Below are 60948 nucleotides of genomic sequence, written 5' to 3'. Positions count from 1 at the left end.
ATTACATTTCCCCCAATTCGAGCATTTCCATTTACTTTTTTCCCTCTCTCATTTCCCTGCTAATTCTCTGTAGGGGATGAGATTCTATCATTGTTATTGTTATTGTCTTTTTTCTTCTGAAGACTGGAAGAGTGGAAGCTAAAATATTTGGGAAATGACTAGTTCCATAAATATCAAGACCTAGGTAATCAGTGGAAGCTGGTCCAGAAATCCTAACTCCTAGATTTGGGTCTATTTTTAGTGAACCACATGAGATATGGGCGGAGACCCAAAATCCAAGTACCCTTAATTATTTTTTGGAGCTAAAATCCAATCAGGTTTCTCAATTATAAATTTAGTACAAAGCAAATTGATCTGCGATGATAACCAAGTGATAAACCTTATAACTGAGTAAGACGCTCTCAACAGATTTCTGTAAATGCTGTAAGAATAAAACTCCAAGAACAAAGGTAGTTTAATTTTGTTAATAAGACAGAACTTTCATTTTTTTTTTTTAATAACAAAAGTAAAATTGGCATGTTAGCTCAACGGTGTTTCTCTTTAAGCAGGAAAAGGCAAGAAAGGCCACGGTCACAGCATCCACCCTTTTTGTCGTCTGAATCAGTGAGTAAAAAAGCTGCTTACACCTGCTTTGGTGTAGTTTAGTGGTAGTGATTTTTTGTTTTAATGTGAGATTTGAAATGGTTGCCCTCTGCGAGAAAAAGAGGGTGTGCTTGTAAAAATGCGAACGCAGGACCAAAACCTGGCCCTGGAGTGGAGGGGCTGGAGCCCCCAGGAGCCCCCAGCTGGTCCCCGCTGTGTGAGAGAGAGAGCAGAGCTGCAGGCAGATAGCAGGTGGGGAGCCAGCAGTTAAAAGCAGCAGGCCTAGGGGGACCTCGGCTGGGAAGAAATGAGAAGTCTCTCCAGTGGAGAGCTGTGGTGTAGCACTCTTATAACTAGTGTTGTCTTTCCAGACAGAGCAGAGGGCGGCTGTTCTCAGACAGTCGTGAGCAGAAGAAGCAGGTCAACTGCTTAAAAAGTCAGATCCCCAGTCCCACACCTCCAGACTCTTGGGGCCCGGGAATCTTTAGTCATCAACACACGTGATTCTGATGCAGCTGTGCCAGGAGCCACACTTTTAAAGATTCCCCGACGGGGGGTACAGCATCTAGGGCTATAAAGCACAAGACTGTGACAAGTATGCGAGCAACAGGAATACGTATTTCAACACAGGGATCTGGCTTCCTTTGAACTCTTTAAAAAAAATAGCGCTTACGCATGAAATTAAATTACTTAGGGGCTATTTAATGAAGACACTTCCATTTTCTGGTATTCTGTAAGACACTGTGTCTTGATTTGGCGTGCTCTAAATACAATCCTCAGTTTAGAAGAAACCATGCTTTCTGCTGTTCCAGCAGTTACTTATATGTGAGGCTGTTCCATTCTGAAAAATAAATAAATAAATAAAATTCACATGAGGGGAGATACCCAATTCCTGCCTCTCTCTGTTACATAGAAATACAACAATCTGGGCTATAATTGAGCTTAGGCTATGATGAGCCTGCCTAGTAGCCACTGTTGGAAATGCCTGCACAGGACCTTGAAGGAATAATTGTTCTCCAAAGGATCCGCTACATATAACGACTGCCATTTCCCACACGGTTTCTGCCTCTCAGGAATGCTCATCTTTATTATGGGTTTCTCCACAGCACAAGAACACCATCTTGTGATGCACACTTTTTGTGATCAGATGGAGGATGGGGTGGCACAAGATTAATAACTGCTAGAGGCAAGTGCACTAAAATCTAGAGAAATCAGAAAAAAAGGAGAAAAGGTCGTAGGGGGTTACTTTAACCAGATGCATTAGATTTGCAACATTTTTTAGAGTCGTTCTTGGTGGAATAGCTCAACTTTGTCCAAGAAAGACAGTGCTACTGCCTTCCAAAAAATTCATATTCTGCTATTGTCTGCGGGTCAAGGTGAAAGTCGGCTCTGAAAGAATCAGCTATAAATCTAATAAATGGCAAAGAAACTTAGACGGCTTTATAGAAAAGTAAGGTTTTTTTTAAGACAGCCTGCAAAAATGTGCTGACCTAAAATCAGCAATTACAGAATAATACTTGAGATATGCGAGAAGAAGGACTTTTCAGAAACACAAGTGCAAAAACATGAAAGTTATCTTTTTCTCATAGCTCTAAAGCGAATCATCAGTAAATTATCACCTAATTGAGCGGCTTAAGCAGAAACATTATACCTTGGATATGTGTACACATTAGAGATTCTGCTACAGGATCTCACTGGGTCTTTGGCCTTCCTAGGGTGGGCTTTTCAACACTGATATCTTCTGCTGCATTTCCCTTGGCTACCCTCTGTGGCAATGGGATGGCTGAGCTGAGGCAACTGGAGAGAAAATGTGTGGAGAAAATGGAGAAAAGTCACAAGACTGACAAGAGGGATCAGTCTGGGAGAGAATTAGTGTTTTTCTTCTTGGTAATCAGAGCATTTGATGTGCACCATCTTCATACATTTCTTATGGTTGCCATAGACGCTCATCCGGTACTGATAGTCACTGTCTTCCTCAAAGTCTCTCCCTGAGCACAGGCCAACTATTCAACAAGGTCAATGCCAAACCTGTGTGTTAAGCACTGGCTAGGAAAAGTTGGATGGCATTTATTTCAAAGGTGAAGTGGTCCGGAAGATACAATGAGGAGTTAAGAAAATGTCAATACCATCTCTCAGCCCCGTGGTCTCTGGACTGAGGGTGGATGAGCCGCCTCTTCCAGAAGCTACAGAATTGGACCCATAAGGGAGTCGCAGGAGATCGAATTTAAGGCAAGAAGGTTGAGGATGTGAAGAAGTCCATTAGGTATCTATTCGAGTAATGCTAGACAAGTGTTGTAACAAATACACTCCAAAATTTCAGTGGCTAGTTTTCTCATAGCCAGTCCATTGCAGATTGATCTTCACTGGCGTAACTTTTCTTCACGCAGTAGTTCAGACAGCCAGGCTCCCTGCATCTTGTGGCTCTGCCAATCCCTAACAGCTACAGAATCCTTCCCATTCAACTGAGAGTAAGAGAACAGGGCAGGTGCAGATTGTTTTTTTTTTTTTTTAAAACCATCTGGGAGGAGACATAAATCTTATTCCGTTGGTGAGGACGAATCACATGGCCTTTGGATGCAGATGGCCACATCTGGATGCAAGAAGGGCTGGGGGACACAGTCTCCTGGCTGGATAGCCACCTCCCAGTGCCACCTCTACCTTATGAAAGGGAGCTGAGTGTTGGGGAGCAGTTGGTCATCTCTATCTACCACACAAAGGTTGAGAGGGCACAATAGACAGGACTGAGCAGGAAACTAGCCACCAAAGAAGCAGAGAATATTGCGGGAGCTCGGCGAGACAGGATGGTACACCATTTCCTTGGTGACTTTTTATAACAAAGATGGGATGCATGATTAAATTAACCGCCGTTGACGTTTTGGGGTAAGACAGACTAAGAATTCCGGTACGATGAGGTTTAGGAGGTATTGCGGGGTGTTCAAATGGACTGTAATCAAGAACTAGCGTGGGGGTCTCCGAAGAATTTCTTTCCAGGTTATTAGAGGACAGAATTGACTGCTTTTGAATTGTTCAAGTGCTGAAAAAGTCTGCTGCTTGCAGTAGCTGGAATGCTTAAGGCTTTCACTGGTAGAACTAGAAATGGCTGAATTCTAGATTAGAGGTAAGCAGCAGAAATGTCTGCAATGATGGAAGTGTTCCACATGTGTGCTGCCCAACACAGTAGCCACTAGCCACGTGACACTATCCAGCACTTGAAATGAGGCTAATGTGACTGCGAACCTAAATGTTTAATTTTATTTAATTCTGAGAAATCTACATTTACAGTTAACCACATGTGGCCAGTGCCCACATAGTAGACAGCATGGCTCTAGAGGTGGGTGACAGGCAGTTCTTATGTTGCCTTCACTGGCCTCGCCTTTCTTCCTCCACGAGCTTACTCAGGTGGCTCTGCAAAGCCAGGCTCATCCAAGTTTTCCTCCTTACTGGTTATGGCTGATTAAACTTGGGGTGAGCTCTACCAAAATTAGCCGGTCGGAGTCCTTTCTCAGATGCTGGGTGAATGACAGAGAATCAGTCTGTCTCCAGGTGGATTCGGGAGCTGCTGCTGGCCATGTTTTCTGCATGGGGATGGGATGAGCAAAGGGGGTCAGACTTCAGAGAGAGATAAATGAGGCAGACTTGAAGAAAACAAGGAGATGAGGGAGAAAGCCCTAATCCTGGCCCCTGTTTCAGCCTCTGATTCTGATGTATTCCTAAAACAGGATTGCAGCCGGCCCTTTGCTTTGTGACACATCCCTGAATTCTTTTAACACATTCCTCTTTTCTAGAAGCTCCTGTTACCTGTAGTAAAGAAGCCTTAACTACTAAGAAAGGCTTGGGGAAAGCACTCCATGAGTGAAGCCGACCACCAGGTAGAAAAGGAGGGGGTTGGCTAGCTATGTAGATGCTCCATCTGTCCCCGCTAACATCTGGTGGGAGAACACCCGAGGCAGGCTCACAGCATGTCCCTGATGTCACCACAAATCCTGGATCTCTCAGCCTCAACACATGGGAATGTTGATCCTTACAGCTCATCCAGGTTCTGAGGACTGAGACAATCTTGCAAACTCACAAATGACTGATTGATAAGCAAGAATGCCAACTTCTATATTGCCTATTTGGTAAATAGTGGTGGTATTCAGTCTGTAATGACCTGGCCTCATTTTTTTTTTTTTAATGAAGCTTTGATTTCCTCCCATGTATCCTACTTTCTGTGGCACACATATGCCATGTATTTTTCCTCTATGTCTTTGCTCTGACCATTAACTCAGCGGAAATATCTGACCTCCATCTCCATCTATGGGTTCTACCATTATTTTAGGATCCATTTCAAAGGTCATCCCCTCCTATTCTTTTAGAGTAATCTGTCTCTCTCCACTTTCTCCTCCCATTTAACTTTGTGACTCTTTGAGTACACAGTCTACATTGTTTTAGAATTATTTATGAATGTCCCATAAGTTCAATACTCCAAAACCTTCACCAGACACAGTTTTTTAGAATTCAGTCTGTAATTCACTTTTCTGGTAGCTAGTTTATAATTTCATCTCACATTAAGTTCTGTGGTCAATTTAGACGCTGTATGTCATTATCCTTGAGGATTTAGCCCGGAATATGCTGGAAGCCATTGCCAGGCTGGTGAGAGAGTGGAAGGGAGGAGCCAAATGACAGCAGGCACAGGAGCACAGCACAGGAGACTTGGGACCAGTGTAGTGGCATTAACATTGAACTGACCTAGAAAAAGTACAGCAGGTAATGCCAGAAAGCTACAACAGCTGGAGTCACTTAGCTAACCGCTCTGGTCCAAGGGCCCATTAAAGTCAAAGAAAAACCTAGCCAGCAGCCAACAGAGTCTGGGGAAGGAGCATCAGGCCCGCCCACCTGAGAATGGCTGTTAAAGGCATGATGGGACTTTGGGGCTCAGCAAGCAGACAAGTAAGGTAGAAGCACTAGCTTTGGAGCCAGAAAGACTGGGGTTCTTGTCTCGGCTCTACCATTCACTTCCTGTAAAATGTGGCACAAGTGATTTTGCTTCTGTGAACCTCGGTTTTCTTATCCGCAAAATGAGGGGAAAGACTCCTGCTTTTCACAGGATTGTTGTGAGATGACCTGAAGGGGCGAATGTATGCCTGGTCCATAGCTGATGCTGAGTGTATGTATTCATCTCCATCACAAGCACGGGCTTGGTGGCATGCGTGTGTGAGTCTATGCCAGATTCCTGGCAGAGCCCGCCTGGTGGAGGAATCGGAGATTAGGACAGCAATCAAGGCTGCTAGCCAGGGTTAGAAACTCAAACAGAACACTTCGGTCAGAAGATGCATGGCATTTCTCACCAGCCGTTGAACCATAAATACAGATCCACTGGACGCTGTTTGGTGCCTTTGATATGTGATTGCTACGTCCTACAACATCAGCTTCTCCAACTCAGACTTCGTGGCTTCCTCAGCTCCTCCAAGACCACCCTGGCCTGTGGCTTCGTGTTTACCCAGCTGCTCTTGTGGGTGCTTCTTTGCCCCTCATCAGTATTGGTGCTCCTTGCAGTTCTATCCCTGGCCTCGTCTTCTCACTTTCATGTTCTTCCCCTGTAAGCTCATCCTTGTGGCTTTGGTTGGCTTTCAACTATTGGCTGCCGACTCCCAGATCTGCGTCTTCAGCTATTCAGTCACAACTCAAAACCCTTCGAGGGTCTCTGAAAACCTTGAGATTAATTTGTATTGAGCTAGTTATCCCTTTACTTTTCTTCTTGCGTCCCCCTGCTTCTCCTGAAAAACTGGGGCTTTGGCTCATCAACATCTAAATTCCTCACTGTAATCAATCCCATTATGGATTATGACCCGTCATTTAGACTAGAATTATGGGGGCGCCTGGGTGGCTCAGTGGGTTAAGCATCTGACTTTGGCTCAGGTCCTCATCTTGCAGCTTGTGATTTGGAGCCCCATATTGGGCCCTTTGCTGACAGCTCAGAGCCTGGAGCCTGTTTCAGATTCTGTGTCTGCCTCTTTCTCTCTGCCCCTTCCCTGCTAGAGCTGTTTTTCTCTTTCTCAAAACTAAATAAACATAAAAAAAAAACCCAAAAAACTAGAATTAGGGGCACCTAGGTGGCTCAGTTAACACTGAACTGACCTAGAAAAAGTATAGCAGGTAATCTTTTTTCTTTTTAATGTTTACTTATTTTTGAGAGACATAGAGAAATAGAACAGGGCAGGGAGGGGCAGAGAGAGAAGGAGACACAGAATCCAAAACAAGATCCAGGCTCCAAGCTGTCAGCACAGAGCCCAGTGTGGGGCTTGAACTCACAAACCGCAAGATCATGACCTGAGCCAAAGTTGGACAGTCCATAGACTGAACCACCCAGATGCTCCTCAGTTAAGTGTCTGACTCTTGATTTTGGCTCAGGTCATGATCTCATGGTTCATGATATTGAGCCCTATGTAGGGCTCCAAGCTCACAGTGTGGAGCCTACTTGAGATTCTCTCTCTCCCTGTCTGTGCCCCTGCTAGTGCGTGTGCATTCTCTTTCTCTCAAAATAAATAAACTTAAAAAAAAAAAGACTAGAATTAATTTTGAGAGTCACAACTAGCTTCTTCAAGAATAGAAGAACATAGAATGGAATGGAATAGAAATAGCAGAATGCTAGCTTCCCTAGTAGTATTGCTTTAAGATTTTTTTACAGTGTGCATACATTGGGTCACAATAAAAAATTATTTTTTTTACGAGTCTATGTCATAGACAAACGTTAAATACCCACTGGATTAAACCGCGATCTCTTCCAAAGAATCCCAAATCAAACATAAGAGGAAAGATTTGGGAATTACCTGAGTTCAGTCACAAGCTCCTATGCTGACTAGTGTGTTTTCTTGGACAAATTACTTAACTTCTGTACTTCTTGATTTTTTTCATCTGTAAAATGGGTATAAAAATAATAGCTCCTCATGGGACCATTGTGAAGATTACATGAATTAATGTAGCTATTGCTTGACATGGATGAGTGTTTTTTAACTACTCTTAATGAAAATCTAAATATTTTACTAAAGATATTAAAATTATGGAAATACATAAGAGATATCCACATATAGGCCTATTTCATATAATGTGGAAATAGACAAATTCGTCAGGTTTCATTTTTTTCATGATGTGACAAATATGGAAAATGACAGTGTTTGCTGCTGTGGGAAAAAGGGAATATCCCACTCTGGCTGGAGATGACTGCTCAGATGTGACTGCAGCTTCTGGACCGAAACAAATGGCAGCCCCGGGGCCCGAAGGGATCAATATCTCTACATTTGACCCATCCCCAGCACAAAGTGGGAAGCTCTGGACTCTAAACCAAGAGATATATATATCTTTCCCATGGCCACTGTTACCAATTCCGGGTGGGCCTGTGATCAAGTCTGGCCAAGGAAACTGATGAGAAAGATTTACACCCCACTGTGTCATTCTCACTCCCACTGGATAAAAAAAAAAGTGATGCCAGCCTTAGAAGGAGGCTGACTCTGCAGATGGCAGAAAACGTGATCTAAGTAACCTGGTCTCTCACAAAATGTCTGAGCTGCTCAATCAACCGGCCCTGAAGAACAGCCCCCTGTTCTAGACTCCCCGTTTAGGGAGGGATAATAAATGTATTTATTGTTTAAGCCATTTTTGAGTTAGGATTTCAATTACATCCAACACACAGCATCCTAACTGATTCAGTGTCTTGTTCTATTCTATAGATTTTCCAACACTGTAATTCATGAATGCTGTACTGTGAAATGCAAAGTATTACACGTGACTTAAGTAATCGGTGTCATGGGCCATAGAACTCAGATAATTGCAAGTGTTTACATTTGGGTTTTCAGGTTCTTCTCGGATCCTCATTAACCCTTCCGTGGCAAAGATTCCTGCTAACTGAAGACTGCTCCATCTCTACCTCATTTAGATTTTTTTTTTTTTCCTTTTTGGCAGATTCAGTGTACTTTCATGGGTCTGGATAACCTCAGGGTGTAAACCGCTAGAAGCCACGGTGCCGCCATCTGTGTAACTGCTTCTTTGGGTAGCCTATGGGGAGCTCTCTCACGGAAATCCCATACCTGCTGTAAAAAGAGATTTAAGTTCATGGAACTCAGTAACTATGAGCACGCCCTAGACCACGCCCTCTAGGTGGCCCACGACCGGCTGTGTTCCTCGAATGATGTGGCCATCCTGAAGGGGTCAAAGGCACACAGCTGCAGCAGACAGGAAGAAGCCAGGGCAGGCACATGGGACCATCTTCATAAGCTGCTCACTGCTCTCCCAACTCTTCTTCAGGCTGCTGCCTGGCATCATCCTCAAATGTACTGGCAGAAACGGAAGAGGGATCCATGGAACAGGCAGCCTGGGAGCTCCTGAGAACCCCCTGTATCACCACCATTTCAAAGCCTCTCATAAATGACAGAGGACAAGTGACAGGTGGCTCCAGCACGTCCCCGTGCCGCAGCAGGTGAACGTGTGTCAGAGAAGAGGAGTGGACTTAGTTTACACAGAACACTGAAGAGTGACTGGAACAATAACAAAGCAGTTTTGAAGCAGAATTCACATGGTCCCTTTATTTTTAGGCAACTTCGGATGACAAATGGTGGCACACACACATTTTCAGCCCTGCAATCACTTCAGAGGAACTCCTTCCTCTTATCGGCCAACTGAACTCATCTGGAAGCAGCCCACCGAGGCACGAGCAGGACTTCCTGCAACGGCTAGTTCAACCTGACAAGTCTCCCTACTGCCTTTGTTTGTTTTTATCTTTAATACTGGAAACATTAAGGAGCTGAAGAACTTTGGCTGCTGACCACTGGACTCCCCTTACTCATTAACTAGGTTCCGCTCCACTTCTGGCTCAGCACTTCGAATTTGGCATCCATGCAGCGACTTCCCCTGGGGAAGGACGACTGGGATGGGACGGGTTCTGGGAAACTCTTCGTGAGGACCTCTGAATTATGTCCCTTGAAGGTACAGAGAGCTCTGCCAATCCCAAGGCCACTTCCCAATTTCTAACTCTGCTGTGTGTGATGCTTCTTTACAGAACAGTTCTTAAAATATTTACTTTTCAGCAAGGGAATGATGGCAGTGTTAGTTCCTAGAGATGAAGACACCATGCCATTGGGTTGGCTGCCATTCATTTTGGGAAACTTAAGGGAATTATTTGTACAAAGACAGGGCTAGCTAGTAACTGTCCACTGTCCTCAGAGATTAGTTTGAGGTCACCTTAAATCTGTGACAGATGCTACAGCCTAGGGTTTTAAGGATTATAGAGAACAATAAACATCAAGTATAGAGTTAGTCAGGTCCTTCCCTCAAAAAGAAAAAAGAGAGAGAGAGAAAAGTTTTTAGTTCAAGGAAATTTAGGTGGTGACCCTCCTTTAGGGTTATTTGATATTGTATTATATTATTAACTAACAGCAACGCTTTGTAGCCCATTAGTGTCCTTGGTTGTTTACATGGAACAAATAATCTGCATAGAGTTAAAGGAAACAGATTATGTGCACGCTTCAGAATAAACTGAGAGAAGGCTCATCCTGGTCATGATTTGTGGTTGATGCCAGAGCCTTCCTTACCCAGCACCTTGAGGGCCCAGTGGCGGGAAGAGCTGCAAAGGGTCCACTTCTAATGGGTCATTAGACTTCTTCACAATGGTAGGCGTGGCCCTTGTGGACAAAGTACCCTCAGTGTCTTAAATTTATCACAATAAGGAGTCTAAAGAGAACAAAGGAAAGAGGGAATGGGAGTCCCTTAAAAAGAAATGTGAAATCGTTTTTATCCTCCAACCAGTGAATTAAAACCTATTCATATTATAAGCATGTATAATGGATACATACATTAGAGTACACGGTACTCTAGTTTCCACCTGAGGGAGATATTAATTGAGGTACAACAAACTGTACGTAGTCAAAGTATACAACTTGATGAGTTTTGACCTATGTTCTATTCCTTGAATGGGATGAGACTTGTTGAATTTCCTCGGAAAGTTTCTACTGCCTTAGGAATCTCACCGTATGGGACTTAGAAGGTCTCGGGGCAGGGAGGGGGAAGAAGTCAACTGTTATACATGCACAGATCCCAGCACCAGAGCATAAAAGTGACATCTGGAGGGACCTGAAGAGCAAGGAGACCATAAAATCAACCATTCTCTGTAAGCGGCTCTGGGACAGAAGGCAAGAGGAGGGTCCTTTTTCATCTGTATTCTCTTCTTTGCCAACACGGTCCATAGGAAGGTGCCACCTCTCGTCTGGATGGCTGCACTGGGTGGCAGCAAGGGTCACACAAGATGACGGGGTCCCCAACCAATCCACTGGCGGTAGAGTCTCAGTCCAGGGTTCTCAGAGGCCTAAAATTAAACAGACTGAACACACAGCGGGAGGGGAGGCACCGCTCGGAAAAAAGGGCCACGAGTCCGTAGGCATGATGTTGCCTAGTATGTCACACAGCATCTTTCAGAAACAGCTGCCAACACTCTCGGTCTGTTTTTTCCCAAAGGCAACCTTGCGTCTTACCCATTGCGTAATGAGCTCTGTGTCCCCTGGCCTTGAACCGGGGTGCGTCTTTGTGGTTGTCTTATCTAAGAAAGTTCTGTAGAAGTGAAGATGTATGACTTCTGAGACAAGATCACAAAAATGTCATTTTCTTTTTTTTTTACTTTGTTCTTTTGGCATGCTCATCCACAGAACTCGGCCACTATGCTGGGAAAAACACTAAGCAGCCACAGGGAGAGTCTCAAACCATCTTCTCAGAAATAACTTCCTCACAAGGGGAAAAATAAAAGCTATATGGTGGAGAAACCTGGTGGGCATTACCTTAACCAAGTTCATAAGCCAGTTAACATGATCAGTAATGAGGGAAACAGACATCATGTGTCACCAGGCATAACACACTGAGAAAGGCACATCACTTCAGAGGCATTTCTGCAAACAGTGAAATCTAGCAACAAGAAATATCAGATAAACACAAAGAGAAAGACGTTCTATAAAATAATTGGCCTGTACTCCTCAAAAATGGCAAGATGAAGACGGACCAAAAAAAAAAAAATACAACAACAACAACCCAAAACCGGTTTCCGATTAAAGGAGATTAAACAGGCATTTCAGCTAAATGTTATATATGGTCCTGGACTGGATCTTAAACTGGGGCAGGGAGGGAGGAGAATAACCATAAAAATATTACTGGGATAGTTGTAGAAGTCTTAACATACACTCTGAATTAGACAATAGCATTACATAACTATTATATCTCCTAACTTTGATAATTCTACTCTAATTATGTAGGGGAATGTCTTAGCCCTCAGGAATACACACAGGAATGTTTCCAACCTCCTTTTAAATGGTTCAGAAAAAGAAAAATGTATGTGGGAGTAACTAGCAAATCTGGAGAAATGGTATACCGAAGTTTCTCATCCCATCCTTGCAAATATTCTGAAAGTTTCAAATTATGTCAAAATAAAAAGCTCTTCCCAGGGAAACCCCCCAAAAGAAGAAAAGGACATACGTGTTTATGGGATGGGGCTGGTTTGGGCACAAGGCAATACTTGCTCCTAGAGGCTTCTCTGAATCCAACAAGCTTACAGGCTGGTTGTGCTTTAGGGAACAATGGGTGACCCTCAGAGAAGGGGCATCAAGTACAGAGGATGTCATGGATTCTGGACAGGAGTCTGGACCAGCAAGGGACTCCCACAGCATAGCGATCAGCCTGTGCAAGCTCTTCCTTTTGTGACACCTTGTGGCAAAAAAGAGCTACTACAGACTTCTCTATTTGCCAGGATTAACCTTTGAGCTCAGTCATCTCCCAGAGTTCTTGAACAATTTGGGGGGAAAGATTTTAAGGAGACATTATGCTTCCTATTAAATATGGCAGGTGAGTTTTCAAACTAGACCGTAGGAAAAAAAAAAAAGACATGTAAGAGTGTTTGTATCCTGAGTTTACCAGGTGTTGCCAGTCATACTTCCTAAGCTTTGTATGCTCCTGTGCAACAACTGTGTCAAAAACTAAGCAAGTGCCAAGAAAAGATGATGAAAATACAACTGGGTAAGTTCTCATGAATGGGAAAAATTCAAAACAAAGCTATGTAACAGTCCTTTTGCATCATTCATGTTCTGAAAAGTTGTTAGTAACCTGAATTGTTATAATTGAAATCATATTTCCATTGTAATGAGAAGCATGTAAAAGACTATTACATATTATAGCACAACATTTTGAAATATGAATACTTAAAGACTTTTAAAAATTTTTTAATCCAAATTTTCAGTCTCTGAAAAAGTCATGTTCCTGTAAAGGGCAGCATTCCTTCAAAGTTGGATGTTTAAATAGGTAGAGACTAGTGATAAGTCATGTAAGCGTGAGAGCAGAAATTCTGTGTTTTAAAATAGTGGACAACATGATAGAAAAAAATGTGTGTATAGCTACTCAGATAATTTATTGATAAAACAGATAAATCTTTATTACTTTTATTTTTTATATTGCTTCATGTATTATCAAGACTGTTTTGGTTATAAGAGACAGAGATCCAAATCAACTAGTATAAGCAAAAAATTAAAAAAATAATAAAGTGAATTTATCGGCTCATACAACTGAAGAGTCCAGAGGTAGTTCTAACTCTCAGGCATGGCTAGATATAGAAGCTCAAATATTTCCTTCCTTCCTTCCACCCTTCCCTCCTTTCTTCTTTCCTTTTTTCCTTCCTTCCTTCCTTTCCTTCCTTCTTCCCTTCCTCCCTTCCTTCTTTCCTTCATTCCTTCCTTCCCTCCTGTCATCTATCACTTTTCTACTTCCCTCTTTAATTCTCTCAGTTGCTCCTTGTACAAACAGCCTCCTCCTTCGTGCCAGGGAAGACAGCCAAGAGCAGATAGACAAGTCTCTCAATTTGCTCTATCAGCAATGTCTGGGGAAATACTCTGGTCCAATTTGGATCACAAGCACATGCCTGGGAGGAAGGAAGGAGGCCATGTGATTCAACCCTTCCAGGATCATGGTCCAAGGTGGGAGGCAGAGTAAGATGTTACAAGGTGTAGTTCCCCTAAAGAACCAGAAAAAAAGGGGAAAATGTGGTACAAAAACCACAGCTACTCTCCCCCATACTTGATCAAGGCAGTTTTTTATAATATAATTCTAATGGACCTAAACATAGCGATATATCAGAAGCTCTTTAAGGTAAATATTGGACAAATGCACAAAGATCTATTATAATACATTTAAAGAAGGTACGGTTTTATAAGAGCCCAAGATTTTTAAAAATCTAATAGAGGTTTGGTTAAACAAATCCTACTTTATTCATGAAATAGTTTTGCATTTATTTATATAGAAATGTATTATTGATAGGGAAAACATAAATTTAAAACAGTACGCACTTATCAAACAGTATACCAATAGTTTTGTTGGATAAAACCACTTTTGTTTTATAATGTATTTTCTTATGTGCTTACATAGCTTAGTATGCATTTAAAAAGTAGGGCAGTACATGCAACAAAATGTTATTTCAGGCTAGAAAGAGATGAATGATAGATGATTTTCTTTGGCCTGTTTACATTTTTTTATTTTTCTATAGAACCACATATAAAACAAAACTCAAATACTATATAATCCGAAGTTTTATGCATCAACTTTAGTTGCAAGTACTAATCCATTTCAGACTAGCATGAGGCCTGGAGGCAGTCAGTTTCAGGATGGTGGCGACAGGTCTGTGTCAGGGCTCGCTAGCTTACTTAACTTGGACTCAGCGATTCAGTAAGAAATGATAATTGTGCTGTGATAAGAGGACCACTGTGGGGCACGTCTGGGGGGGCTCAATTGGTTAAGCATCCGACTTTGGCTCAGGTCATGGTTCATGAGTTCGAGCCCTGTGTGGGGCTCTGTGCTGGAAGCCAAAGCCTGGAGCCTGCTTCAAATTCTGTGCCTCCCTCTCTCTCTGCCCCTCCCCTGTTCTCTCTCTCTCTCAAAAATAAAAAAAATAAAACATTAAAACTGGAATGATACAGAGAATACCAGCATGTCCTCTGCACAAGAGTGACACACAATCCTGAAACGTTCCATATTAAAAAAAAAAAAAAGCACAGTTCTTTTGTCTAACATGAACACTGATCAAAAATTATAAAGTTGTTATTAAACATCTTTGTAATAATCACATTACATTAAGGGCATCAACATTTTTTCCCAGAATAAGTTCCAAATATTTGGGGATCAAAATTGATAAAATGCACAAAAATTCACATTATAGAAACCATTCTAGGACGATAACTATGATGTTAGCAAAATAGACTTGAAAGGATAGATAGTTCAGAAAGAAACAGAAAAGGAAAGAAAGGAGGAAGGGAGAAAAAGGGAAGGAAATTTTGCCGGGCACCGACTAAGTACTTAGGGCAAGCATTTTTATAATTAGAAAATTCCAGCAAGGTTACTTTTTAAATTATTTAATATTCAACTTTAAGATACCAAAAGTTCAATTTATAAATAAAGTTTTAGGGAATCTACAATTTTAGGTATTTCCTATTATCTTAAAATTTTAGTAGAAAAATAATTGAGGAAGTAAAAGCAAGATGAATAATTAACGCTGATTCCATCCTACCTAGCCAATGAGTGTTTGCAAGTAATGTAACTGAAAGCAGTAACTAATAAGGGAAATAATTTAATGGGAAATATTTATTTAATAGAATAAAATAAGCTAAGCTAAATTCTGGTAGATTTTTATTATAAAGACACTGAATAATTTTCCGGTGGGTGTAGCGAAAATCTTTATTGCCTGTTATAAGTACTTTTAAAGTACTTGGAAATACAGTGTAGAGGGAAACTCAGCAAAATATAAAAACTGCATAACCTATGCAGTTCTTTTCTTCTTTAGTTTCTGTGGTATGCTAATAGCTTAAAGAAAGCATTAACATAAGAGAGCTGAAGTGCATCAGATTTCAGTCATTCAGTATACAGCTTACTCTTCAGTGACACAGTACTCATTCTATCTTTATGATTTTATTAGTCAGGTTCTCTAAAGAAACAGAATCAATAAGATGTGTGTATCTTTAAAAAGATATATTTTAAGGCATTAGCTCCTACAATTATGGAGATGGGCACGCCCACAATCTGCAGGGTGGGTCAGCAGGCTGGAGACCCAGGGAAGAGGTGATGCTGAATTTCAAGTCCAAAGGCTAGAGACCCAGGAGTCAATATTGCAGTTCAAGTCTGAAGGCCATCTGCTGGCAGAATTCCCTCTTGCTAGGGAGGAAGTCAGTCTTTTGTTCCAATTAGAACTTTAACTAACTGGATGGGGCCCAACCACATTATGGAAGGCAGTCTGCTTTACTCAACCTACTGGTTCAAATCTTAATCCCACCTAGAAACATCCTCACAGAAAGACCCAGAATAATGGTTAACCAAGTATCTCAGCATTCCGTGGCTCAATTAAAGTTGACAGGTAAAACTAACCATCACTCAGAAACATCCAGAATGTCTGAATATCTCAGAACTGTGGTCCCAGCAAGGTGACACATAAAATTAACCACCAAAATGGCCTATGTTAGATCTGACGTCTATGAGATTACCAGTAATTTTTCTTTATTTTCTACACAAATGGCTCATTTTCTAGTTGAATACATTATAATAAAAGTTAAGTTTTCAAAGTTATTTTATAAAGAGAAAGATGAGACCTTCAGTACAAGATAGAGAAAACCATCAGAATTAATTATATGTCATTTGCTATCAAGAGGCTAATAGCTGAGGTGGACACTTTTGGGCTGACCAGCATTTTGACCCTCTTCTTATGTTTGGGCAGCCTGTCATTGATGTATTTTAGTGGGAGCCATGCTCCCATCTTCTACCAAAAGACCACACACTTCACTTCCACTGATTCCTGACAGCTAGAGCATATAACCTAAGAACCATTTATTGGGTGCTCCTGCCCAGGACTTTTGTGCTGAAGTTAACACACAGAGAAGGCAGGGACAGTGCACGAAGTGGCAGCTAACTCCAGGGTCTTAAGCTGGGTTTGGTGATTGTTAGCAGTGACAGTTTCCAATGTCCACGGAGAAAGCACCCTCATAACCAGACCCCGCATATGAAGATATTTAGCTGTGTTTTATCATCCGTCTTACTGGTTGATTCTTCTCAATTTTCCAAGCCTGTTCCTCTTGCTTTCCCATCAACTTCTTGAGCCATCTATATCCTTCTCATACATTCCGTTTTGCTTATCATCACCAGAACTGGCAACCAAGAACCTTGACCAATATAATACTCTTATCTAGGAGGCTTCAAGGGATTATTTTGATGTATTTTATAGAGTAGTTGTAGCATAAGTGGGGCTATTTTGATGCATTACAAAGCCTGAATTAATTTTAGAACATTATGATGTGTACATTTACATCAGTCATCCAAAATTTGAAGACTTATAAGACAAGTTTCCCTCCTGTTATGGACTGACTTGTGTTCCATTAAAGTTCATATGTCGAAGTCCTAACCCCTAGAACCTCTGAATGTGATGTATTTGGAGTTAGGACCTTTAAAGAGGTGAGTTAAAATGGGGCTGTTAGGTTTGGTACTAATCCAATAAGACTTTTTTTTTCAGTGTTTATTTTTGAGAGAGAGAGAGTGAGAGCAGGGGAGAGGCAGAGAGACAGAGAGAGACAGAGAGAGAGACTGAGACTGGAGCAGGCTCCAGGCTCTGAGATGTTAGCACAGAACCTGATGTGGGGCTCAAACTGACAAACTGTGAGTCATGACCTGAGCTGAAGTCAGATGCTAACCAACTGAGCCACCCAGGCACCCCCAATAACACTTTTTGTATGGTGCCCTTACCAAAGAGGTTAGGTCATAGACAACACAAAGGGATGACCATGTGAGGACACAGCGAAAAGCCAGCCATCTGCAAGCCAAAGAAAGAGGACTCAGAAGAAACTAAACCTGCCAATACCTTTATCTTAGGCTTCTAGCCTCCAAAATTGTGAGAAAATAAATTTCTATTGTTTAAGCCACTTAATTTATGGTATTGTGTTATTGCAGCCCGAGTAAACTAATACATATGCCCTCAAGGATCTCATAATTTTGTAAAGGTAAATAAGTATGAATAAGAAAAAAATATAGATGCTAACATATAAACTGCACATAGGATGCTGGAGGATAAAGGTGGAGAGTTAGGGAAGAGGGGTTAGGACAATGCTATATGAATTTAGATATTATTTGTCTTCTTTTTAAGTGAGATCTTTTCTTGAGTCAAACCTCATACAAATACTTATTATTTAAGCTTAAGAAGAAATGAAAATGTATTTGGGTAATTAACCTACCATCATAAATGAAATACAATAAAAGTGTATTGGAGGGGAAAGCAAGTGATGGAGGGGAAAGAAAGAAAAAAATCCAAGCCTTAACAGACTGTTTTTAAAAGTTTTGCCTGAAAGATGCTTTTAACAGACTAATATACCAACAAATGTAAGCATTTATTATATCAACAGACTATAAAAACTAGCATCAAATTATCCCCGTAAAGCAAGGAGGCAAAATTATGATACCAGGCCATCAGCCATGAATATCCGGTGAAGCACATTTGCCACTAGCTCAACTAAGACCGGAGTCTACGGTAAAAGTTTAATGCTTTACAAAATGAGAAGACATTACTATAGAAAAAAGGACAGCACTAAACAATGCAGTCTGTACCATTATGCACACTCGGGTGTTGGTCATTGTTATATAAAGGAAGGTGTGGTAATGTCTTGGAGCATGGCAATGCAAAATTTGGATGAAAAAGAAAACAAGGTCACAGGTGCATTGTATCTCAATAAAATTAGAAAAAAGAAAAAAAATGGTCAGTTAGAAGAGAGCAAGAGAAAGTAACCTTCACTGCTGCTGAACAATATCTATTCTAGATTGTCAGCATTCCCTGTCCGTGTTCACACAAAAAAGATACTGAATCTTCAACGATTTGTGATTCTATTTAAGTGCTTTTGATGAATACTTCAACATCTTTGCATTCACATTAGCACAAATGGGATAAAAGCATCTCAATTTTCCTCTCCTAACTAACGATCTGATAGTTTTCCAATAAAACTCATCCAGAGGTAATGTGCTAGGAATTTTTACATGTTCCCCCCTGCTCCACCCATGACTGGAAAGAAGAATCTAGAATTCACCGTAAGCTGGATATATCTGTGGGTTCACAGTATAAGGAAAAATTTCTCATTGCTAACAATGCTTTGGCATTACATGGTCATGAACTGTCAAGCCCTTGAGATTTTATCGCATCTTGCAAGTGAGTTAAGTTAACCTGTTAAAGTTTCATGGACTCTGGCTGAAGTCAGGAGATTCCCGGATCAGAGACAAAGTACTTTACTGCTCACAGCATAGCAAAACTGAATGAGCATCAACCCATTTTTTTTTCAGTTTCTCTTGTCTCCTAAGTCCCAGAAAGAATACATAACGACCCAGATGACACCTAAACACAGAGTGGGTTGTACTGCAAAAGAGAAACCCGGGACCTAGGGCCCAGATTTCCGAGCAAGCAGCAAGCAAGCCAGTCTCCCTGACCCTGAGAGTGAGCACTTACACATTAGTCACGATATGTCACCTTCCTACTTAGATATCTATGTGACTAGCTACAGAAACTGCTTAGTCTCAGGAGACAGAGAAGTCTTGCAACCTGGCATACTCAGCAAGAATGTACAGACACTCAGCAAGAATGTGCAGGGACCGGCCTCTTCTAACAATCCACCCTATGTGTTCTTGACAGAACTCAAACTTTCACATGGATATATTACCATTAACCACTCTGATTAATCTGACTAGCAGAGGCTTCATTCATTTTGTCTCATATAGCGTTTAATTAAGGCCCTGTCACTGACAGCCAAGCAGCAGGAGGAGACCAATCTGTAGTATTGACCTCAGGCATGCCCCAAGGTTCCTGAAATCCCATAAACCATCGGGTCACTGGCTTTTTTCCTTATGATTCTGATTTGACCTTTCTATCTGGTCTGAGGCATTAATCCAGTTCAGCTGATGTATTAAGGATGGTTCAAAACCTGCCACCTAGGGTAATTCTATCATCTATAACAACCCTGGCTGGTGAGTTGAGGCAGACCTCACTGCTTTCTAAGGCTTCGGTGGCATCACTGATCACTTGAGCTAAACTCAGGGACAAATTTCTTACCATCTTTTCTAATTGCCTGACATCATCAGGATAATCAACCACAGAGTGCACATAAAGGAGTCAGTTATCCTTCTGGGAAGTTCCTCCAAATAACTAAGGGTGGCCCTGTTTCAAAGAGATCTCCACTGTCATCTGAAACCTATGCAATCTACTGGAGGGTCCTTACACACTTCAAAGTCTCTTATGACCATAGCTAGGGTGCACGTTACTGTGATCTTGGAAGCAGTAAAATTAATACCTGACTTCCATACAAGAAGTAGAGTTCTGGGAGTGGACAGGGTGTCCCCAGAAATCAAGTATTATTTATTACTTGATTGGTTGGGGATCGCTAGTGGGATCAACCTAAGTCTGAAAACACAGGTTGGCTGTGTCTCCAACATGGTGAAGAAGTATCCCCACCTGGAGGAAAGCTACACAAGCAGGATACTGTGCAGCCACCTGTCTTTAAACCTACTGGTTGGTATTCAGCCTGCAAGCCCCCCAGTTCCTCTTCATTAACAGGCAATACATTGGAGGGCCATGTAATTCCCAGTTGACTGTATAATCTGGTCAAATGTTTGCTACCAATTTCCATGGACTTCCCTCAAATTCTGCTGGTTGACAAGGCTCTCATCCTTCCTTTTTAGTAAGCCATGTCTTTATCAGCCCCCCAATCTCATCACTAAAAACTGTCAAGAAATGTGAAGGGTCTGAGATTTTACACTATTTGCAAGCTAACAAGCTAGACAACCACAGTTTCATAGACACAAGACTCCTGTGCCGAAGGCAAAGGTAATTTATTATTCAAAGCAATAGCAGTGACCAGAGTATAAGTATTATGTTTTGTGCTGTGGCCAAGCCCCAATTCCTACAGGTCATGAGGAAGAGGACCAGATGACACGCTTGTAGCGTGTTGCGTTATAGGAGATGAACCCTGAACTTAGAGAACCTGAATCTTTTATAATGGGTAGTACGCGTGCCCTGCCTTTGCCCCAGAGGGAGTCACTTTCTCTTATCTTCCAAAGCTGTTCATTATACAAACATCTTTGAATGGATTGTTTGGAAAAAAGGGCATTCAGTACCTCCACTCTCAAGATGTTCAAAACCCAAGGAAAGCTGTCTCTCCACAGAAATCTGTAATTTCTAACTGGAAATCACCAAAAGCCACTAACTCCTAATGCATATTTTACATGAAGTAGGATTGTATCCAACTGCATTTAACAAAGTCCTGACTACAGTGGTTTACCCAAATATTTGTTTTGATAGGTCTTTTTTCCCTGCATGTAACCAGAAGTCAGGAGGTGGACAGTCCAGGTCTGGTACAGATATAAATGAGGACTTCAAGGACCCAGGTCCCACCATTCTGCTCCATGATCCTCATTATTGAGCTTTTCACTCAGTGGTCCCAACACACATACTCTACCTCCATTCGTACAGTTCTGTGCTAAGTAGAGAGAAATAATTATCAGATTTGAAGGAAAGTTAAAAAATTTGAGAGGAAAGATGAAGAATTAAGATACAAGTGTTGGGTGATTGGGAGACACTAGCAAATAGATTTTCCCAGATAAAGCATGGGTATAGAATTTTTCTAGAAAATGTGTGTAAGTAGATGGGCTGGATGAAAGTAATACTATGTTTTAAGGGACAGAAGCAAAGCATCCATCAGCTAAGAAGCTAAGAGGGGTGACATGGAAAGTGTAATGCAACAGAATAATTTAGTAGATAAGCTATGATTCAAAAATCTATTTTTAATAAAAACGGGAAATTTAAAATTTTATTACACAAATGCACAGCTCAAAGTGCACAATAATGTTTCATTATTTGGTGCTACTGTTCGGATTAATGAGTTATAGCTTATAGTACTGGGTAAAAATAGGAACCATGTTTCTAGGGAAATCAAAATTCAGCTTGAGGCTGGTTTAGTGTGTGACAGCACCCTCATGTTAGTAATTCTACTTCTCTACCTTCTGTACTACCTTATGGAATTGCTACATAGAATTTAACACCAGGAAATCTAAATTTCCCTTAGAGCAGAAACAAGCTTATATGAACAATTCTTTTATAGTAACTAAAAATTAAACTATCTGCTGCAGTTGGTAGCAGGGTTTCATTTTTAGCATAAGCTGAGACAATTGTTTTCCGTTTTTTTTTTTAAACAATCGGTTTCTAAATAATCTAAATAGTTTCTAGTCAATCAGTTCTAAATAGTCAAAATAATTCAATTATGTTTAACAGATCCTTTCACTGAATAATCTCAAAGTACTAAACATCTTCAAGATTATAAAGATATGTCCATGTAGACGAAGTAGAAACCGAAGAAAAATAGTTTAAGAATAAAGACAATCCTCCAGGCCCTTGGGTGGCTCAGTTGGTTGAGTGTCCAGCTTTGGCTCAGGTCAGGATCTTGTGGTTCTGAATTCAACCCCACATTGGGCTCCCTGCTGTCAGTGAGGAGCCTACTTTGGATCCTCTCTCCCCCTCTCTCCCTGCCCCTCCCCCTGCAAATAAATGAACATTTAAAAAATAATGTAAAAAAAAAAGAATAAAGACAATCCTCAATTACACATTCTATGAATTAACCTTGTTTTCAACTTGTTTCCTTCTCCTATATATTGTCTAAAACTTTTTTCTTTTTTTTATGTTTATTTATTTTTGAGAAAAAGAGACAGAGACAGAGCATGAGAGGGGGAGGGGCAGAGAGAGAGAGAGAGGGAGACAGAGAATTCGAAGCAGGCTCCAGCCTCTGAGCTGTTAGCACACAGCTGGACATAGGGCTTGAACTCACAGACCGCAAGTTCATGACCCGAGCCAAAGATGGATGCCCAACCAACTGAGCCACCCAGGCACCCAAAAGACTTTCTTTTTTCTGATGGTAAAAAGGTTTGTGAGAGAGGAGTTTGAATACGGTAAATGAAATTAGAGTTTGTCAATTCTGATAGAATGTTTGATAATCTACAGTTCATTATGACGTTTAGGCACATAATTCACTTGGTCAGCTCTTGTCACTGGGTAAGATAGCCTTCTCCAATGCTAGTTTCTAAGGGTAAAATAACTTGCTTCAATTAGTTTAAAATTATTAAATAATAAATAACATAACAAGTTCCTCAACAGTTAAGATATATGCCCAGGCTCATCTCACACATTCAAAGCTAAATGCTGTGGATGCAAACAATGATTATTATTACCAGTATTGTAATAACAATCATAATAATCCCTTATATTTACAAAGTTCTCACTGTTTAAAAACTATTCCACATTAACTTTCTTATTTGAGCCACTCAGTATTCATATGAGGAACTATTCTTTAAGTGATCCTGCCTCATTTTACAGATAAGGCAATTCAGACCAAAAAAAGTTTAAGTGACTTGCCCCATGTCATAGGCACAGAGATAAAATTGCATGCAAGACAGACATAGTCCTTCCTCTGGCTAACCTCTATTCTAATCAGAAGTTAAAAGAAGTTGTGAGCAATCTTAACGTGGTGTTGAGCTAGAGCAGTACTAGTCCCAAGAACTACATGAGGGGCAAAGAAAGACCGGGGTCAAGGAGGTAGGTAGAGTCAGGGAAATTTTCCTGAAGTAAATAAAGTCTCATTTCAGACTTCACTATGCTGAATCTGAGAAGAATATTAGTTTTTGCTCAGAATCTACCAAGTTGATTTTGGACTTGATAGAGTAAAACTTTAAAGTCAATACCTTGTAATTAACCTTAAGCCAATGTTTCTCACACTGTGGTTCTTGTACCAACTGCATCAGTTACCTGGTATGCTTGTTAAAAATACAGACTTGGGAAAAGGGGTTACTCTGGACTTTTCTTAAACTTCTTGGGGTGAGATCCAGGAAAATTGCTTTTTTAAGTATAAATACCTTGAGGATTTTGAAGTCAATAGCAAAATCAAGAAGATATTTTTGGTAGTGGCTCCAAATGGCTCCTGCTTCAATAAGGCCTTTTTCTTTTTTTTTTTTTTTTTTTTTGGTGAGGCTATGGAAGAGAGTGTGTATTCATGTATTTGGGAGAAAATTGTACAAGATATAGTTGGAGTAAGAGTGCTCACTGTAGACTGTCAGAAGCCCCCACCTCTCACAATGCAATGTGGTTGGCTTACAATAGGTGCTTGACAAATGTTTGTTGACCTATTGATCAGACACAGGTATTTATCGCTTCCATGAGTTTTGAAAGTGTTTTAGCATTCTGCTCCAATCTTCTAGTGTCCAAACAGCAGCAGCAGTATGGATGTGTGGATTGGGGGGGGGGGGGGGGGGGGGAGCCTGAATGAATTCAAACCCTGGATCAACAGTGGAGACGACCAAGTACCTTACTAAAGAAGAAATAGGAATAATACTTACATCTCAGTGTTTGGGGGAGTCTTAAATGGCCTACCAGGTAGCTTTTATAAATAGGTATCAATGAAAATATTGTAAGTGCAAATGCTTACCACTGTGCTTTACGCCCTGATGTAAATGCATTCTATAAATACTCATTCAAAACCAGGCAGTACTGTACTACTTATTGTCTGTATTAGGTCCCCTTAACAGATCGCAACCTCGGAGCAATTATCAACAAAAAATAAAGAATAAATGAACAAACGAGAAACCTGAGGCGACCCGGCCCAGGGACCATGGGCTGCAGCCCGGCGTGTTCGAAGAGGCCGGAAGGGGTGCAAGAGTGGTCTCTCCCCGCCCGGTTCCCGGCACGTGGTCCGCTCGGGCGGGAGCTTCGCGACAGTGGGGGAGGGGAGCGGCGTGGGACGACGCGGAGGGGGTCTAGGCGGCCAAGGCTACGGTTGGGGAGGCGCGATTGCGCAGACTCCGAATAGGCGCAACCACTGTGCGAAGATTGTGAGGGGGGGAGCGCTCACCCGGCGCCACACTCCCTTTAGCTACTTGTGGAGTGATAGCCTGACTATTTTTCTCGTTTCACGACTACATTTGGCGCCGTTCTCCACAAGTTATTCATCATTAGAAGGCCTCTTATCTCAAGGCTGACAAGGATTCTTTTTCTAGTCGGACCCCTCTTTCCCCCCCGTGAAGGCCACAGTGGACGCGTCCCACCTCCCCTCGGCCTCCGGAGGTGGTTTGGCTGCCCCCTCCCCCTCCCTAGTGTCGCGAGTTGGCGCCGCTGCCACCCCCCGGCTCCGCGCTCTCGGCCCCTCGGCCGGGCGGTACCGAGTCCTCCCGGCACCCCCTCCTCTCCTCCCTTCGGCTGGCCCTTCCCCGCGGGACTGCCACCCCCACCTTCGCCCCAGCCCTTTTCTTTCCCCGCCTAGCCGCGGCGGCAGCAGCAGCAGCAGCAGGAGGAGGAGCCGGAGCCCGGAGGCGGCGGTGGCCGGGGAGCCCATGGCGTACAGTCAGGGAGGCGGCAAGAAGAAAGTCTGCTACTACTACGATGGTGAGAGGCCGGGCCGGCGGCAGGGTGGGCGGGCAGGGCTGGGGAGCCAGGCCGGGAGCCGAGCCGGACTCCGCGGCCGCCGAAGCGAGTGGGCGCCCGTGCTGAGGGGTGGGAAGGAGGAGGGACCGACGTCTGGCCGCATCTTAACCCATTCCCGACCCGACGCCGTCAGGGGGAGCCCCTCCGCGGCGAGCGGCCCCCGCCGGCTCTGCGGCGGGTGCCAGGTGGACGGCCCCCTTTTCCCTCTTGCCGCTCTCCCTCCGGCTGTACGGTCAGCCGCCCTGAAGGCGGCCGCCTGTAGGACGGCGCCGGCCTACCCTGCCTCGGTGGAGGTGGCCAAGGGGATGGTCCGGCCTCTCGCCTCTCCTGCCCGCCACTCGCGGGAACGGTGGTGTTGGGGGACCCTGCTCCGGCCTCCGACCCCTCCCCCCCCGGGTCAAAATATCTACCCCGGCCCAGACTTCACACAAAGCCCCGCGGCCGCGAGAGCCCCGCCCCCAGTCCCCGTCCCTCCCCACCCCCCCCCCCCTCGGTCGCGGCTTGCTCCCGCCCCGCCCCTCCCTTCCTCTTCGGCTCTGGCTGGCCGCAGTGTCTGCTCCTTTCTCCGCCTCCCAGCTTCACCCCGGACCCCTCGACCGGGTCGCGGCTGGCGAGTAGTAACTGAGGGTGGGGGCCCATGGACGCCTTGGGGCACACTCACTCCTCCGTTTCTCCGGGGCTCCATCCCTCTCCTTTGTTCGCCCGGTGCTTTCAGCGCCACTTTCTCAGGGTTCAAACGAAAAGGCTTCACTTCCTCGAAAAAAATTGGGGTTTTTCGAGTTTGAGGTAGTTAGTCTTCGCGGGAAATATGACGGTGCTAGGGAGACGTGGAGCTGTTACTGCTTGTGTTCGTGGATCAGACTCGATGGGTCCTGGCTTGCCTCTGTGAGAGGCGGTTACCACCCACTTCTTTGTTGCTCTTTGTTCGATCAGGAAATACACCCTGCTTTGGAGGTTTAGGAGAGCATTGGCATCTTGCTTGTGAAAGCTGTTACTAGGTGGTGGGAGTTTGGGTGTAGGAAAACTTTGAGGAGTCGTGCGGAAAGTGCTGAATAATCAGGTAAGCTTGAGCTTGCGGCCCAGTAAAATATGAAAATCAGATAGCTTAAATTTTAGGGGTTCTCCCATTTGAAATTTAAGCAGAGACTTACACAAAGACATTAACGGCAAATAGTTTCTCCTGGATTATTCTCCACAGAAGGATTTTGAAAAGTTAACAAAGAAGCTAGGCTCCGTGACCTGCGAGTCCTATTTGATGTGTCTCAAGCAGTACAAATCTTGAAAGTTGTTTCCTACAAGTGGTGTATTGTCTGTATTACAAAATCTTAGGTGGAACCAGACCTTAGAGATCTGGTTCAGAATGAAGCTGATTTTAATTTGAAAATGGCCATACCATATTACTTCATTTAGCAAAGATGAATCTTTTAATGCCTGATCATATAAAATGACCATATAAAATGTGTCTTTGGGGGAAAACTTCAGATCATACGGAAGAAATCTAAATTGTTTGATGTTTGATGGCTAGTACTAAGTAGTTAACAGCTGTGGTATAAAACATTTTTTGAGAGCATTGCATATATGTGTAATGCAAATTGAAATTATGCCATCCTGGAGGGATAGAGATAGGAGTACATTTTAATTTTAATATGAACTATATTTCTTAATGATCAGTCTTTAAAAATTTATGCGTATTTTGAGTCACTGGCGGAGCCCTTGCTCTCCATTCCCTGATCAAATTGGAAAGTAAATAACCGTATGTGTAAATTAATTTTTAAAATGATATTGTTTCTAAGGTTTGAAAAGCGGGGGAAACTAGTGCTTAGGCTCCTCCTGCAGCTTAGTTGCTATTGACAGTGATAGGCTCTAATGAAGCTGCTTATAACTTCTTGTCATCAGACTTGAATTGTAGAAGCAGGAAGTACACGTAAGGAGCAGTTTTAAGAACAGCTGTTTGTTTCTGGGCCCATTTGTGATGAGCCTTTGCTGAGGGAATGGATGCCAAGGGCAGGATGCGGGGCTTGATAGGTAGAGTGGAAAAAATCAAGTCTCATGAGTATCACTTATTTACTGTATACCATTCAACTGCTTTACCTGATGACCAACACCAGTTGTGTAACTGAGTTTTTGGAAATCTAAGGCTCTTGCCTCATTTTTAGAATGGAATTTTTGGTTGCTTTCATTTGGAATTTTCTTTGGATTTTTGTCGGGGGTGGGGGGAGCTAATAAAATGTTTTGGAGAAACTATTAAGTTGGCTGGGTATCGTTGTGCTAATTATTAGTACGTGATAGCATATATACTAAGCTTTGAACAATTAATTCCAAAAGCTTACATTATCCCCAAAATCCTATTTTGTCAGCTTATAAAGGTAGTGGTAATTTTTCTTTTTCTAATTGTGAGGAAAGAGAAAGGTAAAGTAGCTTCTGCACCAAAGAATGGGGAGACTTGGAGGTATACAACATGGATTGGATTGAAACTAAAAATCTGCTCGCCTAAATTAGCTGCTTTTAATGTGTTGGTAAAGAGAGTAGAAGACAGGAGTGAAGCGAATTCTACAACCATAGGAATCCTCCGTTTAGGCTTAGTTGGGACCATTAGGCACACTCTTTGCAACACAGAGAGAATATCTAGCAAATGAAAGAGACTTCTTGAAGACGTGTATTTTTCTCTGTATGCTTTATAGTGTTCAGTATTACACCCTTTAGATGGCTGGAACGCTGGTTCCAGGTGAACCTTCAGGCATTGGTGGATGAGGTATCCTTAAACCTTTGAGGAAACTGCAGCAATTGTTGACCCATGCCTCCAAAGTTTCCAAAAACTCCCTTCTAAATCTTGGTATTCTTGTAGGTACTACAAGATTATCAATACTATGTACAGTGACATAACTAGTTGCTGAGATCCCTTCTGACTTTAAAATGATGTGATTTCTGTACTTAAATGTAATAAGCAAACCAAGCTGTGTTAACGGCCTCGTCTGTGATACTCACATTTATTTTATTTTTTTAAGTTTACTTATTTATCTTGTGAGAGAGAGCCCACGCAAGCAGTGGTGGGGCAGAGAGAGAGGGAGAGGGAGAATCCCAAGCAGGGTCCCTTCTACAGAGCCAGATGTGGGCCGGATCATGACCTGAGCCAAATCAAGAGTCAGACACCTAACCACTGAGCCAACCGGGTGCCCCACAATGCATTTATAACACTTTATCTAGAAATGTTAAATGTGCTTTGTTTTGAATCAAGCTTTAGGCCAATCACATTTAGTGCCTATTTTACAATGTATGTGATATAATAGGGTTGTATATATATGTCATTTACATAATTGTCTGTATATTGCTCTGTGCTCTGTTTTTTCCTCTTGATAGTGTGCATCAGAATTTTTGGAGACAAGTGGTTCAATGAAAAGCATGCACCACTATACAAAGATAGAATATAAAAGTTATCAAGATTGCACCTCCCAGGATACTCATAAGAATTCTGTTTGGCAGCCAACTATTCACAGATTTTCTTAGACTTTTATTTGTAACAGTGGTGCCAAGGCTTTTTGTTAGATAGATAGCCTTTAATAAAACGGCATGGGTTCTTTGCTGTAGTATAAATATTATCCGTAAAATAGGTAATCATTTTTTCTAGAACAGGTTATCAGCAAATCAGAGTACTGAATGAATTACAGCAGCAGTTCATAAATACCAGTAGTCCTAATTGCACATCACTATTTAGACCTAGTACTGTGTAAAACTTAAACAGTTTTTCTTATACTTGGGTCCTCTTCCCCCAGCTATTCTTTACTACTCGTTTCCTTAAAATTTCACCTTATGAGACTTTTCCCTATTACCTTAATCCTCATTACTGATTTTTTCCCTATTATACTCTCATGCTGTTTATATCACCTGAATTTTGTCCACCTCACTGAATATAAGCTTTGTGAGGACAGAGTCTTGTCTGTTTTGCTTATGTCTGTGCCTCTATCATGTAAATAAAAGTTAAAGGTTTTTTAAATTATTGATGAATAAATGATCAGTACCTTATTTTTATGGGTAGAGCACTTTTTTTTTTTTTAACATTTATTTATTTTTGAGACAGAGAGCATGAACAGGGGAGGGTCAGAGAAAGAGGGAGACACAGAATCTGAAACAGGCTCCAGGCTCTGAGCTGTCAGCACAGAGCCCGACGCGGGGCTCGAACCCACGGACCGCAAGATCATGACCTGAGCCGAAGTCGGCCGCTCAACTGACTGAGCCACCCAGGCGCCCCTGGATAGAGCACTTTCATATAACATTTTCTTTGCTTCTTAAAACCATTCTGAGTTATAGACAGGTAAAGTGAGTGGCATTTTGTTTATATTACATTTGAAAATAGATTCGTATCCTTGTTTGACCCAGTCCACTCCTTATCCTTTACCACATTGACTGGTTTTAATGTCCAAGAAGAGGTCAAAACCTGGTACCTAAAAGATTTTTCTTTTTTCCTTTGGTGACGCAACAGTGGACCTCCTTAGGCTGCTACAAAAAAAGGGTGGGCCGGGGGCTTCCTCTTACAAAACAGAAAGTATTAGTAATTATTTTTTTTAACAAAAACTTGTAAATGCTTCGGTTGATAAGTATTTAAGGAGATAGTTGGAATTGGTAATCTCTTAGAGAATGATAATAGCATTGAAATATGAATGAGATCAGATTTAAAAGTTTAATAAGGATATTTGTACTGGTTAATAAGTCCTGTTCCTCTCTATTTCCATAGCAGTTAGCTTATACTTGTTTATGAAAGCCCATAGAAATATCAAATGGGTTTAATATTTGTGTGCCAGGTAGACAAAAGATTATTTAAGTCCTAAGAAGGAAATAAAAGCTGTATACCTAAGTGTGGACCTTTGCAGGCTGTTCAGACAAGGAAGGCCTGAAGGAAGAGAATGGGCCAGTTTTAAAAGAGTTTTCCTATGAGGACACATGGGTGGCTTAGTGGCTTAAGCATCTGACTTCATCTCAGGTCATGATCTCTTCATTTGTGGTATTGAGCCCCCCGTCGGGCTGTGTGCTGAGCTCTGGAGCCTGCTTCAGATTCTGTGTCTCCCTCTCTCTCTGCCCTTCCCTGTTCATGCTCTGTCCCACTCTTTAAAAAATAAACATTAAAAAAAAAAAACATTAGGGGAAAAAAGTTTTCCTATGTAGTACATTGCAAACTACAAAGGCCAAGTAAGTTAGGATTTGGCACACTAAACAAAAGGGAAGATGTAGGGGAACCATGGGATGCCAAGGCAAGGTAGTAAAGGGCCAGACCACGCAAGACATGTACTAAGAGATTTTAACTTTGTTCAGGGAATAGAAAACCACTGAAGGTTTTTAAATAGAACTCTTTAAGTGGAAAAAGGATGGTAAAGAGTGATGAATGGAAGACTGAAAGCAAGAATTGAATGTATGTTGGTCCACATAAAATACCATGGTTGTGGTTGACAGAAATGGACACATTTAAGAGAGGTTTTGAGAGTAAAAAGAACTTGTTGGTGGATTGGAAATGGAGCTGGAACTGGTTAATGGTGATACAGAATAAAGGATGATTCCTAAGTTTCTATCTAGATGGAACAGATTAGGTGACTCATTCCTAAGAGAAGAAGATTTTTAGAGCAGTCCTCTCTTGTTCACTGACTTGTCCAAGCACCTAAAAAAGTGCCTGGCACATGGTAGTCTCTTGATTTTGTTAAATGAATGAATGAACTTGAGAAGCTCCTGATACTTAAAGGTTGGTGGAGGAGTGGCTATGGGGTAGAGTAGTCCAAGAGAGCAGTTTATGGAAGCCAGTGGCCAGTGTGTTAAAGATAGTGGACTAAGCAATATGTGGAAGATGAAAAAATTAATATTTATAATCATTATTCTGCATATTGTGAATCTTCACACATTTTTTTGCTGCAAAAATATTAATGTTTGATTATAGGCTGCTGTGTAGATCCCAGGATATCACATAATATACAACAGATGTAACAACTACATTTATAAAACCTGAAAAAAAATCTTAAATACATCTAGTCTCAAGTACTTTAGGTGAGAGTGTAGATCTTAGTAGCCATTTTGTTCTGATAGCTTCTTTTGAAGAGTGAACAGTTGCTAAAATTTTGCAGATAAAATGAATTCTTTGTGAGGACTTCTTCATGTTGACGATTAAAATTTATTGTGTTCAGGGAACCACCTTGAGCTAATTTTTCTGATGTTTGCTTCATTGGTAAAGCATTTTTATGTATTTTGATGAAAATCAAGATAACATTTAAAATGTCCAAGTTGCGGGGCGCCTGGGTGGCTCAGTCGGTTAAGCGTCCGACTTCAGCTCAGGTCACGATCTCGCGGTTTGTGAGTTCGAGCCCCACGTCGGGCTCTGGACTGATGCCTCAGAGCCTGGAGCCTGCTTCGGATTCTGTGTCTCCCTCTCTCTCTGCCCCTCCCCCGTTCATGCTCTGTCTGTCTCTGTCCCAAAAATAAATAAACGTTAAAAAAAATAAAATGTCCAACTTGCATTACTTCACCACTTAGATGAGTGGAATTTGTAGGTTCTTAAAGCTAAGAAAAGACATTTTATGTTTATTGAAAAGTGGATGGCTACAAAGCAGCCTTGAGAGAATTTTGAGATATGGGATTAAACCAGAAAGAATTGGGAGATGGTTCTTTTATTAACCCCTTACATTTTGGGGGAATTCTTGGTAAACCAGTTAATACTTATCTTTGGCTTGGTTGCCCTTGTGGACATGTGTCATTTAGGTAGGGGGCACATATTTTTTATGGGTCTGGGGCGCCTAAATTGTAGCAGAGAAAACTTGTTGAAAGCTACGTATATTCATACAAAATTGGAGGACCCTATATTGGTAAAAAAGTGATGGATTAGATAGGTAGTTTCTTATATTCATTTTCTTGAAATTAGTGAAGACCCTAAACCTTTACCATATTCTATCCTTTCCTAGCCAGGCTTTCCCCTACCATTTCTACTGACTGTAAATGTCGTTGCTCTCCTACTAGCTACTGCTTAAAGATGGTCTGCGTTGTTCTGCCCACATTTGACTATAGCTCTTCTAGCTTGGCAATATTACCGGACTCAGCTGCATCTCACATTTCTTCACTATAGGAACAATAGTAATAATAAATACCTACATCATAGGGTTAATTGACAAGATTAACAGATCATAATGTGAAGTGCTTAGAATTGTACCTCCTAGTAAGCACTCAATAAATGTTCATTGCTGCTATCATTTTTTTTTTCAAACATGCTTGCTGAGAAATTGCTACTGTAGTCACCCTTCTGTAGGTTATTGGCATCTTTCCTATTATTAGATTATTAGTGGCTTTCCATTGGACTCTCAGTATGTCTATAACTAGAGTTATTTGGTCTTAAAATATAATAGATGTTAGAGACCTCTCATCTTAGTAAATCTAACCAAGTGTTTGGAAGTTCTCTGAAGACAAGTTTCTTTATTCTTATTCTCATGGTCTCTTGGTAGTGATAACTTAGACGTAACCTCCCTTGCATTAATTTGGGTACGTGATGCTTTGTGATTCTAGCGGGCTTTCCATACCTCAAGAATTTCTTGAAACCAGGTTGCTTTCAAGGAAGTATGTGTGGTGCCAACCATGTAGAACTGAGCTTCATAGTATATCCTTGTAAAGGTAGTTTATTTCATACATGGCCTCTGAATTGTGATATATATACGCAGAGGAATGTTACATATCCCCATAGTCTTCCTCAGCTACTTGTCTGTATTGTCTTAGCTTTGTTGTTGGCTCTTGGTTTAAGAAAGGTGGCTTTCCCTTTAAATGACTGTGTATATGTTGTTTTCGGAAGAGAGTTTGTATTGAAAATGAGTTAAGTAAATTAGTGTTACAATACCAACAAAATAAAACCGTAGTAGTATTTAGAAATAGCTATGTTATGAAAATAGGCCCATTATAAAACAGGAATGTTTGTCCTGGAGTATTATCAAATACATGGAAGAGAGAAATGCAAGTTTTTGAGTTCTCAGTTTACATTAAACCAAAAAAGGTGGGGGCACCTGGGTGACTCAGTCAGTTAAGCCACCGTCTTCAGCTCAGGTCATGATCTCCTCATTTGTGGTATCGAGCCCCCCATTGGGCTCTGTCCTCAGAACCTGGAGCCTACTTCCAATTCTGTCTGTCTGTCTGTCTGTCTGTCTCTCTCTCTCTCTCTCTCTCTCTGCCTCTCCCCTGCTTGCTCTGTGTGTGTGTCTCTCTCAAAAATAATAAACATTAAAAAAAATTTTTTTTTTTAACCAAAAGTGTATATTAGGATTTTGGAAGATTTTTTTGATCCTGAAGATAGAGAGGGAAATGGTATTCTTTATCCCTAGCTTTTACATAAACTCATGTTGAAGTGATTAACTTCAAGCCATTAAAGTCAGCTTGACTGTCCTCACAAAATTTCGGAATTATTTATTTAAAGACTAGAATTGATACTAAAATAATTTCTAATTTAATACAGTCTGTTGCAGAAAGTGCTTGTTACATTAAAAAAATAGTATATTTTTAGAGGTTTCCTTAATATTTTTATTATAAAACCACTAGGTCTTTACCTGAAAGTATTGATTTTATTGAAATTTGATAGATGAAAATCTGGTTTTGGTGTTACCTGCTCATTTTAAAATAGACCTTATGTATAAGTTTTAAAACGTTGGTATATAAGATGTCATGGAAAGGTAGGCTGGCAGTTACAACTTTTAATCATTAAGAATGAGACAAAATATCCTTTCTGCCTTAAAAAATGTCATGAGTATGTGTGTCTCATCAGAGCAAAATTTTATTTACGATCTAAATTTCATTTACCAAAAATTTCTCTCATAAACTGTGATCAGGATGTATGTGGAATGTTTTAACCCACATAATTCTAACTCTAAAGGATTTCTGGAATGCCAGTAAATATTCAGGAAGTAATTGCTGTAAAATCTTTAAATAATAACAGTGAAACTCAGCGAATTTACCTTAGGCATCTGAACTTGCCAGTGAATATGAAAAGTAATTATCAATTTAAGTAACAAAAACCACTTTTGTAAGTCATTACAGAGTATTTTATTTGGACTAATCCTAAATAAGAAATTTTGGTAAGGTGAAAATCAGAAAGCTTCCTTGCCTTAATTTATAAATAAGCATAACATATACTAATGGAGTTATCACATGTAAACGTGTACATAGTATCTTGGTTTTGTAATACAATTTGAAAGTTGAAAAATCCAAAATCATTATTTAAGGTTTTAAATCTTATTTGGGTGATAAATGCCTGCTACTGATAAACCTACATAAATTTAGATTGTGAAGATTCTCTTGTTCGTATTATTCAGTTGATGTTGTTTTTCTATTTTAGGTGATATTGGGAATTATTATTATGGACAGGGTCATCCCATGAAACCTCATAGAATCCGCATGACCCACAACTTGCTGCTAAATTATGGCTTATATAGAAAAATGGAAATATATGTGAGTATACCTTTTGGTAAATATTCAGCAGTGATTTTATTTTTTTAATCTACTGCCCTGAAACTTTATTACTCCCTTTGGAGGGCATTTAGCAGATGAAAAAGTCTGGAAGAAAACAGAAACTCCTTTTTGTTTTATTCTTCAGAGAAAACTGGGAGTGTGGGAACTGTAGCCTCTCTTTTCCCTGCTCCTCCACTACTTTTAAAAAGTTTCCCATATCCCACCTTTTCACATTCTGGAGAACAACTCAGTTTAGCATACTAAATATTTTTGTTACCGTAGTGGTTGACCTGGCTGTGCTGCTGAAGAGTTGACCTGGGACTATTACGAAAGAATTATGTAGAAAATTCTAGAAAATTGGCATATGGAACAGTGTGTTAGTGGACGTGCAGAATATAAATAACATTTAAGATACAACTGCTTTAAATGTTTTTGCACTGATGGGAGTATATATAAACAAATGCAAGACACAATTCTTGCCTATCTGGGGAGAAAAGAAAGACTTGAAGCAGTTAACAGTGTTGGGGGTGTGTGTATGTATGTGTGTGTGTGTGTGTATATATATATATGTGTGTGTGTGTATATGTATGTATGTATATATATGTACGTATATACACATGAGTTATTTTCTTTGAAATATAAACAGAGGAGAGGATTGGATAAGACTATCTGGAAGCCTTCTGGGCTTCTGGGAGAAGTGTGTCATAAATAAAATTGAGCTCTTGGGCACAAGGATAATTAAGATAGGCAAAGGAAAGGAAGAGAGATCCTGAACAAAGACTTAAAATTGAGATTGAGTCTCATTCTCACTGTATGCAGAGCAGGTTTATGATAGAAGGTTTGTGACGGAAAATGAAAGAAAGTGTTTCTAAAGATGGATTCGGTAAGTGTTGAGCCATTTCCACTAAAATAAAAGGAGTGATTAATTTATAGTTGGGGCCAGACCTGTCTAATGCTTTTAAAGGAGTAGAAATTCGCTTCAGAATTGATACGGTTTCCTAAAAACACACATGTATAAATTTGGATTAGCTTTGAAATTTATTTTGTTCTGGCCAGCCTAATTCTTTTAGAGGACGGTTAGGGGAAATTGTATATTTTGTGTTTGATAATTCTGATATAACCAGTTGTAATTCCACAATTCTGACATTTGGTTTTCTTCACAGAGGCCCCATAAAGCCACTGCTGAGGAAATGACAAAATACCACAGTGATGAGTACATCAAATTTCTACGTTCAATAAGACCAGATAATATGTCTGAGTATAGTAAGCAGATGCAGAGATGTACGTTTCTGTGCTAAAAATATATGCTAGTATTGATAAGTGTAAATGAGTATTTTTAGAAGCTTATAATTAGAGTTATCCAAATCTAGGTATTCTGCCTGATCTAAATATTATTTTAATTATTGGTTTGAAAAGTCAATGTAAAAATATTAAAGCTACTTTGTAAACAACAAAAGCAAACTCTGCTTGAAGCCTATTGATTTGCCAAACTGCCAAAGAGCTATTTGGTGTTCCTTTACTCTTTGTTTTGGTTAACTTTGGGAGAATGGGTATTAGTGGGAAGACTTTGTTCCCTTGCTGTTTAAAAAAAGTGATTATACTTTGATTGGTCTTAGCCTGGTATATATATCTCATTTTCTATTTGTGTGCTTTAGTTAATCTGGATTGTAATACATAATCTGTTCCTTCCCATTGTTAGTGACACTTTTGATTTTCTTCTATAAAGCATTTTATAGATAAAAAGTATTTTATTAGTGATTGGTTGGCTTGAAAGTGTAATGCAAAGTGTCATCCTAGAATGATTGCAACAGAGTTTTTTAAACCTTGTTAACTGGAGTTCATTCTTATTAGTGTTTTTATTAATTTTAGTGATGATTTTTTTTTAATAAACAATTTCAATAATGCCAAATTAAGTGTAGTTGTTAGACATCTCATACATTTATAGAACTTTGTATACATTTCTACTATAGATTATTTATTCAGTAAAATGCTGTAATGTAAATAGAACATACTATTTATACATTTTTTTTGATGGAGATTTAGGCTTAAGATTAAAAGTCATGAGTAGATGGGGCAGATGAATTAACAGGATTGATTTATTAATACATAGTACTGAATTATATTATGATTATGATTATATCTGAGCAGTAAGAAACTAAAATTTATTCATTGTAGTGTTAGATTAAGGATATATATACAAAGCTATGTAAAATAATTACCCTTACTTTTGAAGAAGTTGTAATTTGAGAAGTGGGGAGAGACTTGAGAATGGGTTATATACATATATGTCCCTTTTATCCTGTCTGTAGTAAGGAACTAAATATATTGCAGTGTGTCATGTATCTGTAGGTGTTGTTTTCTCGTGCTTTATATACTCCTTTCTTCTACGCCCTGGCTGTTATGAACTTAGTTAATTCTTCTCCTTTGAGATGGGGTAGGCAACCTGCTGCTTTATCTTTTTAGTACTCGCTAAAATATAGTTCAAAGTTATGGATAGTCTGTGCATGTAAGGAATTGTAGAGAGAGTAAATTATAAAGGAATTAAAGTTGCTTCAATTTTGTAGAATCTTGATTAATTTATTGAATATTTGAGGAGAAATGCCTAAATTTAAGTCTGTGTTTTAATTAAATCAAATACGTTTTATATTTTGATTGCTACTGATTTTTTGGTAATAGAGTAGAGATGTTCTACAAATAATCCTGGTAAGATTTGATGGTGGTGTTTCACATATAATGCTTTAATTACCTTGGATAAATGATATATTTTTAAGTAACAAACTTTAGCTTTCTACCAAGATGTTTTATGATTGCATCAAATAACGTTTTTATAAGAAAAGGTTTCATTAATTCACAGAAGGGCTTGTAACTGAAATCCATCTTTCACAGTTAATGTTGGAGAGGATTGTCCAGTGTTTGATGGACTCTTTGAGTTTTGTCAGCTCTCAACTGGTGGCTCAGTTGGTAAGTGTCCTGATTCAGATTTAAAAATTGGCTTAGGGGCACCTGGGTGGCTCAGTTGGTTAAGCGTCCAACTCTTGGTTTTGGCTCAGGTCAAGATCTCACGGTTTGTGGGTTCAAGCCTTGCGTCAGGCTCTGTGCTGGCATCACAGAGCCTGCTTGGGATCCTTTTTCCCCCTCACCTGCTTATGCTCGCTCTCTCAAACTTAAAAAAAAATGACTTAAACTTAGTATGTATCTTTTGGGTTATTTGTTTAGAGCATAAGTTTTAATGGTAGTGGATTTTAATAACAAAAAAGTAGTCTGTATGTTTATAGTAGAGTACAGTTGTCTTTAAAAACCCCTGTGTTTGGGGCACCTGACTGACCATTGGGTAGAGCATGTGACTCTTGATCTAGGAATCATGAATTCAAGCCCCACATTGGGTGTAGAGCTTACTTTGAAAAAAAAGTAAGTAAAGGTAGTTACTTCTTTCTTTAAAAATCAGTCAATGAATTCCCCATGTTTTATGGTCATAATGATTTGAAGTTTTCAGTTTCTTACTGCTATTATATTTTCACTTAGAGATTTCTCTCTTCTGCCTCTCTAGTTACCAATTTCCATATATACCCTTATTTAATCAGATCACAGCTATAGGATAATATTTATCTAAGGAGGGGCGCCTGGGTGGCTCAGTTGGTTAAGCATCTGACTTTGGCCTAGGTCATGATCTCACAGTTCGTGAGTTTGAGCCCCACGTCAGGCTCTGTGCTGACACCTTGGAGCTTGGAGCCTGCTTCGGATTCTGTGTCTTCCTCTCTCTTTCTGCCCCTCCCCAGCTCATGCTTGCACTTTGTCTCTGTCAAAAATAAATAAACTTAAAATATATATATATTTATCTAAGAAGAAATTGCTGTTTGTGCCCTAGACAGTGATCCTTATATTTTTGTAATTTTAAGTTCTTTTATACATGGCATACTCTATATAGGGCTTTTGTCTAGTTCTACTGTTTTTTATTTTAAACACTTTCAAAGTCTACCCTGTCTGGTTTTTTAGCTGGAGCTGTGAAGTTAAACCGACAACAAACTGATATGGCTGTTAACTGGGCTGGAGGATTACATCATGCTAAGAAATCAGAAGCATCAGGATTCTGTTATGTTAATGATATTGTACTTGCCATCCTTGAGTTACTAAAGTAAGTTAATTTGTGTTATTTTTCTTATGAAAAAAGTTTAAAACAATATGAATCTATGGCTTTAAAAAACATATCAAGTAGGTTAAAAGTAGTTATGGTGAGTCTTCTATGGATTTTCTATAAACCATTGTAGAAATGCAGGACATTTTCCCATTCCTTGGATTAATGAGAATGAGAAATGCCTATGTATATCTAAAAGTCCCATTAAATATCCTTTTAAAAAATACTAGAAGTAGTGTAGCGATTTAGATTTGGGTTATAGTTTCAACTAATGAGAAATGACATGACCCTGAAGTTCATGTTCTAACATTTTGTAAGTTTTAACTCTTGAAAGCAAAAATATGAAACGTTGTGTTAAAGGAAATTTGTTTTTTGGAATGAGTTTGTGTAGATTTACGCGCAGTGGGGCTTTGTTCTCTATTAATGGATAAAATTATCTCTAAATTACTAGAACAGTTTTAAAGTTACCCTTGATGGCAGTTTGAGAGCGGTATCTATAGAGGAGGTACTTAAGAATTTGGAAATTTATAAAGTTTTGGTTTTTTTTAACCATTATCGGTTGTAACATGTCTTAGATTCCACTTGAGATTGTAGTGAATTAGTTTTTTCTCAGTACTGAAAATGTTGTGTATAGTTGATTCCATGCATACGGTTCATAGAAGCTAATTTTTCAGTCATGTAAAATTTGGAATTGACTCCTCATATAAACAACTAAAATGTTTCAGTGAGCTCATTGAGAACCAGGGAAAACCATTTGAAATTATTTGCCTTGGTTTTTAATTTACTATTGATGTTGGTTCTTGTGTCTTCATCTCTTGAGTAACAGTTCTTGCCCACATGCTTATATTCTTTTTTTTTTTTTTAATTTTTTTTTTTACATTTATTTATTTTTGAGACAGAGAGAGACAGAGCATGAACGGGGAAGGGTGAGAGAGAGAGGGAGACACAGAATCTGAAACAGGCTCCAGGCTCTGAGCGGTTAGCACAGAGCCTGACGCGGGGCTCGAACTCACAGACCGCGAGATCATGACCTGAGCTGAAGTCGGACACTTAACTGACTGAGCCACCCAGGCGCCCCCCACATGCTTATATTCTTAAATAAGTTTAACTTAATTTGTCTAGACATATTTCTTTAACTGATGTGATCAAACATTTAATTAGTTGACAGTTGATAAGCCACTTATGAATCACTTAGAAACTTGCTTTGCTCACAGCTTTATTATTTTTGTGAAGAGATTCTGCTGTGATGAGACATTCTACTTTTATTTCATAACTTTGCTGAATGGTGCTTTCCTGTGAGTTGAGACTGTTCCTAAGAGTGCTTAGTTTGATAATGTCAGTTTACATTATTTTCTTTTAACATAGCTGTGGTATCATCATGTAATAAATACAGTGCTGCCATTAAACTCAGTAACAGAATAATCCTCAGGTTACAGTGCCATAAAAGGATGACATTCAGAGTTCACCTTCCTTTTCTCTTGTTTTGACCTGGGTGCGTGCTAGTAATAAGATGTCACATTATGATGATACACATGGCTCTTAAAATGCATTCAAGTTATAACTGTATCGCTGCAATTTGCAGTGCTCCAATCAGCACTGTGAAGTGACGAGAGTACCGAATGTGGTTTCTGTCACAACTGCTCTACTCTGCAGTTGAAGCACAAAAGAAGCCGTAGACAATATGTAAACAAATAAACGTGGCCATGTTTCAGTAACACTTTATTTATGGACATTGAAATTTGAATTTCACTTAATTGTCACATATCCTGAACTATTCCTGTTTTAATTTTATTTTTCAGCCATTTAAAAATGTAAAAATTATTCTTACATTAAAGCTTTAAAAAAGATCCCATTGGCCAAATTTGGACTATGAGCCATAGATTGCTAACCACTGTTGTATAACCCTGAAAATGTACTAGAGAGATGTTTTAAAGTAACAGTTCTAAGTATGGTATAATCTTCAGTTGTTAATATATAGGAACATGTTTTATGTTTTTAAAACCTGTAGAATAGGACAGATTTCACAGAGAGTAAATACATTTTCTTACCTAGATTGGGGCTAAAGAGAAGATTTAAGGATCTAAGCCTCAAACTTGTAATTTCAGGTGTATGAATGGTCTCTTAAGCTGGAAGTAAAGTAAGAAAAGGGATTAAACATTCTGGAATGCAAGAGCTCAAAAATAGGTTTTCTGAATCCATGGTGGTTCTTCCCCATCTTAAAACCCTTTGAAAACTTATGGCTTTGTTTTCAGGTATCATCAAAGAGTCTTATATATTGATATTGATATCCATCATGGTGATGGTGTCGAAGAAGCTTTTTATACCACAGATCGTGTAATGACTGTATCATTCCATAAGTATGGGGAATACTTTCCCGGAACAGGAGATTTGCGGGTAAGACTGAAATCGGTCTGAATAAATAATTACGAGATAAATATTAGGAAAACTGAGGAAGCTAATAATTATATATCTAAACTAATATTGTTCTTGAGTCATTAATTTGAAATTTGTGTGCAGAATAGAGTCTTTTTTATATGTTATCTAACATATGCTAGAATTCACTTTCGTTGACTATACAAAAATTCTGAGAGGACTTCCTTTGGCTCGGTTACTTTCTTTGATTGAATAATTGTTTTTTTTTTTTGTTTTTTTTTTTTAATTTTTTTTTTTCAACGTTTTATTTATTTTTGGGACAGAGAGAGACAGAGCATGAACGGGGGAGGGGCAGAGAGAGAGGGAGACACAGAATTGGAAACAGGCTCCAGGCTCTGAGCCATCAGCCCAGAGCCTGATGCGGGGCTCGAACTCACAGACCGCGAGATCGTGACCTGGCTGAAGTCGGACGCTTAACCGACTGCGCCACCCAGGCGCCCCAAATAATTGTTTTTGAACATCCCTGAAGCACTAAGCAGTCTTCTTGATTGATGTTCATTTGAATCTTCAAAACCTACTTGATAGTAGTCAACATTGTCTTTGATTGTAAAGACTGGTGGAAGAAAATAAGAAAACAATAAAATCTTTTTTAGATTCTTGTACTGTTCTTTTTATAGTTAGTCTTGATTTAATAGGTCTAATTTTAATCTCTTTTTCCTTTGGGGAAAGAATATCATAGCTTATCCCGCCTGCCTGTTAAATTAAATGCAACTGTTTCTTTTATATTTCTGTTATCTTCTTCCATTTGGTGGTCTTTAATGAATGTAAAAACCAGTGGTCAAATCTTGTTTCTACAAAGTTCCTGAAGTTTTTTTTTTTTTTCTTTTTCTACACTAGTTTTTCTTGAACCAAACTATATGCATGTTGAAATTTATTAAAAAATTTAAATAGCTGTTTTTAATTCAGCCTGGATTATATAGGAAATTTCTCTTAGCATGGCATTCAACATTAGTTCTAAATTATTTTATTAAGATTATTTTTCATATCTGTGGTATGGAGTTTATTTTAGCAACCATGTTTTTCAAATATGTGAGGTTTCTTTATTTGACCACAAGGTGGTGCTCTTTCAGTAAGAGTTGTGATGGTGAAATCTTTCTTATAAATAGGTAGAGTGTCAGTGGTTTATTTCTGTTTAAATTATGTGGCTTTTAAAATTGAAAATTTACATTTTCACTTTCTTGCCTGTTAGCTCGTTCAGTGTCTTTCCTCACTTGGTCTTAACTTACATACTAATGATTCTCAGAGTATGACCCTTAAACTGGCAGTATCAGTGTCTCCTGGGAACATATTGTCAGGCCTCAGAAACTCAGATTCTGTGCATTAAAGTTTGAGAGACACTGCTCTAAATCACTAGAATTCCTTTGCCTACAACCATTGCACTAGAAATTCAGCAAAAGCCTTCCTAATTTTAAGTTTAAAAAAATTAAAGTCTCTTTTCAGTATGGTCCTAATTAATCTCAGAAATGGCAAAAGTCAGCCTGTGTTTTAATTTCTGACAGTATTCTTATGATTGTTGGTGGAAAATATTGGAGAATGAATGTTTTTAAAAGATTTCAGGATGACTTTGAATATCTTCTAGTCACTTAAGATTTTGCACACACTATATGAAATAGCCTCATAATATTTTTTCCCTTTGGTTATTATAAAAGGTATCCCCAAAATTTTGCAAGGAACTCAAGATCAATCATACATGTAGTTATATTTGGAGTTTCATAAAACTTGTGTGTATCTTTAGATGTTAATTTGATAAACATTCCCTTTCCTTCGTGACAATTTATTCTAAATTAGAAAAGAAGGATACTTTGAGCGTTGATCATTGTTCAAAATTGTATGCATTTATTAGATCGGGAGCATAAGTAGAAGAAAAAGGGGTATGATACAGTAGTAGTTGAGGAATTAGAAATGGAAGGGATACAGCCTGGTGCTACAAGGGGAGCAGCTCTGAGTTGCCAGCCTTTGGCTGGAGTGAGAAGTGCTGACCAACTTTCTATACTCTGAAATCTCAGTGTCAAGATATATTCCAGGAATTTGGTTTTTTTAAAAAAAAAATTTTTTTTTTTCAACGTTTATTTATTTTTGGGACAGAGAGAGACAGAGCATGAACGGGGGAGGGGCAGAGAGAGAGGGAGACACAGAATCGGAAACAGGCTCCAGGCTCTGAGCCATCAGCCCAGAGCCTGACGCGGGGCTCGAACTCACTGACCGCGAGATCGTGACCTGGCTGAAGTCGGACGCTTAACCGACTGCGCCACCCAGGCGCCCCATCCAGGAATTTGGTTTTTAATGAAGGAGTTTAAGAATTCACAGTGCTTTTAGTTTATCCACATCTGTATGGTTTGCATTTAGTTACATATAAACATTTAGATTTCTTAAGAAAAATTTGGTTGGGAGGAGATGTATAATCCCACTTGTCTTCGTTGGAAGTTGGCTCATAATAACTAATATTGAAGGATAAACTATGCTTTTTTAAAATGAATCAAGCTCAGATTATTATATGAGAGATCAGGGGAGAATTTACACACAAGTGTTAGTAATCCTAAGGATTCAAGTATATTGAATCATAATTTAAAACACCTGAGTATCAGTCACCCCTAATCCTTTGGTGTGGCAGGTAAATAACTGTTTTGTAGCAATTTTTATACTGTACCGTTTCTTTAAGGAACATATATGTGTGCACATGCAGAGGTACATTTACACTCACGCATCTATGCGTGAAATAAGTATTTCAAATACTTATTTATACAAATAAGTATATGTTGTGTGTGTGTGTGTATCCTAAGTGTGTCTACATTGCTGAACCCAGCTCTCTGTTTCTTTTGCTTCATTTGGAAGGTATTAATGCCTAGAGTGCTATTTATTCAACAAGTAGAAACATTTACTTCAAGCACAATTAAAGAGCAGATTTTGGTGCTTTAGTCTGCAGTTGTCAAGACATCAGGACAGTCAGGGCTTATCTTTCATCATAAATAAACTTACACCAGATTATGAACCACAAGGAGGATTCTGCATTATAGAGACAATTGTTCTGCAGGGTTTTTCTGCTCAGAATATTTATTTTCTGTAGCTTTATTCATAATGTTGTCTTACATATTCTGTTGATGATAAATTTCTTGGTCTCATGTAATATTGCCTTTAATTGTTGGTGTTCAATTTCTGTTCTCCCAAGATAACCATTTCAGATTAATTGGAACTCATTCTTTTCAGCCTAATAATGCAATCCATTAATATTGGAATATGTACTTCTTCTGTATTATTTCCTTTCTTAACCTAAAAGCTGAATTCAGAATTGGATATTGTTACCTGTTTTTACAATCTTGCAGAAAACTATTTTAATAAACATGTCAAATATTTTCACTATGAAATACTCCCTAAGAGCTGTTTAATTATGTATTTTAGGATATTGGTGCTGGAAAAGGCAAATACTATGCTGTCAATTTTCCAATGAGAGATGGTATAGATGATGAGTCCTATGGGCAGATTTTTAAGCCTGTAAGTATTACTATTTCAAAATCAAAATGGAGAGGCACCTTGCTAGCACAGTTAGGGCCTGTAACTCTTGATCTTGGAGTTATGAGTTAGAGCCCCATGATGGGTATAAAGATACTTAATAAAATCTTTAAAAAAAACATAAAATCAAAATGGAATTTTAAAAGTATTTTTAGAGATAATAACTTTGGTTATCTTGTACATAGATTATCTCAAAAGTGATGGAAATGTATCAACCTAGTGCTGTGGTGCTACAGTGCGGTGCTGACTCACTATCTGGTGATAGGCTTGGTTGCTTCAATTTGACAGTCAAAGGTAAGCAATTTAATGGATGATAGTCCCAGGAGAATTTTTTTTTCTTCCAAGAACTTCCCATACTAGTTTTCATTACAATTTTTACACAGAGCTACATGCTCTGTAATTTTCATGGGTTTTGTTGAATGTATGTATGCATTAACTATAATTAATCTTGTTTCAGTAAATTAGGTTTTCTTTTGTTGATACATTCAGCGGTGAATACTTCTATAAAGTTTCTTGCAGTCTCAACCAAAGCAGCCATTTTCAGTGTTTTTGGTTCCTCTCTTTGGTGTTTATCTTTTATTTTTTCTTTTAAGTTTATATGTATTTTGAGAGAGAAAGAGGGCACACGTGTGTGTGTGCACAGGGGGGATGCAGGGAGTGAGGGAGAGGGAGGACCCCAAGCAGGCTCCGTGCCCCCGACACAGAGCCCGAGGGAGCTCCATCCCATGAACAAGATCGTGCCCTGAGCCGAAGTCAAGAGTCAAGACGCTCAACCGACTGAGCCACCCAGGCACCCCTGGTTTTTATCTTTCTAGAAATATAACATGCAAATTTTGTTACTTTCTATTTTAGCTTTGCGTATTCACTTCCTATCATGGAAGAAGAGGGATTTAGCTCTTTTTCACCACTTTGTCCCCAACACATGCACACACCCTTCCAGTGTCTTCATTTTTACAATTTAAATCTGGGTATGTATACTAGAATTTTGGTTGTGGCATTCAGTGTTTACAGTGTCATTAACGTTAAAGCACTTCTCAGTTACCAGATTTTTCCTTTTTGCATAACTTGCTTTTCTTGCCCAATTTTTCAATTACTTAGCTTTCTCTTTACTCATTATTAAACTGCCAGTGTCTAAATAGCTTCAAATGTTCAGATGCATCAAATACTCCACCATTTTTACCTTCTTGAAGAATAGCCTTCTGACCTGTTACTGTTTGGTTGAGTATCCCCTATAGATATGGTAGAACAAAGAGCTCTTTGCTTCTCTTGTGTGCCTCCCCTCCCCTATTGCTCTTTCCTCTGTCTTCCTCCTCACTTTTGTCTCATTTTGGTGGCGCACATTCTCAAGGAGCTTTCTGAGAAAGGAGAAAAGATGTGGGAGATTAGTACTACACCAGAAATTTAAATTTGATCAAGTGTTGAAATTAACTTGTGATAGAAGTCCAGACCAAAGTAAAAGATCACCATCATGGAATTAACTCTAGAGTTTAAGAATAAATCTGAAACTTTATTTAATAAGGTCTTAAAATTTGTTATATGGGGATCAATAATGATGACTATTGTACATGATTTTGTAGTTGTTTTCCTTTTGAACTTTTAGGTAACAAATGGATGCTTTGAATTCATTCGTAAGATGTGAAGAATTCTCAATAGAACTTTTCCAGAATTACTGTTGGCTTAAATGGAATTAAATAACTAAATCCAGATATTAAAGGCTATTTTACTTAATGTTACGATTGCTTCTATACCAGTTAGCATTAGAATTATAGTATAATCTATTTTGCTTTTATTAGGTTGAACCATACAAACTTGATTGCCCCTTTTCTTGGTAGGTCAGCAGTGGCCAAATAATAGTTTCATATGTTGGACTTAATGTGTTGATAACCATATGTTGGCCTCAAAATGGACATGTTTTAAAAATGATCTACCTAATATTAGTACAAAATGGGTATTAACAGACCGTTTTCCTGTCTTAGCTGTTTGAAAATGCTTTAATGCCTTCATACTGAAAAGTAATAGCATTCATAATCATAAACTATAGTGTTTTACATTAATGTACACTTCAGCCAACTGTTATAATTTCCCTGGTATAAAGCATAAGGATATTTGCAATCCCAAATCTTAAACTTGATTCTAAGCTTTCTGCACTGCCAACTTCAATTTGTATTTCTTAAGTCTATTAGTCCCCTCTTGTCCATCTCCTTTCTGCCCTCCTTTATGTTGTTACTATTATGATCTCTGCCATTCATTTTTATCTGTTACAAGAAACAGTCATTTTTCTAGTAGTGATAATAGAAATTGGGTTATGAATCATATGGTGCAACTATTGAAGAATACTTAATTAGAAATGCTCACAATATACAATTACATGAAAAAACTAATTAAACCTTATTAACTCAGAATTGTAGGGAAATGTGTAAGGGGCACCTGGTGGTTCAGTTGGTTAAGCATCCATCTGACTCTTGGTTTCAGCTCAGGTCATGATCTCACGGTTCATGGGATCAAGCCCGATGTCAGGTTCTGTACTAACAGTGTGGAGCCTACGGAGGACTTTTCTCCCTCTCTCTCTGCCCCTCACCCACCTACACATGCACTCTCTTTCTCCCTCCCCCCAATAAAGTAAACTTTAAAAAAAGAAATATTTCAAATACTGTCTTTGAATGATGGTGTTTTAGATAGCTTTTCCTTTGCACTGTTTTGATTTTTCCTGATAATCTCCAGTAAGCATGGTTTTCTTTTACAACTGAAGGGTTTTTTTCTTTAAAGACTGATTTGTATACCTAAGTAATATATCAAGAAATTACTGGTAATTGACTTATAATTGATTATTGAACTGGTACATGTATCCAAAGAAATACTTTGTTTTTATATTGGGTTTACTTTTTCCTCAAATTTCTACACAAAGAAGTTTATTGAAGTATTTCTTATACTAATAGATACTAATTTTATAATCTTAGATAAGTTAAAAAAATTATCCATAGTATTGCTACCTGAAGATAACCCACAGTTAAACTTTGTTATATAGCTTTCCATAATTTGTATGAGTCTAGAGGGAAAATTTAGATTGTGTATGTTTCATTGTAACCTTTCCCCCCACCCCGCATAACCTCACAAGAACATAGAATCTTCATATCACAGAACTTTTTCATATGTTAATAAAAAATATTCATATTTTAATCTTAGTTGTATATTTGACTTTTCTATCAGGGATACTTGCTAAAGTAGCCAGTGTTTTAAAAATCATTGTGTGAAAGGTATATGATTGAAAAGTAAATTTTAGACTAGAGATTTCTTGAAATTTTTACATATTTTTTAAATACTTAGAAAAGCCATTTTGGTTGAGTAAAACTTTGCATTTATTATCTTTTTAAAACTTTTCAAACTGCTAAAATATTTAGATTTGTATGTTACTCAGATCTTCTTTGTCTTAGGTCATGCTAAATGTGTAGAAGTTGTAAAAACTTTCAATTTACCATTACTGATGCTTGGGGGAGGTGGATACACAATTCGTAATGTTGCTCGATGTTGGACATACGAGACTGCAGTTGCCCTTGATTGTGAGATTCCCAATGGTAAGTATTCTTATTATGATATCTTTGTTGGTTGGAACTGTTTATATATACAAATGGATGGATGGATGGATGATTAGAGTAGATTCCAAAACCATGTAAATAGAATAGTCACTTAATAAATTCCCTTTGTGTTCACTTTAAATATTTTCTTGGGGAACATTTTACAACTTGAATCTGGATTTTGTGCATGGATTTGTGTGAAAACTGAACTTTTAATATGTCACTTTATTTCATTGTTTTTAATAGAATTGCCATATAATGATTACTTTGAGTATTTTGGCCCGGACTTCAAACTGCATATTAGTCCTTCAAACATGACAAACCAGAATACTCCCGAATATATGGAAAAGATAAAGTAAGAAATCATTGAATTGATTTGATAAATATTTCATCTTTAGCTTTATATATCAGATACTTCCTTTGTCTTATTCAAAAGCATTGAAACCTTAAGATTACTGATTTTTGTTTCCTGAGATAATGAAAATGTATGGACCTCATAGCTCAAAAATATTTCCATTTTCTATTAAATATTTTTAAATCGCAAAGGTTCTCTAAATTGTATACTTCCTTGCCTTACATGAAAGTGAAATTTTCATTTTTGAAAACATTTTGATAAAGCTTTATTTCTAAGGACAAAGTGTTTAGAGGGTTATTGTACACAGGCCTGAGTTTGTGTCCTCTTTCTTTGCCACACATTAGTTTTGTGACATGTGGCAGGTTCATTTGCCTTGAAGGCTTGTATTTTCTCACCAGTGAAATGGGGGATGCAATAGTACCTACATTATAAATTTTGAGGATTGAATGGGTTAATGACAGTCTGAAGTATCAGTGCTTTTATGTGTTACTAATTTAACTCACAGGTTAAGTCAGATAAAGATGAAATTTTTGCTTAATGTTTCCTGTTACATTTAAGAGGAACTTGAAAGAAAATGAATTTTGTCTAATACATTTGTACGTGTAATTTAGACAGCGCTTATTTGAAAATTTACGCATGTTACCTCATGCACCTGGCGTCCAGATGCAAGCTATTCCAGAAGATGCTGTTCATGAAGACAGCGGAGATGAAGATGGAGAAGATCCAGACAAGAGAATTTCTAGTAAGATAATACCTTGATGTGTATTCTGTTACATTTTTCTGATTTGTTAAAAACATCACTACAAACTGAAGGTTTAATGGCCTGAGAACTTCACTTTGGGTCATGTTTCCTGAGCACACCATTATTACTGGCCTTTTTTTCCATTGCTAATCTTCCATAGTTTTACTTTCATATGCCTTAAAGCCTGATTTGAGTGTCAACGTTTTCAGTTCATGTGACATATGTGGTCAAATTTAATTATGTATATTTGGGAATTAATTAGTAATACCAATTATCCAGAGTAGAATGGGTTGAATAACATTAAGCACCTTTCCAGCTTCTCATTCTATTTATTATTGATTGCTAGAGCAATAGCATAATAGTATGCTGTTGTGGTGTAGACATTCTAACATACTTGGTATTAATGATATTTTTAATGTTGTCTATCTAAAATCTTTGTATAATTAGTCCGAGCATCTGACAAACGGATAGCTTGTGATGAAGAATTCTCAGACTCTGAGGATGAAGGAGAAGGAGGTCGTAGAAATGTGGCTGATCATAAGAAAGGAGCCAAGAAAGCTAGAATTGAAGAAGACAAGAAGGAAACAGAGGACAAAAAAGCAGGTCAGGTTTATTTTTTGGTAAAGGTGTTTTAACTCTAAATTTTAAAAATGAGCTTCACTGCAGTTTTTATGGGAGCCTGAAGGCCATTACACAAGTAAGTATTAGAAAGGTGTGTGTGCTAGGTAGATGACTTTTTTTCCCAATGTAAATGGTGCTTAGCTCTTAAATCTTTTATTTAGGGCTCTGCTGATGTTACTAATCACATTTGCTCTATAATGTAGAAAACCTTATTACCTACTGTCTCTTGCTGACATAGGCATAAAATAGCAAACATTACACTATGATGATACAGACTGGGTGAGAAGACCAAGTGGTTATAGGTCCGTTTGTAGTCTGTGGGCAGAACTGAAATTCTAAGATAATCTTTAATTACCTAAAGTTTATTTGATGGGAATTAAACACAAAAGAAGAGTCATATTATCTTCAGACCAGTTTTTCACCATTGTGAAAAAGCTAGGAGAATAGACTTTGCTCAGAAGTTGTTGAATGAAAACATAAAAACTCTGAGGAAAGAGAAGGGATTTGGAAGCTGGGTTGGAGAGGAGGTATAATACTTCAATGCTTTAACTTTAAAAATGCTGTTAGTAGCTTGTCTTTTGACAAAATGATGCTCTAAGTAGTGAATTTACTACCAGAATTGGTTATCTTTTATCTGAGTTCCCAGAGCACTTACACATACCTTGGTCATTTTGTTTAACACATTGTATTATAGTGCCTCGTTACAGGATTTTATGTATCTCCTTGCTAGATTGGGCTGCCCAAGGCTAGGGAACACCAGATCTTAAATATCTGTACTCTCAACACTTGGTGCATTTCTTGATTGGATACCTGATGCCTGTATACAAGTAATGGTGATGAGCATGAGTTTAGCTGGCTGTTAATTTTAACCCTGTAGCATGCGGAAAACTGATAGAGATACTGGGCCAACATCCTTTTCCTTTTATCTATTACATCGAAGTTACATGAATAAGCTGGCTATCGTGTTCTTTTTTCTTTTTTACTAGAGAGGTTAGGATTCCACAGCATATCTGACACTTTTAGTTCTGTTCTTTTACTCATGATTCACTCCTCTGTAGGCTACCATTCTCTACCATTTTATAATTTTAACTTTGCAATGTATCACAATGATGGCTCCAGTCTGCTTTTATGTACTGATTGACATCCAGAAATTCCATCTATTTTTGAGGTAAGGAGGACTTTGCTTTAGATGTAGGATTGTTCTAGTATTTTTCATTTCTCTCACTGTCTGTATATATTCTTGTCATTTTTGAAGTTTCTTCTCATTTTAAAATCTTTATCTTTTTTGTGCTTTTTGTTTGTTTGTTTTCCAAATGGGAAAACACATTTACTAGGGTGCTGCTTGTCTTTAATTGCCTTTTTAGCTAAAAAGAGAGTATCTTTTGCTCTGGCTTAGTAGCCTGGTAGTGGATTAATCTCTTAGTATTTAGCTCCTCAAAACTTTTGTTGCTGATAATGATAACTTTAAAAAAAATTCTTTCGTGGTGGGGCTCTTCTTGTAAGACCTTCCAATTGTTAAAATCCCTTATCCTACACATAAAGAAATATTACCATAGAAAACATTTTTAAAAATCTATAATCAAAACCTCTAAAGTGGGGGCCATTTCTTTTTCCTCCTCCCTTTCCCAGTTCCATTTTAGCAATTTGAATTATTAAGTTTACATATCTAAAATTAAGCCAGAAGTTGAAAGAAATGTCATCCTTCTTGTCACACACATGTTTGTATTGTAAGGCAGACCAGTTTCCTGAAATGTGTATGTAGAATGCTTAGTGATGCTGTGTATAATCGCTGTATCTTTATTATTAGGTCATTACGTCACAACTTTGTCTCATATGCTTCTTTAAAGAAGAAATTCACATTTAGGCTAATTTGTTTTAGTAATCTTGAGTTTATAGTGGTAATGTTACTATTTTATTGATTTTTATTAAAATGGTTGAGTTTCAGTACTTCCACAGTGAGAGTTAAAGTGAATAAGCAGTAAGATTTAGCCTCTGTTGTGTCTTGGGTTTATCTTACCTGATTCTCTCTTCTCAGAATACTTCAGTCCCAGTGGTCTTTCATTTCTTCCTTCTAAACCTGCTAATTCCACCTTACCTCAAAGTCCTTTTAAGGTTTCCCTCCGTTCAAGATACTTCATCCCTTTTCCCACCCAAAAGCTATTCATTCTTAAGACATCTCTCTCTTTTTTATCTATACAAGGTTATTTATTATGAATTTATTAATAAAGCAAAATACTTGGAAAAAAGCAAATATTGACTAACATAGGACCAGTTAAATGGATTGTGGTACATAAGAATGAGGAAGATCTGGGGCGCCTGGGTGGCTCAGTCGGTTAAGCGTCCAACTCTTGATTTCGGCTCAGGTCATGATCCCATGGTTCGAACCCCACATTAGGCTCTGTGCTGACAGCATGGAGCCTGCATGGGATTCTCCCTCTCTGTTTCTCTCTGCCCCTCCCCTGCTCATGTGCTCTTTCTCTCTCTCAAAATAAATAAGTAAATTTAATGGAAAAAAAAGAAAAAAGAATGAGGAAGATCTATATGTACTGCTATATAATGGGATGGTTCTCTATTCTTTTTTTAAAGATTTTCTTTTCTTTCATTTTATTTTATTGTATGAATATAATTTATTATCAAATTGGCTTACATACAACACCCAGAGCTCATCCCAACAAGTGCCCTTAATGCCCATCACCCATTTTCCCTTCTCCCCCACCCCCCATCCACCCTCAGTTTGTTCTCTGTATTTAAGAGTCTCCTGTGGTTTGCTTCCCTCCCTCTCTGTAACTATTTTTCCCCCTTCCCTTCCCCCAGGGTCTTCTGTTAAGTTTCTCAAGATCCACATATGAGTGAAAACATATGATATCTGTCCTTCTCTGACTTATTTCACTCAGCGTAATGCCTTTTAGTTCCATCCACGTTGTTGCAAATGACGGGATTTCATTCTTTCTCATTGCCAAGTGCCACATCTTCTTTAATTCTGAGGGCATCTCTCAAAGGTCACTTCTTTGTGGTAGTTTTTCCCAACCTCCCTCAGTGCTGCTGTGCTCGTGTCTGTAGGCTGAACTTCTCCACAGTGCATATCTCAGCTGTAATACAGTGGTGCAAGGAAAAGAACTTCAGAGGGCAGGATCTATGTGACATTAACTCCTTGAACCTCTCTCATTTAGCACAGCACCTAACAAAGCTTGTATAGTTATTGAATTCATAAATACTAAAATTGTATAGGACAGCTTTTTTAAAATTTTTTTAAATATTTGTTTATTTTGGGGGAGAGCCCAAGTGAGGGAGGGGAAGAGAGAGGAGACAGAGGATCCGAAGTTGGCTCTGCACGGACAGTCTTGACTGCAGCAAGCCCGATGTAGGATCTCAAACTGTGAGACATGACCTGAGCCAAAGTTGAACACTAAAACAGCTGAGCCACCCAGGTGCCTCTAAGACAGCTTTTTATATTTTAAGTAAGGTATACATTTTATATTTTAAAGTAAGTTTTAATCTCTTCCCAATTTTTGTTTTTAGATGTTAAGGAAGAAGATAAATCCAAGGACAGTAGTGGTGAAAAAACAGATACCAAAGGGTAAATTGTGTTTTTTATCTAGTAATTTCTATATACTATAAAAATAATAAATACATTTACTTTAGGTGTGTTATGTGTGTATTCTTTTGAGAAGTGCTGGACCGAACTTGACTGAGAGCATCAGTAAGTTGAATGAGGTGTTCTAAATTTTACTCTGTATTGGTGGTGCACAAGATAATATATGCCGTCTTAACTATCAGTGTGTGTGTTATCTGTTTCTTTTTTACTTATGTAGCTTGCCTTAAAAAATGGTGAAGACTAGTAATGTTGTGTAACTGAACGTTAAATCAGTTTGTATTGTACGTAATGTATCTGAGACCTTTTGCTATTAACTTTATGTGATCTTTTCATGGTGCTCTTATTTCTGTATACATGATTACTTTGTGTGTGTGTGTGTGTGTGTGTGTGTGTGTGGTATTGGCAGATGGGTAAATTTAAAATTTTTTTTAATGTTTATTTATTTTTGAGAGAGACCAAGAGACAGAGAGCAAGCTGGGGAGGGGCAGAGAGAGGAAGACACAGAATCTGAAGCAGGCTCCAGGCTCTGAGCTGTCAGCACAGAGCCCAACACGGGGCTTGAACTCCACGAACCGTGAGATCATGACCTGAGAAGTCGGACACTTAACCGACTGAGCCACTCAGGCATCCCAAGATGGGTAAATTAAACGCTGGGCTGGTATAACATGATTCATAATTTAGTTATGTTTGGCAAAATCATAATTGAGGTGTTTATCATCAGAAAGCATACATTTGACCACATGTAATTTTGTGCTAGCCTTTATAGGATAACTTGAATAGATTGTAAAATCACTGGAAAGATTAAGGTAGTCAGTACTCTAAAAATTGACTCAAGGCATTATCAGTGTGTGTTTCTTGGCTTGACCCTCCAGGACTTTAATATTTTATGTTGCCTCTTTTAACAGAGCCAAATCAGAACAGCTCAGCAACCCTTGAATTTGAGTGTCTCACCAATTTCAGAAACCATAAAAGAGTGAGAAAATATCGGGAAGAAAAATTTTTTTCTTTTTGAAGACTTCTGGCTTCATTTTATACTACTTTGGCATGGACTGTATTTATTTTCAAAATGGCTTTTTTTGTTTTTGTTTTTCTTGGCAAGTTTTATTGTGAGTTTTCTAATTATGAAGCAAAATTTCTTTCTCCACCATGCTTTATGTGATAGTATTTAAAATTGATGTGAGTTATTATGTCAAAAAACTGATCTATTAAAGAAGTAATTGGCCTTTCTGAGCTGATTTTTCCATCTTTTGTAATTATCTTTATTAAAAAATTGTACTTGGATTGCCTTTTGTCTGTTTCTTACATGAAATCTTTTTTCAGAGGCAAATAACATGACTTTCTGTACAATTAGAATACACTAGAGGAACTGATAACAGCTTCAAGGACATCCATTTACTATTCAAGAAAGAGTATTTTACAGTAAATATTTATTAATGCACTAGGAATTCTACCATCTTGGTTTTTATACTTTGGCCAGTGTCAGTGAAGATTGACATCTCATTATTATAATTTATCTCTGAATTAATAATATAAGCTATGCGACTAAGATCCAGGAATTATATTTGAGCTGAACCAAAGATTCCCAAAAATTGGAAAAAATGAAAATTCTGAATTGGAAGAAAACCATAATCAGAGAAGGAAACTGTCTTCCCATACTAGCAATATGTGACTTTGTTGCCAACCCCCACTATGTACCAAGTAGACAAGGAATTGTATGGTTGTGTCTGACCAGAATTTTCCTGTATTCATATTAAGTCTGTCTAAAATAAAACCTATTTAGACAAAACCTGGTCTAAGCTGCATTTACGTAACATCCAGGTTCCACTCTTACACCTAAGTTTCCAAACCAAGGAAATAAACATTTAAAGAATCAGTTCATCTTTCAATTTATCGAGTATATTCATTTTAATGCTTCGGGTATGCAACTGAACATAATGGTGGAAGAATGCCCGCAGCACCGCTTACATTCTGGTGGTAGGAGGCAGACGTGGGCAGTTTGTACTTGAGGATGTGCAAGAGAAAATACATTTTAGGAACCTGTCAAAACCAGTGAAATCACCTTGCCAGGCCTAACATGATGGTTTTGAGATGAAAATCCTAAAATTCTAGAAGATAAAATATGTTTGTTTCTGTGTAAGCCCCTGCTTTCAGATGTTCACAGGAACACCTGGATTTAGGTAATGAGCAGCCATGCATCCATTCAGATTTATCATGTTTTTTCACTTTTGCCATATTTGCTTCAAGTGTTTTTTTTTCCCCCTTTAAGTAGATTCTATACAGTTTGAAGACTTTATACACTTTGCCATGTAATTCCCCTTTGCCCACTCTTTAGAAGTAACCACTAGTCTGAAGTTCATGCGTATTTTACCCATATTTTTACTCTTGCAAGTCTGTCAGCATCTAAGCCTGTATGACATTAGATATTAAAGAACTCAGTCCTTCATTAAAGGAGTAAGGAAATGTGTTTGTGTTCTGTAACTTGGTTCATTTTATATTGTGATTTACCCCTGTTCCAAGTGTAGTTCATTTTATATATAATTGAAGCTTCAAGAGAGTTATGAAACAAATTCAGCCCAGGTCACTTGGTACAACATCCAAACGACAGAACTACTGAAAGAACAAAGACCCCATTTACAATTAAAAATTTCTAGAAATAAAAGTGCAGAGAAACCACGGTTCTGGTCTTACAGTGAGAAAGATCAATGTAACAGGATGTCAAGATCAATAATACACATTTGGAAATTAATACTGGATAAAAATACTTGAGATGGTGAGGGAAGAGAGAGTAACTACTTTGGTGGGATAATGGATAGTCAGATGGAGGAAGTTTTACACCTTCCACCAGAAAAATTTAAGTTGGAAAGGGGAAATGAAGCCCATAAGTACTAGAAACTTTAAGAAGAAAATAATTGGAGTTGAGATCTTTCTGACTCCAAACCGTAGAAGAAACAATTGATACATTCGACTAAGGGGGGGAAAAAAGTTGCAGGCTAATAAAACTTAAGTTGAGGAAAAGACATGGCAGGGGGAGTTTGTAGAACCACAACTTGTCACCGTTCAAAAGGCTAACATCTAAAGCTAGTAGAGAAAGACTAAAGTGCATGAAGGATGTGAAGTTAACTGGGAAAGAAATACACATAGTTGTTAAATATGAAAAGGTCCTGAACCACTTTGAAATGCATATTAAAAAGATATTTTTTGGCCTGATTTTTTTAAACCTATCATAAATTTGAAAAGTGTTGGCAAGAGTTTGAGGAAATTGTCATTGTAGTAGGGTGTATGAGTCATTATAACCTTGAGTTTAATTTAACAAAATTACAAATAATCTAATTCAAAATCCCACTTTTGGAAAATTTAACATACTTGATGTGCAGATGACTTTCAGAGATCATTATGCAACAGTGTTTGAAAAAAGATAAAAATGACTTAATGTTCAGTAGAGGCAGAGTTGAATGATTGTTATGAAAGAATACGGCCATAGCAAATATGAGATATGGAAATACGGAATATGGAAAAACCTTCAAGGGCTACCATTAAGGGGAAAAAGGCAGATGTGGATCACATGACATACTACCTTATTTGTGTGTTAATAAAATATCTAGGAAAGGTGATAATGAAATGGAGCATTGGAGCATTGGCTGCTTCCATGGGGATTTGAAGGTTGGACCATTACACAAAAAATGTAATTAAAAAATGCAAGAGGATAATTTCCGGTCGAAGGGGTAGGAATTTTACACAGCATTACAGCTTCCTTTTCCACGTCTCAAATTCTTGAGATGACTTTCAGATTCTTGCAGTCCATTTGTTGTGACAGTAGTGACTTAGTTTTACTTTTTCCCAGGAGGAGGAACATGTGCCATGTGGCTAAAAGCCCCAATGCCTAAGATGAGATATAAACCATCTGGAAGAATCATGTGGTCCTGATCAGGGTAAAGTAGCTATCAACTATCATTAGTTTTTTTTTTGTTTTTTTTTTTTAATGACACTTTACAACTAAGACCTCAACTCAGGGAAAAACAAAACGAAACAACGGTCCTTTAATGAAGATGTTGCTTTGTTCTTTTTAAAAAAAAAATTTTTTTTTTAATATTTATTTATTTTTTTTAACGTTTATTTATTTTTGAGACAGAGACAGAGCAGAGGGGCAGAGAGAGAGGGAGACACAATCTGAAACGGGCTCCAGGCTCGGAGCTGTCAGCACGGATGCGGGGCTCGAACCCACGAACCGTGAGATCATGACCTGAGCCGAAGTCGGACGCTTAACCGACTGAGCCACCCAGGCACCCCAGATGTTGCTTTGTTCTTAGTTTTTCACATTTCTTCGTGACATGGGCGAATGCTTGTTCCAAGTCAGCATTGGTAATACAACGTAATGATATATAACTAATCTGCCCTTCTACCAAAGCTACTAGCATCCTGTCGATAGGAGAGTTTTCAGAGTTCTTACATTGAAGTCATGTACTTGCATCTGCTTCCATTGCCTTCGGTAAAAATATTGCTGAAGCTTCTCTGTTCTCTGAGATTCATAACATTTTGCATTTCTATTGTGATATAAATGACATGGCTTTTCAAGGTTTAAATGAAAACTTCGATTTGTGTGCTCTCACAAGTATGCGTTTCAATAGTGTAAGATCCCTTTTTCTTCACCATAATCCTGTGTACGTTACTAACTTCTCTGTGCTTCCATTCGTTTTTAGTTTAAAATGAGGAAGGTGATAACCATCCCTACCTCACAGGGTTGTCACAAGGTTTGAATAATGTTCAGTTAAGTGTTAGCTGCTATTGTTAGGGGGGGTCTGGCTGGCTCAGTCGGTAGAGTATGTGACTTGATCTCAAGGCTATGAGTTCAAGCCCCATGGTGGGTGTAGAGATTACTATTTAAAAAAAGAAGAAGAAAGAAAAATACAGCGATCAGTGTTTGCTGCCGTTGGTTTTATTAACATGTCAGGTAAAGGGTAATAGATGGGGCCAAAATGATTTCAGGGAGAAAGCCTGAAAGCTTCACGTGTTCTTCAGACGTCACATGGATTGCATTTGAGCCTTTTGTTGCAATTTGATGTCTACTAAAACTACTAGGTCATGGAGGTTAGAGAAACAATCTTCTGAGAACTCAGTTTAGCAAGCAATCTACTAAGATTTGGCAAATTTAGGAGGATCTTAATGCTGTTGCAATTTGAGAATAATCTGTCAGGGAAGTTTGTTGTGAATGGATTATGGACAAAATAAGACATTGTTATTGGCTAGTCATTTGAGTAGCAATATTAAATGCGAAGAACTAATGCTCAGGAGAGTTCCAGTATTTAGGAGCTGCTCAACGATTGCTGCAATTTCCCCACCTCACCACAAGATGGCATATATTCCATTGTTTAAATATTTTTCTAGCTGCATTTTTCTTCTGTAGTCACTTGGTCTAACAAGCAGAGTAACACTAACAGGTTCTTTTGGATGCAGGCTTGGATTCAATACTATTTGAATTAAGCTACAAATTGGTGTACTTAGTTGGGAATTTCTGTAGGTAAAACAATTATAACACTAATTCCTGAGTTTATATCCATAAAATAAAATAGAGTGTATCTGGTAATAAATTGTGACTTTTCTAGTAAAAAGTAGAATATAAATTAATGCGAGAAGAAGAAGAATTTTCTATTTTTGCTGGGAGGTGTAATCATTTAATATATACAGTTAAACAGGAGAATTGTAATTTATTTCTAGGATATGTAGCTTAGTACAGTGAAGGTAATATGCAGGGGCGTTGGATGCTTGCTCCACAACTTCTGTCATTAAGCTACGTACCTAACCTCTTTGATCTTTGGCGCTTCACGAAGTCATGATTAGGATTATTAATAAATTCTTTTCTAGTGGAATAAATGACAAGGGAGAGCATATTCCTTGGTTAGATTCTGTTATTTTTTTTTAAATACTTTTTGTTTTTGAGAGAGCTCAAGGGAGGGAGGGACAAAGAGATGACAGGGGATCCGAAGCGGGCTCTGCGCTGAGAGCAGCAAGCCTGATGTGAGGCTCCAACTCACAAACTAGCAGTTTATGACCTGGGCCGAAGTCAGACGCTCAACTGACTGAGCCACCCAGGCGCCCCAGTTAGATTGTGTTATTGATAGAGCTCTGAACTCTATCAATAAAATTTTGGCGGGCTCACCTTGTGACAAGTGGTATGTGTGTAGGGGTGAGTTTAACAGTTATGATTGAAATCTAAAACTAATCCCTTTGGGTTGTGACGCTTCCAGCTTCTCTTGTGTATCGTCCAACAAATTACTTTTTTTTGTTTCTTCAGAAATCACCATTTCAAGGGTGACCTCCAGTCATGCGGTCTATACTCACTAGGCTGATGTACAGGTAAAACTTCAATGAACAGGCAAGTATAGACAGGCATTCCTAAGTTAAAAGACAAAACATTATCACAATTGCGTCTGCTTAACAGATACCAACAAAAGGTCATCATGGTCGGGCAACCAATAAGCTGAATGTTCGATTTGAAGGGACAAGAATTTCTCCTTTTGCCTTTTTCACCTGCACTTGTACTATATCTTTCAATGGGAAAAGCACTTGAAAAATCTCATTATTCTGCAGGATAGCAGGAAAGTTCCAACTTTGTTGCCTTTGACCAGATTTCAGGTGAGATCGACATGCTTGAGGGCACGCTCATGTGCTCCAGGGCTGGGTACGAGCCTTCCAGATGCAAGAATGGGAGCACTAATCTCATCAGCATTTCAGAAGTCAGACTCTTCTAACTGGGCTGGATTTCTCATTTCCATAGGATCTGCCTGCAGTGGACATACAGTACTTTTCAGGAAAAGATTTTCTCTATGATCCACAATCCAAACCATTATTGGCTATTATGCTCCCTATCAACCAAATGCAAAAGAAACTTCTTTTTGGTGCACTGAAAGGAGATACTCTTTTCAGACGCATTTATTTGTGTAGTTTAATGTTTACGTGTAATAAACTTAGGTATAATTTCTATGCTATTCCCTTAAATGGTGAATACCCTTTCAAAATCTGTTTTAAAATCAAATTAACATAAATCTTTAAGCACATAGTAAAGCTCTTTTATCATCCTATTTCTAGAGTTAAGCAGAAAACTCTATAAGCTCATTTACTTCAGATCGATTTATGGCCATGGTGGGCGTAAATCTGATTTCCCATATACACATGCTGGACCCTAATGGTTATGTAAGGTAAGCAGCCTTATCTTAAACTTGCTTGGGCTTCTTACCCGACTTCCTCAAAACACCATCATCACGTAGAGTAGCAACAGACAAAGAGCCATGGCCTGGAAATCATAAATATGAAGTTAGTCCCAGCCTTTGCACTGTATAGTTCTGCTTTGGCCAAGTCACTTCAATTGTCTATGCCTCAGTTTACTCATCTGTAAACCTGGGTAGGTAACAGCTGGCAAATAACCATGCTTTTCCACCATGTCC

At 38.7% G+C, this 60948-nt stretch overlaps 1 protein-coding gene, 1 long non-coding RNA gene and 1 pseudogene across 2 annotated transcripts; 2 read left to right on the top strand and 1 right to left on the bottom strand.

Moving 5' to 3' along the window:
* Positions 1–925: 925 nt before the first annotated feature.
* Positions 926–25532, bottom strand: LOC125165736 (uncharacterized). The gene is made up of 3 exons (XR_007152206.1): positions 25381–25532; positions 2234–2379; positions 926–1423 (listed from the first exon to the last, which is right to left on the bottom strand). It is a non-coding gene; the product is annotated as an uncharacterized LOC125165736 (long non-coding RNA).
* Positions 14526–14613, top strand: LOC125166909 (uncharacterized; annotated as a pseudogene).
* HDAC2 (histone deacetylase 2) lies at positions 24770–54790 on the top strand. Its single transcript, XM_047858966.1, has 14 exons — positions 24770–25063; positions 34440–34552; positions 35716–35833; positions 37439–37513; positions 38546–38684; positions 40937–41078; positions 44514–44606; positions 44810–44918; positions 48056–48196; positions 48443–48551; positions 49163–49293; positions 49741–49896; positions 53434–53491; positions 54415–54790. Exons 1-14 carry the CDS (start codon positions 25012–25014, stop codon positions 54443–54445), a joined length of 1467 nt encoding a protein of 488 aa, XP_047714922.1. The 5' UTR covers positions 24770–25011; the 3' UTR covers positions 54446–54790.
* Positions 54791–60948: the final 6158 nt, after the last annotated feature.

Source organism: Prionailurus viverrinus, chromosome B2, assembly GCF_022837055.1.
Source record: "Prionailurus viverrinus isolate Anna chromosome B2, UM_Priviv_1.0, whole genome shotgun sequence".
Taxonomy (NCBI): Eukaryota; Metazoa; Chordata; class Mammalia; order Carnivora; family Felidae; genus Prionailurus; species Prionailurus viverrinus.
The sequence above is the reverse complement of the archived record's forward strand: the minus strand, read 5'-3'. Positions and strand labels throughout refer to the sequence as shown.

Bases quoted from the DNA above. Each gene is read 5' to 3' on its own strand.
- HDAC2 (XM_047858966.1), top strand. From the start codon at position 25,012: ATGGCGTACAGTCAGGGAGGCGGCAAGAAGAAAGTCTGCTACTACTAC. The intron at 38,685-40,936 runs GTAAGTTAATTT...CTTTGTTTTCAG, and splicing joins GCCATCCTTGAGTTACTAAA to GTATCATCAAAGAGTCTTAT. The intron at 41,079-44,513 runs GTAAGACTGAAA...TATGTATTTTAG, and splicing joins CCGGAACAGGAGATTTGCGG to GATATTGGTGCTGGAAAAGG.